Raw genomic sequence first — 72,089 nt, forward strand, 5'->3', positions numbered from 1 at the left:
CATAAAAACAACAAGAATACCGATATTTATCGGTACAATAACGATATTTTTTACAATATTCCAATTTTTTTTTTTAAATGCCAAATTTTAGTTCATGTATATTATAAATCTTTAAGTCAAGTAAAGATGTCGTTTTGCCTATCTTTACCGGTTTTACAAGTTAATCCTTCCCAATTGTATATATTATCTAGATGTCTAACTACACAAAAATTCTGTAAAGAAAAAGTGAAGCAACACTGTTCTCCAAATTGGCCCCCAGGTTGAAACTCTCTCCACTCCTGATTTTTCTACATTTAATCAATCATTTGCATTAGTAAACACAATATATGTTGTCAGAAAAATCTGAACTAAGTGCTAAATATGTATACTTCCAAAATTAAAACGCATAATTTTTGGCTTTTTTTCTTCTAAAGTTTTAATAAAGTCAGCCATTATGGTAGTCATAATAACCCATTAATATTTATTTATTTCTTTTACAAAAAAACTATAATCTAAATACATTTGTATCAAAAATGATAGTAAAGTTATTGCTTGTTTAAATTAAAATTTACCACAGCAGATTTAAGCTTTTCTCCATAACCTTTTTGTCCTATGTTTCTTTTATAGTTCATCCAAGTTTTTTTAAATTTGTGATGAACTGATTCACCACATTGGTTTGCATAGCTACCTAAGCTAATATTATTGCAATCTACAAAGGTGAGATTGTGACACACTAAAATATGTATTTTCCATGAAACTGTCAAGTCATAGCCAAATACATCTTTTGTATATAGTTAAAGACTAGAAAATGAACTTTTGAAGTTTTCAATTTCAACAGAAATATCTGTACCCATTTCCAAATCAATCACAGCTGATTTCACTGATGAAAACTTACGCAAACAATTAATTATTGGTAAAGTATTGATTGTAGCAGTTAAGGTAACATCCCTCTCCAAATTATCTAACAGGGGCATAAATCAATTATCATTGTTTCCATTTAAACTTACACCATGATACCCCCTCATTAATATGTAATGTGTTTTCAACCAGCTTTGAAAAGCTGGCCAAACATATTAAAGCAAAGTACAAAGTTTATCCACAATTCCCATCATAATGTGAAGCTCAGGTGGAGGAACAAAGAACAATGATTTTTTTTAATCGAAAACATTTACAATAACTTTTAAGAAGTTTTGACCACCATTTAAAGATATTCCGAGTTTCCTGCAATTCAGTCATTTTAACATTAATACTCGATTCTACAGTACTTGTTAGATTCCTGTGTAAAGTATAATAAAATTTTTTTGGTTATAATTTAAGAGAGTTCTAATGCATTTGATAGCTCCATAATATTTTGGAACAAGATATGATTTACTTTCTTTCTTTTTGACTTAATTTCATTTACTCCAACTGTAACAGAGAGAAGATTTCCATCTGTAGACTTCTTGAACTGCTCTACACTTACAATGCTTTCACTCTCCATTTTATGCTTTAACAATCCAGACGCTACTTGTTCTGTATGTTTATCTCCAAGTGATTCACCAATATCTATGATATTGCTTACAGCTTTACTTTTGCAACAATCATGAAAAACTCCTCTAAAATTTATAGTAAGAATTTTATAACAATTTTTGAAATAAGTTAAAACAATAAAAAATCTATTGAATTAAACTACAAAATAATACAAAGAGAAAAAATGTTTTAACTGATCTTTTTTAAACCATATTTTTAAATAATAAATAGAAATATAAATTTTCTTTACTAAGATTTATATAGCAGAATCCACAGATTTTTTCAGCCACATTGAAAGTATTTGACCCTGGCTAATAATTTGTCTGGATACATAGTATTGAAGAGCTTCGCCTAATAGTACTCCTATTTACCTGAAATATATATATATATATATATATATATATATATATATATATATATATATATATATATATATATATATATATGTATATGTATATATGTATATATATATATATATATATGTGTGTCTGTGTGTGTGTGTGTGTGTGTGTGTGTGTGTGTGTGTGTGTGTGTGTGTGTGTGTGTGTGTGTGTGTGTGTGTGTGTGTGTGTGTGTGTGTGTGTGTGTGTGTGTGTGTGTGTGTGTGTGTGTGTGTGTGTGTGTGTGTGTGTGTGTGTGTGTGTGTGTGTGTGTGTGTGTGTGTGTGTGTGTAGAAATGTGACATTAATCATTTCTTGTTTTAATCTTTATTATATTGTTGTTTATATTTACTGTTATTTCATCTTTAGAAACTAACGTTGTTTAAGAATATATATATGATCTGGAACAACAACTTTTGTTCAACAAATATACACTTGCTAGAGAGTATATCAAAGGTACTTTAATGTGAATATATATTAATGGGTTATTTTGATCGTTTCATATCGTTATCGGTTCAAAATATCCGTTCATAACGATATACCGATAACGATACGCAGACCCTTAGTTCAAATAAGGTATATTTTCGCGGTTTTCAAAATAGTAAAAAGTTGTGTAAATTCGAAAATGGCGTGTTTTAAAATTTTTTTAAGTTTCTAACGGTTTCAAATTCACTTCCAATAATGTAACTGTCTTCGAAATCGTTTGAGTAAACAAAACGAGTGCATACAAAAAGTAAACAAACAAACTTCGCGTGACTTTTTTCAGGTTTTAAGCTCAATGACTTCAAGTTCAAGTTTAATGACTTCAACTTCAAGTTCTATAAGCAAAAATTGTAAAGTGAAGTGAAGTGAAAAACCATATTTTAAGCTGTGGCTGTACTAGTACTGTTATGCTCTTCCCTTCTATTCTCCTAGACTCCTACTCTATCCCTTAGATTTAGAAAAAATCATAATCGATGAGAAGTTACCTATGTTCAGGTTTGAAGACATCGATATAAAGTAAAGTGAAGTGATAACTGGTTTGGTATATGCTAGCAATCTCTGCCCTTCTATTTCTTAATAATAAAACATTACAGAAATACAGAATATACAAAAGATATGCTAAAACCCTTTCATTAATTTAATAATCATTCTACATTCCAAAATTCCAATTCTATAAACATGTGAAAAAATTGTTTGCATATTATCGATTATCTAATCTAAAATAATCCTAGCATGCTTCCCTAGGAAAGAATATTTAGTTGTCCGCTTCCAGTCTTTCATTTTCATTTTTTTGTGCTATTTCTTAGCCTTGGGAGCCTAAATGATGTCTGTCTCACCTTTCCAGTTCAACAATACTGGAGATTTCATTTTTAATGTGGCGGTATCATCATGATCATGATCATGATCATGATCATCATGATCATCATCATCATCATCATCATGATCATCACATCATCATGATCATCATGATCATCATGATCATCATCATCATCATGATCATCATGATCATCATCATCATCATAATCATCATCATCATCCTAGTCTGAGTTATCATCATCATCATTTTGATTTCTGTCTGGAGCAGGTCTAGCTGCCATTTGCTCTTCCATGGAGCGGTTTTCTTAAACTGGTACAAAAGAGTTTAAGAGATCAAAGTTCTCGTTAATGAAGACCAATTTCTCAGTGGTTTTTGGAGATAACCTGCATCTCTTTTTGTGGACCACCTGTCCAGCTTTACTAAAGGCCACCTCACAAGAGGCACTTGAGGCTGGCAGGCAATAATACTCCCGTGCAAGTCCTGCCAAAATGAGCATCTCTCTGCGATGTATACTCCACCAGTCAAGAACATCAACCTTTGACTTTATCACATTTGTTTCTCTGAATTTTGCCCACTCAATGTTAATCGCAGAACCCTCAGCTGTAGCATTTATCTACCTGAATCGGCTAGACACATTCTAAAAGCAAGGAAGGAAGTTAAACGTTTAGTAAACTTTGTATTACTTTGCTTACTTTAATCTAAAGTTGTTTAAATTCAAATAATATTTAAAAAGTTCGTTTAACTTTGACCAGCCCCCTCCTCCCCGAATATCATAGGGGTGGTGGGGGGTGGTGGGGGCGTGTCCACAAATTAAATTTTTTTTGACTTTGTTTGCTCGATTGCATTAAGATTAGTAGAAGCAAGTTTCGCTAAAATATTTAATAAATTTATTTATTTATTTGATATTATACTTAACAGCTATTATTTCTGCTGCTGCCTTCCAGAATTCAGTCTCACCATCATCTTCAAGAAGCTCATGGGTGATCTCAGTAGAGACATTGATTGCACCTTGCTGTTTTAACATCCAGTCTACTGTTGTTGGTGACTGTCTTTCAACTTTTCAAAAATCTCATCCCTGAAACCATAGCAGGCAGCCTACAGCATAAGGCATGATGTCACATCCTCCTCTTGGGGATCGTTTCTCGAGTTCTAAAATGAGCTCAACCATGAAAGGACCTACTCCAGTGACTACTCAGAGAAGCACACCTATCCACAAGATGAATAATGGGTGTCAGTGCTCTATCAATTGTATTTTTCATCGGGCCTTTTTTCATAAGGCCTTATTTCCCCTGTTTTCCTTCAGGTAATTACTGCCAAACCAGCGAGCGATGGCTCTTTGGCATATTTGTTTGATATTTTACAATGTTTAAATCGTGTTTTATAACATACACAAAGTTATATGCTTTTCAAATTCGCTAAATATAATGTAAACAAATTTATACAATTTTCATAACCGTAAAAATTTGATTTACAACTTTTTGCGGCTTTCAACATCGTTTTAACTAAGTTTTAACAACTTTTAATGGTTTTCAAAGTCAATTAAAAGTTAAAGCTACAACTTTTTACGGCTTTCGACGTCGTTTAATTAATTTTTTTTCGAAGTTTAACGGATTTTGACTTCGTTTAATTTGAGAAACTTCGCCAAACTGACGGCTTTCAAAGTCGAACAAAAAATATACGACTTTGAAAACCGTAACTCGACTGTTTTATCTCTGAAGACTACAAATGGATTTTTTATTCGCCTTAGAGTTAAAAATCATTATAAAGAATGTAAAAGTCCAGATGTATGTGAGCATAACAAATTTGGATAAGGATAAGTGGCATGCTGAGGAGTTAGTGTATGGGAACAAGGTAAAGATAATATTGTTGTAAATCTAAAGGATGATTGTGTAACTATTTGTATTAAATAATATATCATAGCTATTTTAGACTTCATATATTCTGAAAATCCTATGGATAGATCATTAGAGAATCACTATAATAAAAGAATGTAACAGTCACAGAGTATATGAAAAAGTTTTTGCAAGAAGCATTTGAAATTATTATCATCAAAATATCACCACTTAAATTTACCACTAGATCAGCTTCTTTGACAAATATTTCAAATACATCGCAAATATATTCATTAATTTGTATGCAACCTCTTCATGTTACATAGAAATTTAATGAATATATTTGCAATCTTTATCATGCTTGAATGGGAATAACTTGTTGATCCATCTAGTCTTAATTGTTTTGCAAATATTATTAAACATTTTTTAGTGATCTGAACCGTGATATTGACAGTGCTAAATTATGATAGGATCACAATCCATTAGATATCTAGCACAAAATGCTTTATAATGTGCTTTTATGTCTGATGGAATAACGAGTTCTTGATAAAGTGCAAATAGTTGTATATCCCCATCTGATGAGGCAACTCTTATTGGTTTTAAATTACCAAATGAGAATTGTGTACTTCCCCAATGAATTAGCATGCAGTAAAGCTTACTAATTGTTTTCCATTACACATGCTCAGCTTAACCAACGTTCCACCAGGAATATTTAATTGATAACACATTCTCAGCTCAGCTAACGTTCCACCAAGAATATTTAATTGATTACACATGCTCAGCTCAGCCAACGTTTCAGCAGGAATATTTAATTGATTACACATGCTCAGCTCAGTCAACGTTTCAGCAGGAATATTTAATTGATTACACATGCTCAGCTCAGTCAACGTTGCACCAGGAATATTTTATTTTGGTTTTTAGAGCACAAGCACTTGCTTTAGCTTTAAACCACTACTTCAGGTGGAACACCATTAAATCCAGGACCACTTCAAAATGTTATTAGATCTCCAGTAGTTCCCGAAATTATTTAATCTGCTTGCAGGCTATAGCAAACAAACTTATCCATCCTCCATCATTATGACCGAATAATCCATTTGAAACATAATTATATGGAGTGCTCATTAATTTTAATCTTTAAACTACAAATGTTACAACTACACTATCTACATGCTTGATTTAGATTTGTTGAGGATAAAAATCTTTGAGAACTCGTCCTATTGAATTTTAAGAAATATCTCTTACTATTTTTATCTGTAGTCAAAGTATGTAGAATTAAATTGTGTTACATTCAAACCACTAAGATATTATCAAAAATTGTAGTTTTTTTTCTAGTAGTTTTATTAAAAGTTAAATCTGCACTTAAACCTCTATCCACTTGATATACACATTCAGCATAATTTGTCAAGTATTCATTAAGATAAGTCTCAGTAATTTGTACCATTAATATTTTCATAACAATTTCATCAATATAGTTTTCGGTAGTTGCATCTTGACCATCAAAAGGACATGCTAACTTGTAACTCTTTTAATTCTAATCGATTAGAATTATAGGTCTATAGTTAACTGAAAACTCATTTCCTACCGAGCTAAAATGTTGCATTATTTTAGTCCTGGCTTTAAATTCGTTAGCATCTTGAAGGTTTTGTTTATGACTGCTCTTTAGATAATTTTTAAGATCTCCAAATTTGATAACTGGGATTTTTAATTATGCAATAGTTTTTTAAATCATACAGCGATTTGAAAATACAAATGCTTTCTCATTTATACCTCACACAGGTGAAATCTCATGAATATTTTTTTCCTCGAAAATTTAATTTTTACTTGATTATATCTATTCTGAAAAACGAAAAACAAAAAGTTAATATAGAACAATTTATTGTAAGAATATGTTTCGTTAAATAAAAAAATATTTATATTTGAAATTTATGTAAATTGTAATATTCCGTTATTTTTATCAAAAAAATCTTATGTTAAACAAAAAAAACTATATTTTTATTAGAAACTTACATATTAATCAATATTTGAGCTTAAAAAATAAAACTTGATTACCATCAATTTCTTAATTTTCATATCACCATTTGTTAATTCCGCCGCCATCTTGGGAGGCCAAAACTGGCATCAAAATAAGTGGACAGAAAAAAGTTTCTGACATATTTTATGTCGGCAGAAAATTTGTCTTGGACATATTGGACAGATAACAACACTGGTTTTAAAAAAGCTTGTCAAATGTTGTCCGAGCCGAAAGTGAGGGAGAACACGGGTATGTTTTCCAACAAAGCCTTTTCGTTTCAATAGAATTGATTTAAGTTCGAGTTGTTTGTGAAACTTGGTGCAAGATGCTAGCGAAGGTAGTAAAAAGTTGCTGTCAGCAGTACTGAAATGTAGATACAATCTCATGTAAAACTTCTCGATTTCTAAATCATATTGCCGATGTTTCCTTGTACTATCAGAAAAAAAACCCAGATATGGTTTAAGTGGCTATTAAATCTTTAGTGCGCAGACAAGTTTTTTTTCTTTTCAAAATTTTTGATTGGTAGAAAATTAAACTATAAGTTAAATCCCTTTTGTTAAACGTTATGTTTAGCGTCAACAGTTATTTAGTAAGTTCAAGAATTGCGGTTTTGTTTTTTCGCTGTTAATTCATAACAACGAACAAAGACTATTTCTAATTGTTCAGCAGGAATGTTGGATTTCCTTTCTTAATTAGTAGCTCGCAAGGAGCAGGGGCGCTACTCCCTGAATAATGAGAACATTATTCGCTACTCCAGGGCAGTCATATTACACAACCGATGCAATTATAGATTGTCACTCCGGAAAGAGAGTCGCAGCGGCGTTCCTCATGTTCATGAGGATGGCCCCTTACGCTCCATCCCTGGTAGTGATGTGTCTACAGTTACCTCTTATATGTTCAATATGTCTGCTAGCATTGTACTGCTGTTAGCCCATTACATAATAAATTATCAAGTTAAACTAAGTTCTTTATTACTTGTGGTTTAAAAAATAAATCTTTAAAAATCTATTAAGATTTATCTTCTATACCACAAGTTATAAAGAAATTAGTGGTAAAGAACTTAAACGTGCAGAACAGCTAAAACAAACAAACGTTTTGTAAAAAACGTTAAAAAAACGCTAATTAAATGCATCTCTTGACAGAATGAACAAATGGAACAGGACCATCCGCAACGCGTGTCGACGCTGCGCCGCAAACATCGAAACACCAGAACACTGGTACTACGCATGCGAAGACACGCAGTCACTCTGTCATAAAACGATCGACATTCTACACAAAACATACCCCAACGAAACCTTCCAAAACAATCTCCGATTCTTTTTACTCGGCTTTGAAGACAACAACCACAGAATCGGAGAAACGACTTTAGAAACCTTTTACGAAACCGTACATTACGTGAGAAAGAGACTAACAATTACAAACGAAAAGACAGACTCACTGAAACACTTCACAACCCTCCTCACAAAAAGAATATACACAGAAAAATTACTGACCGCTGACAAAACTGAAACTAAACATTACATAGACGCAATAGCCGCATGCAGAAATAACCTTACATGAAAAAAAAATAATAATAATAATTTTGTTTATATGTATATATTATAATATAAAAAATAAAAAAATAAAAAAAAAAAATTAAAAAATAAACATGTAAACATGTACCTTAGAATATGAATAATAAACTTTGTAAACAAAAAAAAAAAAAAAAAAGAAAAAAAAAAATCATGTAACACACGGATAACCTATTACATTATATATATATATTTTTCCACCTTCTAAAAGGTATTGTAACTTTTAGGAAGTAAAGCCAAAATATATATATATAAAAAAAAGAACGCTAATTAAAAAACGTTAAAAAAAACGGTTTAGAAAAAAAAAATTTTTTAATTTTTTAGAAAAAATCTGTCGGTTAAAGCAACAAGAAAGGTAAAAGGAAACATTTTATTTTCTTAAAAATTAAAGTTTATTAAATCTTAAATACGTTAACATCGTAAAGATAACTTCTGGTTGCTTCAAGGCACATTTACATGAGTAAAAGGTGCCCGCTTTAACGAATTAGCAATTATTGCATCGACACCCGATTCTGTATATGATTCGTGAGCCGTCGATGTACAAACTAAAAGAAATAAACACACTCACACACACACAAACATACATACATACATACATACATACATACATACATACATACATACATACATACATACATACATACATACATACATACATACATACATACATACATACATACATACATACATACATACATACATACATACATACATACATACATACATACATACATACATACATACATACATACATACATACATACATACATACATACATACATACATACATACATACATACATACATACATACATACATACATACATACATACATACATACATACATACATACATACATACATACATACATACATACATACATACATACATACATACATACATACATACATACATACATACGTACATACATACATACATACATACAGTACTGTGAATATGTTTTAGACCACTTACATTTTTTCAAAAAATCCCGGAGAATTTTTCTCTAATATTTAAGTTTGTAGTTCTATATTATAAACTTATTAAAACATATGTATTTCACACAAAAATATGGAACAATAACAAACTATTTAATGTCAAACTTCATAAAAAACTCTTAATATCTACTATGTCCTCCTTTTGCCTTAATCACAGCCGATATTCGCCGGGGAATAGATTCATACAAATTAGTTATAAATTCCTGGGGTATGTTGTGCCATTCTCTTTGAAGTACTTCAAAACATTCTTCAGCATTTCGGGGAGCATGTTCGACCTTCTTTCTGTCCAGGTAATCCCATATATGCTCAATTATATTCAAATCTGGACTCTGGGGAGGCCAGGTCATCAATTGTAGTACTCCTTCCTCTGCCATTTTACTTAAATAATTTTTTGCCACTCGGGAACAATGTTTTGGGACATTGTCCTGCTGCAGAATAAAATCATGACCTATTAGTCTCATTCCGGATGATACAGCATGGTGCCTTAGGATATCCACATAACGTTCCCCGGTGAGTCGCCCCTCTATTTTGATCAAATCACCTACTCCAGATGAAGATAAACAGCCCCAAACTTGTAAAGAGCCTCCTCCGTGTTTAACGGTAGGGTTTAAACACTCGGGCTTATAGGCTTCTCCAATTCTTCTTCGAACATATTGGCGTCTTTTTGTTCCAAAAATTTCGAATTTGGACTAATCGGTGTTCAGAACCCGATTAAACTTTTCTTGGGCCCAATCTTTGTGTTGTTTCGCATATTTAAGTCGTTTTTCTTTATTACCACGCCGTAATAATGGTTTTCGAATTGCAACACACCCTCTTAATCCCGATTTGAGTAGGTGTTGTCGAATACAAGAAGAGCTGACATTTTTCCCAGTTGCTGTGTTAATGTCCTTTGCCAGCTCGGTTGATGTTTTTTTCCTATTTTTTAAAGAAAGTGTTTTTAAATATTTATTGTCATCTTTTGTTAGCTTAGGAGGTCTACCACTTTTCTTTCTATCTTCAAGGGAGCCAGTTTCTCTAAACTTTTTAATGATTTCTGTAACAGCAGTCTTTGAATATCCTGTTTTGGACGAAATTTGGCGCTGCGAATAACCTTCTTCGTGAAGCACAATAACTTTTTGTCTCTCTATTAAAGATACTTTACCCATTTAATTAATCTAAAAATGCAAAACAAAACATTTAAAAATGAAAACTAATATATAATTTATCTAAAAACGCAAATTAATAACTTTGTTTAATTATTTTTAACGATTTGTCTAACTGTGTTCATAAAAAATAACAATTTTTTAAAAATGTACCAAAACCCATAATTAATGTACTAAATTCATTCAATCACTGCACTTTATAATGTCAAAAACAAAAAATGAAGGAGTATGAACCCGAATCACTATAAACCAGTTTATTTTTATTTCTTATTTAGATGAACGCTTGGTCGGTAGTTATTATGACACATCGCTTTAATAAATAAACAAACAAATCCCTCATGTTCTCTCATCAATTTTGTTTATTTATTCAAAATAATATACTCTTTCAAGTTTTCTTGTATATTATTAAACTTAAGTACGCTTTAAAAAAATTATATAGGAAAAAAATTGTAAACACGTCTAATTATGCAAGTGGTCTAAAACATATTCACAGTACTGTACATACATACATACATACATACATACATACATACATACATACATACATACATACATACATACATACATACATACATACATACATACATACATACATACATACATACATACATACATACATACATACATACATACATACATACATACATACATACATACATACATACATACATACATACATACATACATACATACATACATACATACATACATACATACATACATACATACATACATACATACATACATACATACATACATACATACACATATGCTAAGCTTGAGAAAAAGACAAAGTTTTTCTACAAACAATTATAAGACTTTCTAACAGGCATTACAAGAATTAAAAATAAAAGAATATTTTATAACTTAAGATCTTTCTATGGCATGCAGCAGTGGGAGTATTGTATATCATCATTCTTCTGGTAAACATACATACTTTCTGATGAACTTAGATTTGTTCAGTTGTTGCTCTAAATAACTGATCAAATCTAAGTTCATCAGAATTGGTTCTTTAAACGTCCCACCGTAAATTGAACGGAATTAAAACGTATTAAAAACGTCCTGTGCTTACTGGGGAAAGATGTCAAATAAAAAGAAGACGTATTGACAGTTGCAATGTCTATGATAACAATGAAGCTGTCTATAGAAAACGATCAGATGAAGAATTTATAAAATACGTTTATAAGGATATTCATCAGAATAATATTTCGCCCTTAATGGAACTGTCATTCCCCTGCGTGACAGGTTTTATTTTAGACTACATGTATACTGTTTGCCTTGGTGTGCTAAAAAGAATGTCTAAGTTTTGGAAAGAGAGTCCTGCATGCTTTAAAACTTTTAATACTCAGCTGAATCAGATATCTGAACTATTAATCAACATGAGATACCATCAGAAATTGCATGAAAGCCAAGGTAATTAGCAGAAGTTAACAGATGGAAAGCCATCGAACTAAGACATTTCCTTCTATATACTGGTCCAATTATTTTAAAAGATGTAATTAATCCAAATATTTACCAACCATTTCTTGCATTGTCTATTTCAATGACTATATGTTTAACTGATAATATGGAAAAGAGAGTGCCTTTTTTACAGTATGCAGAAGAACTTATGCATAGTTTTGTTAGGAAGTCAGGTCAGTTATATAGACAAAATTTCTTTGTGTATAATTTTTACAACTTGTTACACCTTGGTGATGATGTTAGACACTTTCAATGTAGTTTAAACCAATTGTCTTTTATTCCATTTGAAAATTTCTTATAATCATTAAAACGTCTAGTTCGCAGTGGACCTAACCTGCTAGTACAGGTTGTAAAAAGACTAGAAGAAATAAAGTTAGTAGGAAGAAAAAAAGAAAGTAATGAAAACGAAATAAAAATAAGAATTGCCAAATGTTAATATTAATTCTCAAAGCTGATTTTTACAGAGGAAAATTTTCATTTTTTACTCAATTCGTTTTTTGTTTGTCATAAGTTTCATATTTCTTTACAGTGTAATAAAAGTATGAGCAAACAACTGAAATATAAGATTACTTCGTTTTTACTATTCAACAGTTTGCTTTGATGCATTCATTGGACAGTTCGATGAGTTTCGGTGACTTTTATAGGTTTATAGTTAGTAATTTAAATGTACAGCAATTCAGATTTTTTTTATTTTTATTTTTTGCACCGCAAGTAATGAAGAATTTCTTTTATTGTTTAAGTTACACGCTTCTAGCACAACTAAACTTATTTAGTATTAAAAAAATTTCAATATACTAAGTGAAGTAATTGCTTTAAAACAAAGCAACTATAGAGCTGTAATTGCTTCAAAACTGTAATTGCTATAAATTGTGATAAAATTGCTTAAAATTGTAAAAAAGCTGTAATTGCTTAAAACTCACTGTTGTAAAAAAAAGAAATATTGCTTGATGTCATGACCCAGAAAAATCCTTTGGGGGTATGATTGTACTATCATTGTTGGTTACTAGGTTATAAGTCCCAAAATCTGGTAACACCGTCCGTGGAAGAAAATCCATTTTCAAATTTGCATAAAATCGCATTAAAAATACTACAAAATATTTAACTCTAGAGCAATAAAACTTAATTTTTTATAACTTTTACTTTCATCCACTTTATAAATTTTGACAGATTGTGTTAACTAAGTTGTTTTGGGAAGAAAAAAAAATTGGAGCTTTTTTCCCAAAACAACTTAGTTAACACAATCTAAAAAGGTTATTTGTACCAAAAAAAATTAAGAAAAAAATCGTACTTGCTTTTTTATAAACTATTATTATAAATTTCTCAGAAAAAGCTTGAGCATTAGTTATTCAATCCATTTTTTTTTATAGATTTAGTATCTGAATTAACAAAAAATGCCAAATCGAGCAAAAAGAGAACAAAAAGACTGTTTGCTTCTTGTGTCTTGGCAAGGCCAGTCGCTTTTTAACCAGCTTCATGACAGAAAAAATCCAACAAATTCTGAAGCAGCCAATTTACTTTAATGATCCAAAAGTCCCAACTGGCATTTGTGAGCGTTGCCGTTCCAACCTTAGGAGGCTTGAGGAAGGGAAGCTTCAAACCCAACTACAGTTGTTTGACTTCTCCAATATTAAAGTCCGTCGAGTTACAAGAGATTCAGTTTGTGATTATTTAATTTTCTCAGTTGGCAAAGCAAAGCACAATTCCCCACATCCAGTTATAGCAACCCAAAAACCTAAAGCAAACCAGAACTTAGTTGAAAGAAGATGTTCTAAATGCTTTTCAATAGTTGGCAAGGGTCTTCCACACAGTTGCTCAAAGTCCACTTTGCGAAAGAACTTAGCAGAAGTTGTGTCAAAGGACTCAGTTGCAGCTGAAAGAGTTGCAGCATCAGTCGTTGCCAACAAGGAAGCTTCACCCCATGAAACAGTTCTTCTTAGCAGACCAGAGGGAATAGGAGGCCACTCTATTCCAGTTCTTCCAGGTAAAATTGTATTAGATATTTAAAGTTTTAGCTTCATTTTTTAAATCTATGCAATGCATAATAATGTAAAATCTTTCTTAACTATTTCAAATGTTCATCTTTAAGAGCAAGAAGACTTTTCAATAAAGAACCAAAACTGACAGCAAAAGATCTTGTTTATATGAAACACAACACAGGGCTGTCCAATTCTGGTGTGAAAAAGCTGGTGTCAACACTAAATCAAGTTGTTTCAAGTCGGATTGTAGAAAAGAACTTCCTCTCTAAGTTTGACCAGTTGAACAAAAAACTTGAAAGTCATTTTACCAAAACTTGGATCAAAGCTGCAACTGACAAGGGCACAAATCAGGTGAATAAACTTGTCATTCACTGCAAAGACTTAAAAGCTCTTTTTCAGCAAGTTCTTGAAACTAGAAACCTCTCTGATGGCTAGATTATGAAGCTGGGAGTGGATGGTGGTGGTGGTTTTCTAAAAGTAAGCTTTGGAATCATGGAAATAGTTTCAGTTTTAAAATCTCCGCCACCAAAACGACTTTTCACCAATTATCTGGCAAAAGATTCTGGTGTTAAGCGTTAGTTACTGATTACTATTTCTGAAGATCTCCAGGAAAACTATAGCAATGTCAAGCAAGTTTTTGATCTGCTGAACATTGAAAAACTTCCCTTTATTTTGTCCTGTGATATGAAGCTGGCAAACACCATTTGTGGTCTACAAGCACATTCCAGTGCACACCCATGCTCTTGGTGTGACATTTCATCAAAAGATCTTGCTAAGTGTGGATCTCTGAGAACTTTTGGATCAATCAGAAGAGATTATCAAGCATTCATTGCGACTGATGCTAACATCAAGAAAGCAAATTTATTCAGAAACTCCGTTCATGAATCCATCATCAATGCCTCAGATGCATCTTTTGTTCTTGATGTTTTTCCACCCATGGAGCTTCATCTGTTGCTTGGTGTCGTAAATCATCTTCTACAGTCTCTCTCAAAAATTTGGACACATGCTCCTGAATGGCTGGCGTTACTTCATAGTTAACAGCAGCCATTTCATGGTGGACAACAGGCTGGAAATGTGTGCAGGAAGCTTTTGAAGAATGTGGTGTTTTGGAGAGAATAGGCCAGCAGCACTCTTTCTTTCCAGCTGTTCCCTTTATTGACACACTAAGAAAATTCAATGGTGTTGTCCATGTTTGTTTTGGCAATACTCTTGATTACAGCTATGCTGAAAAAATTGAGCAGTTCAGAGTCTCCTATTTACAACTTCAGGGCACCACCATCACTCCAAAGGTTCATGCTGTCATTCACCATGTTCCACAATTCAACCAACGCCACAATAGCTCTTCGGGAATTTATTCAGAGCAAGCAACTGAAGCACTCCATCATCTTTTTAGAAACAATTGGCAAAGGTACAAGAGACCAAGCAACCACTCAGAATATGAAGACAGACTGCAAAGATGCATCACAGACTTCAACAGCAAAAAAATGGATTAGGAATATTACATGTTTTGACGTTTTTCTCAAAAAGAAATAACTAGAATTGAAACTTTGCTGAGTAAGAATTGAAGAATTGTTATTTACCAGTGAATTTACTGCATAAATATTTTTGTTATGTTTTTGGGATGAATAAAAATTCTTAAAACCAACTTTGTTGTTACTTACCAGCTATGTATTTAATGGGATTTTATGCAAAATTTGAAAATGAATTTTCTTCCACGGACGGTGTAACCAGATTTAGGGACTTATAACCTAATAACCACCAATGATAGTAAAATCATACCCCCAAAGGATTTTTCTGGGTCATGACATCAAACAATACTTCATTTTTTTACAACAGTGAACTAAGGGACCTTAAAGCTGTAATTTGCGAAATTAGATTTGAAAAAACTAATGGAAGAGGTTCAGGATATTGGCACTTAAATACTGATATCCTTAAAGATAAAACCTTTTCACTCTCAATAAATGCTGAATTTGAACGTTTTAAAAAAAATAGAACGTCTTACCAAAATAACAACCAATGGTGGGATCTATTTAAATATCAAATTAAAGAAACAGCGACAGAATGAGCTAAAGAATTAAGTAGGCAAAATAAAGCTAAAAGCGAAATTATATTGTAAGAAATTGCCAAAGAAAAAGCGAACAAAAACAAAAATAAAGAAAAAATAAAAAATCTTGAAAAGTCAAAAGCAGCGATTGTATTTACACAGACACCAAAAATATACAAAAAACTATTAGAAAGTTCTACAAAGAACAAAAAAAAAAAAAACAAAACATAGATATCGCGGAAGCAAATTATTTTCTAGAAAAAATAAAAGCGCCACTCACAAACGAAGAAAATGGCTTTTTAAACATAAAATTTAGTTGGGAGGAACTGCAAAAAGCGGCAAGCTCACTCGCAGCAGGCAAATCGCCGGGAATAGATGGCATTCCAGTAGAATTCTACCAGCAATAGTGGAACCTAATCGGAGAGGATTTCACTAAGCTCGCAAACAAAAACCTGCTGCAGAACTGGCGCCCGATTCCCCTGCTGTGTGCAGATTACAAAATAATAACAAAAGCGCCAGCCCTCCGGCTTGCGAAACTATTACACAAAATACTCGAACCGTAACAGACATGCTCTGTGCCGGAGAGAAACATATACTCGAATCTGTTTTTGACGAGAGTTAAGAAGTGGTTATACAAACGAGAAAAACATAGAAGGATATCTAATTGCGATAGATCAAGAGAAAGCCTTTGACAAAATTGGGGTTTTCTTTTCATGATCCTGAAGAAACTAAACAAAAACAAATTATGAAAAACGCTTCGTCTCTGATTATCAACAACGGATACTTAAGCGCACCCTTTAAAATCGAGAGGGGAGTAAGACAGGGTGACTTGATATCTCTCATGCTTCACTGTATCACGGTCGTTGCAAACATGTTTCCGATTCACAAAGAAACAGAAAAACTCATAAAAAAAATAAATCTCAATATACGTGTGGCAATATACTTATCAACACAGATGATGTTAATCTAAGGCCCACCTTAGATTAATATCATCTGTGTTAATAAGTCTAACAAGTTTTTCACCCATTTGATGCTAAGAGAAAGTCTTTAGCGTTTAAGACGACCACTTCACGAGATTTTACGCTTTTCCAAACAAATCGCTTTAATGACCCTCCTACTCCATCAACTGCTCCTTTACCGTGAGAGGTAGCAAAGAAGTTCCATTCTATACTTTAAAAACGATTGTTCACAGATCAATGTTGTATGAATTTCGCGATGTATCTATTTTTGAATTGAGTGCATGGAACATCACTCCATAATATAACTTTTTTTATACAATCAATGCAATAGAGGTCAAATACTTCACTTAAATATGTAGTAGTGAAGCGTTTTGATTTATCATTAATGTCGGATATTATTCCTACTGATTTTGGCTCTAATTGCTAACGATAGATAACAACTGTAACCAAGGTAATAGTTAACTGCGACGAATAAGCAGCTTGAACAGCATCTTGATAACCACATGCATTGTTTTGTGAATAATCAAAGTGTATCAAAATTTGGTCTGGTTCGAGATTTTCTTTTTGACTGCGGTATTGCTCAGACTGGTGCTTTTTAGTGAGATGATGCTCAGTAAACTCTAGTAAATAGTCGCGGAAATGTTTAAAAATGTTAAAGGTATTTTACTTGCCAAAGCAGCACACAAAGAAGTAAAATTACTGTTATAAACACAACCACATGTTTCACGTGGTGTATTTTTGCACGTAAGAATGTATGGAGGCCACCCGGTGGGAAATCGGCTAGCGAATGACTAGCGATATTCGTAACGATTAAAACAGCGATTTGGCCTCGAGGATTGCTAGCTTTTTATGCTAACGGATCGCTAGCGACAAGTCGTTACGATAAAGACAGCGATTTGGCCACGAGGATCGCTAGCTTGATAAGCTAGCGATTCGCTAGCTAATTAAGGTAGAGAATAGCTAGTGAAAACTCGTAACAATAACTACACTTTTACGCTAGAAATTATCGGCTAGGCTAGAAGATATTCTTGAAAAAATCATATATTCAAAATTCATATATTATTTTTCCTTTATTGTTGATTAAACGTGGAATCTTTTCTAATTAAAAACAATGCACCATGATAAAAAGTCTTTGCATATATTTTACATACACATTCCTGACAACTTTAAATTTCAATTTTAACTAACAACAGTTATTTTTCTCCGAAGATAAAAAAAAAAGGATTTTGAATCAAGATGTTTTGCTTACTGTCTGCTTTTACACTGGAAAATATTTTTCCTTTTTTTTTTTTGCTTTTCTCTAATAAGGTGATATGATTTGATTTTATTTTAGCATGTTTTCCTTGTGTTTTTGAACGATTTTATGACTTTCTTTGATCAATTTGTCAATAGATCATGTTCAAATAATTAAAATTTGCATATTTCACAAGTTTTAATGGGAAATAGTTTACTGCTTTTGGGATAGTTTTTACCAAATAAAGTTCATTTTATTAAACAATGTTAAAGAAAAAAGCTTAATTTGTAAAATCTTATAACAAAATTAGGTGCAGAGGTCAGAATATTAATTTCTAATTTTCAATTTATCACAACTAAAATACAATAGAACAAATTTTTCATAAATAAACTTGAAATGCAGTTGCAATGCAGAAAAATCATACTGGTAAACTATGGTCTGTTAATATTATGCAATGTTAAAACTGTTGGGTCAGAAATGTAAGAATATCTTAGAAACTAGCTGATAGAAATAAACAGATGGTATCATTGGAATTTGCGTGAAAAATATAGCTAGAATCAGTAATGAAAATTTAGGCACCGGAGAAATTTTTTTATTGTTCCCAAATGTAATGTGACTTTAATGTCAAACGGTAAAAGAACTGTTCTTTAAACAATTTACGTTTAACAAAATGATATAAAAAATAAATCAATAAAATAAATTCTCCTAAAGGTTAAACTGCTCATCAACTTCCCGTGGATAGATTTATTAACACTAAACGAATGTGCAATCGAAAAAGTAGCAAAAAAGAGTTCCCTATCGCAGCAAATTACAAAGTATTTTAAGTACCACGTTCAATTGGCGTTTGATTGACTTGTTTGTCATCATTTTATGCAATAAACTTGCTTATTTTATAAATGGTGGTAGCATCAATGCTAAAAATGTAATTAAAGTTTGTGTTGACGGAAAGCAAATTGAATGTTCTTAAAAATAACGCCTCCCCCTGGCCTTCCCTTCTCCCTACAGGCAAACAACCGTTTGATTAAAGCTTGTTGTATAAGAGAAAATTGAGGCTTCTGTATAAACCCATATAACCAACCTTTAACGACAGTTGGTTGATTTTATAGCTCCTTGAAATTGAAATATGATTTCCCCCTGCTAATTAAAGTACTAAGACATGTACCAGAAAAAATCTGCGCGTGTTCTGATGTGGTGTTTACGGAAACCGTGCATCATTTTAAATAGCTATTTGTTTTAAAATGTCATTGTATTAATGTTATTCAAAATTTAAACAACTCTGTTAAATCAACAATTAGTTTTAATTGAAATATCATCATATCAAGAAGCGAGAAAACGTTTTGCATTTTCTCGTTGAAAATCCTGGTGTATCAAACAAAACGATATCTAAAGAGCTGCAGATTGCTTTGAGAACAGTGCAGAGCGTTGTGAAACGATTTAAAGACACTGGTAAAATCAAAAGAAAATCAGGGAGTGGAAGAAAAAAATGTTTTGTTAGACGAGATCTTGGTAAAAAAGTGAAAGATGCCTTAGACAGAAAACCGGAGAATTTTGGTTGAACTTTACCCGGTGGGAAATCGGCTAGCAAATAGCTAGCGATATTCGTAACGAATAAGACAGTGATTTGGCCACGAGGATCGCTAGCTTTTTAAGCTAGCGATATTCTAGCTTAATAGCTAGCGACAAGTTATTACGATAAAGACAGCGATTTGGCCACGAGGATCGCTAGCTTGATAAGCTTGGGACTCGCTAGCTTATCAAGCAAGCTAAACAAGGTAGAGAATTGCTAGTGAAAACTCGTAACAATAACTACAATTTTAGGCTCGAAAATATCGGCTAGGCTAGAAGATATTCCTGAAAAAATTGCATGCTATATTTTTCAGGGGAATGAATTATAACCATTGAAATAAGATTGCATTTATAACAAATTAAATACAAAAAGTTAAAACTGGTTTCAATAAAAAATTATAAATGTTAAAGTCATTATAAAATGTTAAAAGAAAATGTATGAATTATTTTCAAAAAATAAAGTCATTAACAACTAAATGATTTTGCTTAAATAAAATTAATGATATCAAAAGTTATTTAAAAACATATTAGAAAAATAAAATAACTAAAAAAAAAAGGTGAATAAATAATAATAAAACAAATTTAAAAAATAATATAACTGGAATCACAACAAGAGTCAGTGTTTAATTTTCGAATTTTTCTAACAGGACTGTTTAAATCATTTGTTAAAGAAGAATTTCTCTTTCTCGTTGCAAAATATCGATCTTTAAATTTTTTCAAGTGTTTAGCAATTAAGGTGGTCATACTGGATTCAGTGGCAGTTGGAAATAAACATTAAGCTGCATCGAAAATCAAACTTTCGACTGGTCCTATAAATTTACGCTTTTTATCTGCACCAGTTCGATTGATGCTGCAACATAGCTTGTCTGTTATGCAAGTTTTTAAAGCATTTTTTAAAAAGTCACTTACATTTTTCCCACAAATTTGCTTCATCTTTCTGCAAATGATATCTTTATCATTAGAGTAAATTTTTTTTTCTTTCTAGTGAGTCAAACACTTCAACTGAATTTGCTGGTAAATAATCTATATTTATATTTTTGTTATTACCATGGTTAGTGTCTAAAAGTGAACGTATGGTACGCATTTCTGTTTCCAACCCACAAACTTTTCTGTACATGGCATTCACTATAAATTGAATCCCTTCAACAGTATTGGGTTCAACATTTTCTTTTAGAATAAAGGTATTTATTTGGTCTATCCCATTTTTTTGAGATAGTAAAGAAAAGGGAGAAGATGAATGCAATAGTGGTTGAATTTGTGAAACAGACTGGAACTCTGATGGAAACACTGTCTGTGTAACTGGCGAGTCATCTACTTGATCCATTGAGGCAGAGACAGACAGAAAGTTCTAAAACAAGATTAACAATGATTGTAAATACTCTTAAATGATGTAAAAACTCTATCACAATATTCTAATTATTTTATACTGATTCTTTCATTTAAAAATGGTAACTAAAAAAACAACAAACAAACCATTCAAATGAAACCAAATAAAAATTCTTATTTTCACAAATGGGATAAAAAATTGTTAATTGAGAATATGCTACAAAACAAATAACTTTTTTAGTATACGTACAATCATAGTTTTATATGTACAATAAACGTATACAAAAATCTATATTAAAAAGAAAGCACACCAGAAATCAAAATAAATTTAGATCATAAAAATCTAAATTTATTTTGATTTTTATGTAAAATGCTTTACATATATGTAAAATGCTTTACATATATGTAAAGCATTATCAAAAGATGTAAAGCATTATCAAAAGAACAGACTAAATTTTTATAATAAATTTTACATATATATGTAATATATATTAGAGATGTGCCGGATAATTTAAACATAAGATAAATTTTCTTCTTTCAAATGCTGATAGCGCTTTTCATTTGTAGCGCATTTCGAGCGTATTATTAAAAAAATTATCGTTTTATATAAAATAATCGAAAACGTATGATATCAAACGTACTTTAATTATCTTTATATAAAATTTCTTTATTTGAAAGAAAAATTATGAATAAAAATAGTATAGCGTGGAAGTTTTTTGATATAAGCACGACTCCTCATGTGAGCAAGTGCAAACTATGTGATAGTTTAGTTACGAGAGGAGGAAAATCTTTAAAGTCTTATGGAACTACAGCAATGGTAAAACATTTGCGTTTAAAGCACTCCAAAGAGTTTGAACTTGTGGGAAAAAAAAAGATTCAATCATTTCCGTCTTTTTCTGAAACCTCAGTTGCTTCTACCACCAATACAGTACAAAGTAACATTATTCATGCTTTAAACAAAAAAAAAACTATGGAATATTGATGAACACAGATCTATTCGAATCCATAAAATAATAGGCAAACTTATCACATTGGATAATCAGCCATTTTCTATTGTTGAAGATACGGGATTTAATGAACTGATTAAAGATGTTTACCCCAATTACAAATTACCATATAGAACATATTTCATCCAAAACGTAATCCCTAGCATGTATGATGAACTGTTTGAAGATATAAAAATAAAAATCTCCGCGACAAACTATTTGTCTCTGACAACAGATATTTGGACAGCGGATACTGCGAAAATCTCATTCTTAAGCATTACTGGACATTGGATAGATTTAATTAAATTTTCCCAAGAAACTGCTGTTCTTCGAGTAATTCATTTTTCGAAAAATCACACAGGTGTTCATATAAAAGAGTATTTACAAAAAGGTTTAGAATCTTTAGAAATCCCGTTAAGCGAAATTCATCTTATTGTTACCGATAATGCAAACAATATGAAGGCTGCAGTAAAAAACAGTGGAATGACATCAAATCCATGCTATGTATTCATGACTCTGTATTTAGCCAAAAAACCATCAAGGAAATTTTAACTTTATGCAGAGGAATAACGACCCATTTTAATCATTCACCAATATCATGTGCAAAATTAAAATTAATTCAGCAGCAGTTAAGTACCTTACAAAATGAAACAAGGTGTTCCAACTCGCTGGAACAGTTCATTTGAAATGCTACAAAGAACGTTTAAACAAAAAGCTCCTTTGGCCACTTATGCAGCAGAGTTTGATGAAATTAAACTTCCAACTAAAAAATCGAAGGGGAATAGTCGAAAAACTTGTTTACATTCTTGCTCCATTTGAAAACTTAACAATAAAATGTGTTAGGAGGGACGAAACTTACGCAATAATTATACCATCTGTTCTTGCATCAAAAGTTTTATTACAAAAAGCTTCATCAAGTGATAAATACGTTGGGATTATGACGATAATTGATGAACTAATAAAACCTGTTACTAAAAGACTTGATAAATTTTTGCTTAATAAAATGTTATGAGTATCAACATTTTTGGATCCACGATATAAATTACTTTATCAACATACAGATGAAAAAGTTATTATAGAGTGGGTTGAAGAAGCATGGAAAGAAATGCAAGGAGCGCAAGATGCTGTTGACTCCGACAATGTTCCAATAGTAAAAGCTCCAGCCTCTACTGGATTCATTAGCATTGATGATTGTTTTAAAGATTTAGCTTTTATGAGAACTGGAAGAAAGCAGAGTGAAAAACGTTCCGAGGCAGAAAGAGAACTAATAGATATTGAAGTTGCTGACAATTAAGAAGCAAACAATATTAAGGTCTGCAATTACTCAAGAAATAGACAACTATTTATCTCTGCCTCTTTTAGAAAATACAGGTTGTCCGTTTTTGTGGTGGAGTAAATGTGGAATGCAATTTGAAAAACCAAAAAAGATGGCATTAAAATATCTTACAGCACCTCCGTCATCAATAGAAAGTGAAAGGTTATTTAGTGCTGGTGGGGACATATACGAAGCAACAAGGAGCAGACTAAAAGCAGATAACGGAGAATACCTTATGTTTGTTCATTAGAATCTAAAGTTAATAAAACAATTAAAATAAGATACAAATAGTTGTTAAAATAAGATACAAATAAGTGTTGTTAAAATAAGATACAAATAGTTGTTAAAATAAGACACAAATATGTGTTGTTAAAATAAGATACAAATAAGTGTTGTTAAAATAAGATACAAATAAGTGTACAGCAAATAAGTGTTGTTTAAGTTCTTTTTATTTGTTTAAATTTGTTTTATTTTAATCACACTGCAGTCGAGAAAGTCTACCCTTTTTTTGCCATTCTTTGTCTCTCTTAATCTTTTACTTTCCCTAATAAAACTTTCAGTGGCGGAACATCAAACTTTGCCCCTTCCACACAAAATATTATTTAGGCCCGAACCACCAGGAGAGAAAAATAATTTTAAACTAAGTACAGTTATAAAAAAACTGTTGCACAAGTTTTAAAAAAATTTAGGCCCCTACAACTCAGGCCCCTTACCCTGCATTGTGAAGTTTTGCTAAATGGTAGTTCCGCCACATAACTTTTGGTTAGTTAGCGTAAAAAGCGTATTTTGTGTGAATAGTTCATCGCTAGAGATTTCACAAGTTTGTATTCCAACTTTTAAAAAAATGGACTCGGTGCCGGGTACCCAAAATCGGACCCAGTTTTTCAGCCGGGTACCCGGAATCGGAGACTCGGCATAATTTGGTTCCGGCACAACTACTATAAAAAGCCTATTCTGGCTTATCAGCATTCTACAGATGGTTGCAAAATGTAATAAAATAGTTGTTTTTTGTGAATAGTTGTTTTTTTTTAATATTTCTTGAAGTTATAATTATAGCGGAATGTTGATATTTGTTGACTTACCTTTTTTTATATATATCATGTAGTTGAGTTATAATAATTTAAATGATGAAATTTTGTAGTGTCCAATGGCTAAGGTGTGAATACCGTCTTGTAAGATGAATCTTTTGTCATCGTTAGGACTGAGTGCGACTTTGTTGAGTATGATTTATAAAACTGAATTTGAGTTAAATAAATTTTCTTATGGAAAAAAAATGGAAGAAATAGATGAATTTAGTCTTATTGATATTCTTAGTGGTGAAGAGGTGAGATATTGTAATGAGAAATCAAGAAAATATCTTAAATTTGAAAAAAACGTTAGAAAGTTGCCAAAGTCGGTTAAAAATGCATTTATAGAAATGATTCAAATGTTGCCATTCGAAGAAGTTTTAATTAAATTAAAAACTGTTATTATTTCACATCATTGTTTTGAAAACCAAAGATTAATTAATAGTGGATTAAGATGGTGTAGATCAGTAAAAAGGTTTTTTCATGATTATAATGAAGACATTATTAAGAATGTGAAAGTAAATTTCAATATGAGTAAAATTAGCAAGTCATAAATTTTATATATTAGTGAAAATATATAAAATAGGTTAATTTTTAAGTAAGTATTTTTGAAATTTAGCATCTCTTTGTTTTTCATGTTCATCAGATTTTTCTATTTCTTCTAGTAATTTTTTACATTGCCAATCTAGTTCAGGTCGAGCACTAAATTCTTTGTAATCTTTATCTAAGCGCCTACGTGTTCTGAGATAATGCTCATAATTTTTGAATATGTATGTATCGTATTTGTTTGATTCTTTGTTAAAAATTTTAAAGGAGTATGACATTTTTTTATAGCAAGAAAAAAAATTTGTATAATTTTACAAAATTAAATTTAAAAAAGGAATGCTTGAGAAGGGTGAGTTTGGACCGAGTAATAATCCAGATCCAACAGCTTGATAACCATTTCGATTTTTAACAAAGAGTCCTTCACCAATAGTAGGTTTTACCCAAGGTCTTAAAAAGATTCCTGATCCTGCAGCAGTCATTTTCATTCCATTTCCATTCTTTTTCAAGTAAACGATTCCTCTTCCAGCAATTTTATCAACCATAGCAGAGCCGGCAGAAGAACCTACACCTGCTAACAATCCGGTGGCTAGAGCAGGAACTACTTTTGTTGCAAGTGTACTTCCTATCATTCCTAATAACGGTAAAAGAGCTCCGATAAATCCACCTTCAATGGTTGAGTTGTATGATAATTGTTTTTTGCTCAGCTTGAGTGTGACTCCGGTTCCATTCGTGTATGCTTTTGTGATTTTATTGAGTTGAGATTTTGTTACTGCTAGAATATGTTCACTTTCTAGATCTGAATGTGATAGTCTTATATTGACATCAGTCTTTTCTTGAATCGCTTTTTTAATTTTGTCAGATTGACTTTGTGAAATGTTTAATTTTACTTTTTGGTAGCTCATTTTTTAAATAAAAGAAAAAAATTATCGTTGAACAGCGCTACTCGTAAAAAGGTCTTGAAGAACAGAGGTTATTCTTTCTCTAACGTGAAATCTGAGGATAATGTCTTCACCTCTAAAGTCGATTAAATTACCGTTTTGATCTACAATTCTTGTTTCCATTCTTGAAATTCTACCTACTATGACAGGCAAGTATATCAAGTGGAAAGGTTTTTCACTAATTTTGTAGCCTGGAGGAGTGTCAGGATGAAAAGAGTAAATGTCAGATGTTCTTTTTCCGTTATCATAAGAGGCTCCGATAACATCGTTTGTGATTCTGATGATGGATATATCATCTATTCTTGAAAGTGATTCATACTTGTAATAGTCGATATAACTTGTAACTTTATCTGGATTTGTTGGATCTTCTTTTTTCTCTACATAGGTATATTCTTCTTTATTAAATCCAAGAACAGAGGCTAAACTGTTATTCACGTTGAAATCCACCCAATATTTTGTTGTAGATCCTGGTTTTCCAAATTTCAGAGTAGCTCTTAAAGTGGTTAGGTTTGCGCCGATAACAACACCATCCTCTCTATACAAGTTTCCAGTTTGTTTTTTCATTTCTTTCTGAAGATAATCATTAATCTCACTAATTTCATACGCTCCTTCTTCAATGAAAATGGTGTAGCTGTTTGAACCGGCGTTGGGGCTGTATCTGAAAACATTATTTGTAGAATTGATGTTGGTGTAACTGTAAACAGTGTCAAAGCCAACAAGAGCCATTTCATACTTTTTATTAGGTTCAAATTCAATGGGGTTACCAAACTCAGTTTGGATGACACTATTTTTTACGGTTGGAGTTTCTTTTTTTGCTTTTGCAAGGAGATAAAATCCGCTCATCTTTTTATATAGAGTTGGGAAAATAAAAATTGTCAAATCCGCTTCGATATTTTCCACTATCCTTTTTTGAGGATAAATCAATGACTGCAAATCCGTGAGGTTGAGACCAACAATATTTACAAAACTTTTTAAACTCTTCTATTTTCATATCGCTTGAGACGTGATCTTGGTAAATGTGGTTAATGTTTTTTGAGTCTTGAGGAAACAAGCAAATGAAATTAGCGTTTTCTCGTATGGTTTGTCTAGGTAACATAAAATAGTTTTGAGCGAGGTAAAAGCAGTCGACGTTAGAATGTCTTCCTCGGATGCAATATTTTTCACACTTGTTTTGTTTAGTCAATTGCAAATCATCAAAGATCATTAAATTGTTTTTGGATGAATTAAGATCTTCTGGTTCTGGTACATCGTCTGCTGTTTCGAAAAATTGACATTCCATATCCTCTGTGTTATTCCATTTTTTTGAAATTTCATCAATAACACATTCAGGACTCACGTTTAATTGTTCAATTTTGCTTTGAATGTTAAACAAATCAAGAATGACCTCTTTTGGTAATTTCTTCTCGAACGAGTTTTTTAATATTTTATATTCTGGTTGAAAAAGAGATTTTCCAAACACTTGTAAATGGTTATAGTCTAACCAGCCAGGCCTTAAAAGTAAATTGAGTAGTAGTGTTGTTTTACCACAGCCTGATTTTCCGATAATGATTCCACGTATACTTTTAGGCAAAAGTTTGTTGTTTTTCCTTTTGCTTTTATTTACATTCCATGACAAATCAATCACTTCCATTTTTTTATTATGTTGAATATAAAAAATGTAGTGTGTCAAATGCAAAAGAATAACAGAGACAAACAACTTGCACCATGCTATAAGTAAAAACAATAGAAATATGCTCAAAGGAACTTGCGTCATCTGTGGAACCACTAAGAATAAATTTGTTTCTTCGCATGCGCTCGATAGATCATCTTCAGCTGCAAAAGGAGGAGACTTGGTGGAATCAATTAACAATTTTTCAAAAAAAATAAAGCTTCCATGGGCAAAGTTTCCAGGGGAAATGCACATTCCAGGGATGAATTTTGCAGGACCTGGTACTAATTTAGACAAAAGACTCACATCCACAGACATGTATCAAGAGTGGAGCAAACCGGTGGATAGAGTGGATAATGCAGCATATCACCACGATTTAGCTTATAAATATTTAAACGATAAGCAAAATAGAAATTTAGCAGATCGAATGATGCTTGAAGAAATGAACTCCATTGCAAACCCAACTCAGAGAGAAGTAAACGAACGAAAAATTATCGAACCCATCATTAAAGCCAAAGCCAAATTCGGACTGGGTGTTAAAAAATCAAAGATTTTCCATGGATCCGAAAGCGAATCTAAAAAAAACTACCGGAGAACCTGAAATGGACGGATCAACTTGCAAACGAGCTTCATAAACCAGTAATACATCATTTTAGAAGAAGAAAAGTGTTTGTGAATGACATTGATGAAATATGGGCTGTAGATTTGGTTGACATGCAATCGTTTTCAAAATTCAACAACGGAATTAAATATTTGCTCATGGTTATTGATGTTTTTTCAAAGTATGGATGGATTGTTCCGTTAAAAAGCAAAACTGGAGTTGATGTAGCTAGCGCTCTAAGTAAAATATTTGAGGAGAGAAGGTGTACAAAGATGTGGGTGGATAAAGGTAAAGAGTTTTATAACAAGCATGTACAAGCTCTAGGTGTGCAATTATACTCTACTGAAAATGAAGAAAAAAGTTCTGTTGTTGAACGATGGAATAGAACGATGAAAGAGAGAATGTTTAAATATTTTTCAGCTAACAACACCAATAAATAAATCGACGTTTTGAACAAAATGGTTGATAACTACAACCACACCAAACACTCTTCCATTAAAATGACTCCAGTTGAAGCTAGCGATGAAAAGAATAAAAGCAGGGTATGGATGAATCTAAATGGAAAGGTGGGAACAGAAAGACAAGAACCTAAATTTTCCATGGGAGATAAAGTGAGGATTACTAAAAAGAAATCGCATTTTGAAAAGGGGTATACGCCGAGATGGACAGAGGAGGTTTTTACTGTATCAAAAGTTCAGTATACAGACCCACCTACATACAAAATCGTTGACGCTAACAATGAAGAAATACAAGGTACATTTTATGAACAAGAAATGCAAAAGACCAATCAAGACATATTTAGAATTGAAAAAGTCATTCGCAAGCAAAAGAACAGATCCTTAGTCAAATGGAAAGGATATCCTGATACGTTCAACTCTTGGGTAGACAATAGAGAAGTGATTTCTATGAAAAAATAATATAAATAATTTTCTTTTCTATATAAAAGAGATGAGTTTTATTACAATTGAAAATTTTGATGAAAGTAAATTATCAGTTGGGGAAATTTACACAGCAACCAAACCAGTAGCCTATCAAAAAATACCAGTAAAATATTCTTATCCAAATGGAGATGGTCCTCTTTTATTACGAACACCCACACTATTTTCGTATGGTGTGTGTGAAAATAAAGATCCGGTGACACAAAAACTGACTGGATATTCCATGTCCTTTGTTTGCTTTGATGCTAAAAAGGGAAAGACAGAACAAGAAGAAAAGTTTATTAACACAATGGAAAAGATTACTTTGTTCATTAGAGGTGAAGTAGATAAATTGTTAGCCAAACTTAAAAAGGGAGGAAGAAAAAAGCAAATTAATTCAGACGAATTGAGTATTTTAAAATATAAGCCTGATTATCCTGAAGCAGCTCCTGTGTTTTATGCAAAAATGTTTGTAAATAAAAATGAGAAAGACGAAATACTCATTACTTCTGTATTTTATAGAAAGAAAACAGATCTTGATATACAAAATGGTATCAAAGGAGTACGTAATAATAAAAATTTGGTCAGCTCTTCTGGACATGATTTTTTAAGACAGAGATGCTATGCTATTGGAGGACTTAGAATTGAGGGGGTGTATATTGGTCCTTCTATTGTATCTATTCAAGTCAAACTGGTAGAAGTCGTCATTGTAAAAAATGCACCTTTACCTCATAACATTATGATGTGTGAAGACTTGGATTTAGAGGTGAAAGAATCGGATGATGAAATGTGAAATTTTTAAAATTTTTCGGAATTTTAAAAAATGATCAACGTTGAAGGAATTGTATTACCGAACAAACCTCTCACCAACTTTCAATTAGTAGATGCTGCAAAAAAGCTCAAACTTAAAGACTTTAGAGGGGTTTTTGTGAGGGATGATTTGCCTAAAAATCCAAGAAAAAAAGAATGTGGAATTGTCAATACAGGAGATTCTAGCACAGATGGATTTCATTGGGTCTGTTGGTATAAAGACGGAGACAAAAAGTATAGCTTTGACTCTTATGCTCAGCCTGTACTTGCAGAGCTTGCAGACTATTTGAAAAGCCCTATCTTTTACAACAGCGAAAGAGTTCAGTTTGGTGATACTTCTTATTGTGGTCACTTGTGCCTTTACGTTTTAAAAAAATTACAAGAAGGAGCTGACCTTCAAAGCGTTGTTAACACACTTTGGTGAAAAAAAAGTTGTGACTATATAAAATGATTGACAAATTTGGTAGAACTGAATTGGGAAAGTATTTCTATGATCCTTCTTCATCAATAGCTATAACAGGTGATCTCTATGTCAGAACAGATGGAAACAGCACCATCACTGCAGATTTGGATTACAACTCTTATAAAATCATCAATTTAGGTGAGCCGACTAACGCACACGATGCTGCTACTAAAAACTATGTAGACACGCATTCAACAGGTGGAACTGGTACTGTGATTGGAGTTGCAGATTTTGATTTAAATTTTCATAAATCAATCAATTTGAACGAACCCACTAACCTTCATGACGCTGCTACAAAAAATTATGTGGATGTCAGTTCGAGTCAGTGTGTTAAAACAGACGGATCAAGCACAATCACTGGAATCATCGATATGAATTCTCACAAGTTGATCAATGTAACTGATCCTACCAATTTAAAAGACGCTGCGACAAAAGGGTATGTAGACACCAAAGTCGCTTACAACAATATTTCATACACAGACATTAACATGATGACTCATAAATTGACTAATTTGTCTGAACCCACTTCAGCTTCAGACTCTGCTACAAAAAATTATGTAGACACACATGCTTCAGGTGGTACGACTGTAGGTACGTCAGACTTGGATTTAAATTCTCATAAAGTGATCAACGTGACTGATCCAACCAGCGCACAAGACGGAGCAACAAAGAGTTATGTAGACGCCTTATCGATAAAACCCAACTTTTTAGGAATGGTTCCTAATTCAAACTTTACATCTTTAGGTTTAAAACAACAAACCATTGCTGCTGGATTAGCAGATGCAGTCACTGTATTCACTTACTCTGACGGACCTGGAGTATTGAGAAGATTGTGGTTGGCTCTTAGTGGAACTGTCACAGGAGGATTAAGCGTTCCTGGAAATGTTTTTCTTCGAATACATACAGACGGAGAGATTAACGTAGGAAATTATGCAGACACTACAGAAGGAATTGGACTTGATCAAGCGGCTCTCGCTTGCGATTTGCTCTTTGCTCCTCTCGGTGGACCAGGTTTTGCTAATTATTTGCAAGGATGCAATGTTGCCAGCAGCTCTTCGTTAGGTGGTTATTTCACCTTAGACATGCCTTTTAAAACAAGCATTGCTATTATGCTACGAAACAAAACAGCTTCAACAGTGACGTATTGGATTCAACCTTTTATCACCACATTCCCATCTATTCCTGCATACTTACCGTTTTACAAACTATACTCAGTCACATTCAGATATATGAATACCACTTACGGAAACGAATATATTTTACTACACACTCCAGGAAAAGGAAATGGTGTGTTTTTGAAATACATCAGGATGCACATCATTGGCGCTTCTGGAAACTGGTGGGAGTCTAGAGTGAGAATATATGATGGAAGTACAGTTCCTCCTGGAGATGGATATGTCATTTCTCCATGGACACCTTACAACACCAACAATTACACCCATTTTCCAGGATATGATGGGAACAGCAAATGCATTTTTTCTTCATCAGGATTAGAAGATTTTTACTTGTCTTTATGGAACGGATCAAGCGTTATTTCTTTCAACAACCCCTCAAGTGCTCTAATGTATCAATCTGCTACCTCTATTGGCTCTACCACCACCATTTCGTTTTACAGAAATTTCGGTGTTGCCGACTCCATGCCTAACGTTGCTGCTGGAAGAAGGCTTGTTGTCACGCTCAACTCTGGTGATGCACAAACGGGTCAATCTGGTAGCTACTACCTTCTTCTTGGACAAGCCTATTATTATGCTTAATGCACAGATGAAAAAAAATTTTTGAAAATGATATAAATAAATTTCTTCCGATATAAAATGAATATGTATCAAGACAGACAGAGTGCGTTAATAGAGCGAATGAATGCAATGGTAAATCCAACGTTTAGAGAAGTGTATGATCTTGAAACTGATCTGTTAGAATTAGACATGGAATATAAATTACCTGATAGTATGTTTGAAATGTTTTATGATTTAAAAGCAAGAGCTGAATATATATATCATGCTAGAAGGAATTATCAGAATGACGAAGATAGTTCAGAATCAGAAGAATCAGAAGAAGAAGAATTTAATAGTTTAGACGAAACTAATATATTTAGTTGGTCTGATAGTTCAGAAGAATCAGAGGAAGAATCAGAATCAGAGGAAGAGGAAGAAGAAGAAGAAGAAGAAGAAGAAGAAGAGCAAGAAGAAGAGCAAGAAGAGCAAGAAGAAGAGGAAGAAGAAGAGGAAGAAGCTAATGTAATTAGTCTACCTAATCCTACTTATTGTCAACCAGAATATGAAATCACAGCAAACAGAATACGCGATGAGAGAGAAAGAAACCAAGAACATGATATCATTGAACGACGTCGAATAATTGAAAGACCTCCGTCAGAAATAATTATAACAGGACCAACTGAACCTGGTGGAAAAATTAAAGTTAAACTTATTATAAGGAGACCATCTGTAGTTGAAATTACATTAGAAGAAAAATTAACTCTTAAAAAATATAAACGATATGAAATACTTGAAAGAGGACCTACAGTAATAATTAATAACCATAGACAATAGTCATTTTATTCTCTACATGTGAGGAATAAAATGATGTATAAAAAAAAATAATTTTATTATAATAAAATGGAAAATAATATATATAAAAAATTATTTCATTATGACCGAAATAGGTGCAATAACTCATATCTTTTTTTTGACAAGTATTTGAAGCACCCTCCTTCAAAAGTAGGAACTAGATATGAAATATTTTCTCAAAAAGACATTACACTATATCGGTTGAGTCATCAGAAATTAACTTTTATGTTTGGAATAAAACTTAAAAGCGGATTAGCTTTAGTGAATTTGAGAGAAAGCATAAAATCAAAATTGGATTATTTCAATCACAGCATCATAGTATCAGAGTCTGTAGATGAAGTGATCATGGAAATTCACAATAACAGCAAGTCAGATGTCATTATTAAAAAAGGGGAAAGTTTAGGCTTTGTCATTTTCATAAATGATTGAAAAAAATTATTTTTTTTGTAATAAAAAATGGAATTACGATGCTAAATCTAAACTTTATCCAGTTCTTCCAACAGCTCCTGCAGATGAAGGACATATTTACCGTCTTCAAAAAATAAGTGAAATCCAAAAAGAAATGGACAACGAGAGGAAAAAGAGAGTACATTTAAGCAAAAAGTACCATCGCGCTTTCAGAATCATTTCTTTTGTAGACTCTATGTTGCAAGCAGGTAGTGTTGCACTTGGAGTTGTTGGAATTGGAACTTTGAGCACCATCGCTGCTGCTGCTATTGCGATTGCGTGTGAAGGTGTGGCTATTGGTATGGGGTTTTTATCCATTGTAGGAGGACAAGTGAACAAAAAACTAGCATTAAAAGCGGAGAAGCATGAAAAGATTAAAGTGTTGGCCGAATCGAAATTGAACACCATCAACAGTCACATTTCAAAAGCATTAGTAGACAACATTGTGAGCGATTCAGAGTATGATTTGATTTTAGAAGAGCTTCAAAAGTTTAAGAGCTTGATGAAAGAAATAAGAACTAAAACAAAAATCAACATTGACGAGGTAACCAAAGAGTCGTTGATACAAAAAGGAAGAGAAGATGCGATAAAAGCGTTCAATAATATGTTTAAGAAATCGTAGATTTCCACAGATTCAAAGAATCTAAAAATTTCACTTGTGAAATTCCACGGATTCGCAAGCGAATCTAAGAAAAATTAATTTAAAAAACACAATTAAGTTTGCGTTTAAGTTTTTTTCTTGTGTTTTAAAAAATGTTCTTTTTTAAAATACTAGATCCAAATAAGAGAGATGAAATTGTGAAAGAAATAGTTGAAAGAAGAAAAAGAATATATCAAGATAGTTTGAATGAAAATATTTATGATACTAATCTTCAGACTGATTTGAGCAAGCTCTACAAGCCTCTGATTGAGAGCAATGAAAAGATGCAAAACGAAATAAAGAGCATCGCATACAGAGAGGTTGAAAACACTCCACTGGCTTTGACTTATCCTGAAAGCGATCTACCGTCAATTAAAAGAATGAATGTTGGAAATATTGCTTTGGAATATTTGTCAAAATACGCCTCTATACGAAATGTTGCAGACAGAGTGTTTGTAATTCACTCAAAAGAACGCGGAAAAATGTATATCGGTAAAAAAGAAATAACCATCGATGAAAACGATGTTGTTATTGATGGAGAAAAGTATGATGGAACAATAGGACTTTGGGAGTTGATCACAAGGTCGCAACCTGATAAATCCAATTACACTGATGATGACCTTAAAAATTATGAAGATATACTTATTAACACTCAAGCAATGGAATCTGATGCAAATCCAAACAGAACAAGAGCTTCGAGAGGCAAAAAATACAATGAAATTATAAAACCCATTTGGGAAAAATTCAGAATGGGTAAAAAAGGTAAAAAAGGTCATGGTGTCATTATTCTTCCAAGCAATCCAAATGCTCTTGTGGAAAAGCTCAACTTGAGCATAGCTGCATGGCATGCTGGGAATAAAGAGTCAAGAAATGTAGCTGCTTCCATTTGCGATGAGCTGTTGAGGCAAAATAGGATTAATAAAGACGAGTACAAGTCTATAACTTCATATATCGATATGAAATAAAAAAAATCTTGGAAATAAAAAAATGATTGTTTATAAAAATAGATATGTTAAGAAGCATATTGTGGGTGGAAGCGGAATAATTGATACGCTTAAGAATTTCTTAAGAAGAGCAGCAGCTTCAAACGCCTCAAGAGCAGCATCTACTTTAGCTAGTAAAATTGCAAAAACTGAACTGGGGAGAGAGGCAATCATGGCTACTAAATCTGCAGGAAAAGAGCTAGCTTCTACAGCCATTTCCACTGCTAAAGATGTGGCTATTGACAAAGGTAAAAAGACCATTGAGAAATTGTATGCCAAGACTGGAACTCCAAAACCTCATGAAGCTGCAAAGAATGATCTTAACCTTAAAAGCAAAGAAATTATTTCAAACATTGTTAATAGAAAACCATCTACAAGCGCACCAGTTATAGATGAATATTCCATGCTTGGAGGAGCGATTAGAATACAAGACCTAGTAAAAAAGGGAAATGGGCTTTTGATTGCATGAGACAAAGAAAATTTTTTTTCTTTGATGTATAAAAATGACAAATTCCGATGTTTTAAATTTTACAGAAGAGATTATTGTTGATGAGGAAATTGAGAGATTTGAATTTCATGAATACGAACCAGTGAATAAGAATCTAAACGTTGATGGAGAAATAAGAATCAATATTGAACAGCAAGATTTGTTCACGCTTCCATCTGAGGGTTACCTTTTGGTTGAAGGAAGACTTTTAAAAACAGATGGAACTTCCTACGCTGATGCAGACCTCGTTGCTCTTGCAAATAACGGTATCATGCACATGTTCAGCCAGATTTCTTATCAGTTGTCGAATCAAGAGGTAGAAACCATTTACGAACCTGGACAAGCTACTACCATGATTGGTTTCCTCAAATATCCTGTAGAGTTCCAAATTTCAGAAGGAATGAACCAGCTGTGGCAAAGAGACATTTCAGCTGTAGCAAATGATGCCAACACTGGATTTATCAGCAGACGAGATTACATCATCAAGCAAAGTGAAGAAAAAGGATCGTTTTTGTTTTGCATCCCTTTAAAGCACATTTTTGGATTTTGCGATGATTACGATAAAGTGCTCTATGGATTTAAGCATACACTTACTCTTGTGAGAAAGAGCGATAGTGATGCTATTTTTAGAGCAGAAGCAGCAGCTGCAGGAAAAATAGATCTTAGCAAATTATCCTTGTTTATACCTCATGTAACACCCTCTATCGCAACTAGTAACAATCTTTACAAAATCATTGAATCAAAGGTAGATGTACCATTTGCTTTCAGATCTAGACAATGTGACACCATCGCTGTTCCTGTATCAAATAACTTTAGTTGGAGGTTAAGCGCGAGATCTGCTAGTGAAAGACCAAGGTATATCATTGTTGGATTTTAAACCAATAAATCTGGAAATCAGCTAGAGAATCCTTCAGTCTTTAATCACTGCGACTTGAAAAACATGTATGTCACTTTAAACAGTGAAAGATATCCTGCTGTTGATTACAATTTAGACTTTAATAACAATAGATTCTCAAGAGCTTATAGAGATGCCTTTAAGTTTGACAATAAAGTTTATGGAACTAACGAAATTATATCTCAGCCTAATTTGACTGCATTAAATTATAAGAGCATTTGTCCTCTTTTTGTTTTTGATGTAAGCAAGCAGGCAGAGAGGTTGAAAACTTCAGTGGTAGATGTACAAATAAAAGCCACATTTAACGCAAACGTTCCTGCAAACACTCAAGCCATTGCTGTCCTCATTTCCGATAAGATGCTTAGACTTAAATCAGATGGAAGCAGAATGAATGTTGTTTATTGAATTCATTCAAAATAATATTTTTTAATTTTAAAATGGGATATACAAAAAAGGATTTGAAAAAATTACTGAAAGAAAACGGAATTTCAAAAACATCAAACAACAAAATATCTTTAATGATGCTTGCAATTGAAAACAACTTGATTGATAAAAACGAATGGATTAAAGACGTGAAAGAAGAACGACCTGTGGGTAGACCGAGAAAGGATTTAAATCATTTGAAGTAAGAATAAAAAATGACAACATTTAAGTTTTTTCCGTTTTTTCTAGAATGCAGTAAGAAAGAGACTGATACGATTAAAAAAAGACATCTTGAGCTTCTTGCTTTTGGAAAAACAGGTGTATTTCAAGGTTCTGTCTTCGTCACTGAAAACGGAAATTTTAATATTCCAAAAGAGTACAGTATTGAAGAAAGAGACAAGCTTTATCAACTAGTGTGGAATGATGATACAGAATTTTCACGAATGGAAAAGAAAATCAAAGATTATCACAGTGTTTGGAAAAATTTGGCTAAAAAAGAAAAGCTAAGAATGATTGACAAGTGTGTGCTTGGTTTGGACTGTGATTTCGAGGAGAAAAAAAAGATTTCTGGAGAATTAAAAAGTGCAATTTTAAATCATTTACTCGGTTCAAAAGACATTGTGTATGAAAACTTTAAGATTCTTCAGATCTCAGAAATGAAAAAAATGAATTTTATTTAAATAAAATCTTTGTATAATAAAAAATGATATACACAAGAAAACTTTTGAAAAATTTACTAAAAGAAAATGGTGTTTCCAAAACGTCTGACAATGTAATTACACTCATGATGATTGCAGTTGAAAACAATCTAATTAGTAAAGATGAAATTTTGGAAAACTCAAAAGATGTGAGACCTGTGGGAAGACCTAGAAAACACGAGAAAAAAGAAAAGAAACCACTTGATCCTAAATATGCGAGACTTGGTTTAATTAGAAATAATCCTTTAGGTTTAAGAATAACTAATATTGATACTGGTGAGGTGGTAGAATACAAGTCTACTTATGAATCTAAAAAAAAGACGGGACATAACTGGCAGTACTTTGAAAGTCGAAATGGAAAAGTAGATAATGGATATAAGTATGAGATTTTTTAAATTCTTTTATCTGTTGAATTTAAAAAATTGAAAATGATATAAATAAAAAAATCTTGCTTTATAAAAAATGGAAAACAAAACGGTGAAAGAATTAAAAGAAATTGCTAAAGAGCAAAAAATAAAAGGGTATTATAAAATGAGAAAAGAGGATCTTTTAACTGGCTTGCAGCCTGCTACTCGTAGACGAACGACTGATGCAAGACCGTTACTTGCTCCAAAACCTGTGATCATTCCACCAAGACCTGCTTTGGTAAAACCTCCTATTGCTCCGAAACCAATTCATTTGCAAAGACAGAATCACATCCTTGATGAGCCTGTTTCAGATTCATCGCCTGTCATGACACCAAAACCAGTCATTCCACAGAGACCTTCATTTTTTTCAAGTCTGACGGCAGTTGCAAAAAGTGTAACGACATATGTTGCAAATAAGTTTAATGATATTAAAGAATGGGTAGAACCCTACGTTCCTGAAATAGTCTAGAAGAACGTAAACGAAACAGCGAACCAAATCGATGAAAAGATAAAGTCTATCAAATCACTTGTATTAAGAACAGTGTATAAACAACCCGTGTCAAAACCTTATAAAATAAAATTCAAGTTGACTGAACATTCTGCAGAACGTACTGTGAGACAATTTTCTTATGAACCTTCTTCTCAATATCAAGACCTTGCGACCTTTTTTAATTTGTTAAGAGAGTCTACCATTCAAACCATGGAAGGAGAAAGAAACACTAGAGTAAATATTATTCTAACGTGTGAAATGAATAGTATAAGTATCATCACTGGTGAAGAAACAACTCATGAAGCAAGCTTCTCATCCAACTCGGAGATTATTCTAGAACTTACAGATGTAAGAACGCTCATGGGTGAAATGGAGGAAAAAGTCTTGGAAAGTAGTGTAAAATACAATGCTTTAGGATCTAATTGCACCATGTCTAATATTTTAAGAATGGATATTAACTTTATCGATTATGTACCTCTCAGCGGTGGATCCTACACTGAGTTGTCTAAAGAGCTGAAAGACAAAAAGGCGATCATCAACATTAAAAACGATGACGATCAATGCTTCAAATGGTCAGTCACCAGAGCTCTTAATCTGAAAAATAAAAACAATGAAAGAATTGATGAAGACTTGATTAAAAAATCTGAAGAGCTCAATTGGAGTAGAGTAACATTTCCTGTGGATTACCATAAAACCGAAGAGTTTGAAAAGGATAATCCAACTATTAGCATCAACGTCTTTGGATATGAATATGAAATACCTTATCCTATGCAAATATCCAAATTTCATGATCGAAAGCATTGCGTTGATTTGCTGTATATTAAAAGCGAATACATTGGTCATTATTGTCTCATTAAAAATTTTAGTCGGTTTGCTGGTTCTTCAGCAACGAAAAAGCAACACAAGAGACATTTTTGCAGAAGATGTTTTCAAGATTATGATCAAGAAGAAAAGCTTCAAAAACATCTAGAAGATTGCTCTAACAACACTCCAATGAGAATCGATCTTCCTAAAAAAGGAACAATCCTTCAGTTTGAAAACTACAACAAGACTATGAGGGTTCCGTTTATCGTATATGCTGATTTTGAAAGTTTTATCAAACCGATAGACTCGTGCAAGCAAGATCCAGACAAGTCTTACACCAAACAATATCAAAAGCATATCCCAAGCTCTTTTTCCTATTTCATCAAATGTTTTGATGAAACCATTTATAACAGAGGACCTAACGTCTGAAAGCGAGAATGACGACATTGGAGAATATTTTGTCGACAGCTTGGAAAAAGCAATAAAAAAAGTCTTTGGGAGAATCGAGAAAAAAAAGATGGTTTTGACGAAAGAGGATAAAATTAATTTCAAATACGCAACAGTTTGCCACATTTGCGAAAAAAAAATTCTCAACGGAAATAAAGTGCGCGATCACTGTCATTTTACTGGAAAATATCGAGGAGCAGCTCACAACGAATGCAATAAAAAATACAAAATTCCAAAATTCGTTCCTATCGTTTTTCACAATTTGTCTGGTTATGACACTCATTTGTTTATCAAGAAATTAGGTGGTAAGATTAATTGCATACCCAACAATGAAGAAAAATACATCAGCTTCTCGAAAAAAATCAAAGTGGGAGAGTACATTGGGAAAGATGGAAAACTAAAAGATAAAAAAATTGAGTTGAGATTCATCGACAGTTTTAAATTCCTCTCCTCTAAATTGGATACTTTGTCTAAAAATTTAAAACCAATACAGTTTAAAAACCTTGCAAAATATTATGAAAAAGAAAAATTTAATTTACTTTGTAAAAAAGGTGTTTACCCTTACGATTGGGTAGACTCATTCGATAAATTTCAAGAAACGCAATTACCACCAAAAGAAGCGTTTTTCTCAAAACTTTTCAATGAGGGTATAAGCGACGAAGAATACGAGCATACTAAAAAAGTTTGGAGTGAATTTAAATGTAAAACGTTCAGAGATTATCATGATTTGTACAACGTTACAGACGTGTTGCTATTGTCTGATGTCTTTGAAACTTTTAGAGATGATTGCATGAAACATTACGGTCTTGACCCTGCTTGGTACTACACCTCACCCGATTTGGCTTGGGACGCTATGTTAAAGAAATCTAATGCTAAAATAGAGCTTCTAAGCGATCCTGATATGCTCAACATGATTCAAAAAGGAGTACGAGGAGGCATCTCCATGATCTCTAATAGATATGGAACTGCAAACAACACATACATGGGTGAAGATTACAATCCTTCAGAACCATCAAAATTCCTTCAATATTTAGATGCAAATAACCTTTATGGTTATGCCATGACTAAACCTCTTCCCATTAGAGGATTTAGATGGATGACTGAAGAGGAACTTTTAAATTGGAAATTAATGCCATGCATTCTCGAAGTCGATTTAGACTATCCTGAACATCTTCACGATTTACACAATGACTACCCTTTAGCTCCTGAAAAATTAACCATTGCAAAAGTAGAAAAGTTAGTTCCTAATTTAAACAACAAAGAAAAATACGTCGTTCATCATGAAAACCTAAAACTTTATGAACGATTGGGTTTGATTACTACTAAAATTCATCGTGGTATCACCTTTATAGAAGAACCTTTTATGAAAGACTACATTGACTTCAACACCACTGAAAAAGCAAAAACTAATAACAAATCTGAACAAGAATTTTTTAAACTCATGAACAACTCTGTCTTTGGAAAAACCATGGAGAATATTTTAAAACGAGTTGATGTTAGACTTGTTACCACCAAAAAAGAAGCTCTAAAATTATCTAAATGTCCTCGATATAAACGAAACACCATTTTTGATGAAAACTTAATCGCGATTCACATGGAAAAAACAAATGTCCTTTACGACAAACCTATTTTCTTGGGAGTGAGCATCCTCGATTTGAGCAAGACTCTCATGTATGAATATCACTACGACTACATGAAACCTAAATACGGCGATAAAGCAAAATTACTCATGACAGACACTGACTCGCTCTTTTACGAAATCGAAACAGAAGATTTTTATCAAGACATTGCTGCAGATGTTGAAAGCAAATTTGACACGAGCACCTTTCTTAATGACCATCCTGCCATTGAAAAATTTGGATTCAAAGTTGAAAAAAACAATAAGGTTTTTGGCATGTTTAAAGACGAGGCTGGAGGAAAAGAAATTAAAGAGTTTGTTGGCTTGAGACCGAAACTCTACTCTTACAAAATACTTGAAGAAGAACGAAAAAAATGCAAAGGAATTCAGAATTGCGTTGTTAAAAATCACATCACTCATCAAAATTACTACGACTGCTTAATGAACAAGAAAGAAAAGCTCGCAACCATGAATGTTATCCGATCCCATCTTCACGATGTTTATACTGAAGAAATTAACAAAGTCGCACTCAGTCCTAACGATGACAAAAGATTCATCTTACAAGACGGTATTCACACCTTAGCCATTGGACACTACAAAATTTCATCATTTAAATTATTATAACTCAACTACATGATATATATAAAAAAAGGTAAGTCAACAAATATCAACATTCCGCTATAATTATAACTTCAAGAAATATTAAAAAAAAACAACTATTCACAAAAAACAAGTATTTTATTACATTTTGCAACCATCTGTAGAATGCTGATGAGCCAGAATCGGCTTTTTATAGTAGTGGCACATCACTAATATATATATATATATATATATATATATATATATATATATATATATATATATATATATATATATATATATATATATATATATATATATATATATATATAAATGTATATATATATATATAAACATATATATATATATATATATAATACATATGTATTTTATATATAAATATATATAATACATATGTATTATATATATATATATATATTATATATTATTATTACATATATTATAATATAAGTAATATAAAAATAATAAAAGATTGTTAAAAGTAATATAATATAGGTAAAACATTATCAAAAAAAGAAACTAAACATATATATATATATATATATATATATATATATATATATATATATATATATATATATATATATATATATATATATATATATATATATATATATATATATATATATATATATGTATATGTATATATATATATAAATATATACATAAATTTAGTATTGATATGATATTTATGATATTAAATATATATAAAAAAGTTCTTATTTATACATATATCGTAAAGTGTATATATAATTCAATCTATTCCACCAACTCGCATCTTTCTTTTTTGTCTTTGGTCAAGCAAAAACTTCTGCTCTTCAAGGCGAACGAAACCTACGAGTTAGTAAAGAATGGACCAAGAGCAAGCTTACCAGAGAGAAATCAGCATGATAAGAATAAACATTAAAAGCATAAAACGCAAGACGATTAATGGCGGCAAATCAAGCATAATCTTGGCGCTGGACAAAATAACAAATTTATTGGGAAGATTTGAAATGAGAAAGGATGAGCTGACCAGAAAAATGCTTGACGACGGCGAAAACATCGATTCGGTAGAAGAATGGCTTTCGAAACCAGTAATGGAAGTAGAGGCAGTAATTGAAATTAAAAACAAAATGGTCGATTAACTGAATTCGATAAACAAAAACGAATGTGTTAGAAAATTCGAGTATAAAAAACATATCATGGAACAGCAGTTAACGATTCAAAAAGAAACAGAACAAGCCTCATTGAGAAAACTTCAAAGAGAAGAAGAATGGTATCTAAAGAAACTAAAAATGAAAGAAAAATTGGGTAAATCTTTTGGAAACGAAAACGAAGCTACTCAACAATCCGTCAAGCTTCAAAAGTATACAGTCACAAAACTTAATGGCGATTATAAAGACTGGTTACGATTTTGGAATCAATTCACGGTAGAAGTTGACAACTCAAACATATCAAACATCAGCAAATTCAACTACTTACTGGAACTCGTCGAAGGATAGCCCAGAGAGGACATACTTGGTTTACCACATTCATTGGAGGGATACGATGAAGGTAAACGCAAACTACATGAAACTCACGGAAAAGATATTTGGGTTCACAAAGCATTGATTAAAGATTTGGAAGATTGACCGCTATACACAGCACGCACAAGATCAAAGAAGATCACGACTTTGACAATAACCTTGCGAGAACTGTACGAACATTAAAAACTATGCACAAACAGCAAACGGCTCAATCATCCGTGTATTCATTAATGGATAAACTTGGATTAGTTCGTGAAATACTCACACAAAACGATGATGGATAGGAAGAATGGGAACATGAGCAACTTGTCGAAAAGTTTCAAAAATATATTGAAAGGAATCCGTTGAGCTTTTAACCCAAGCGACGAACAAACAAAGAGCGATAAAAATAACACAAACGTGCAGTCAAGGTCCTATGAGCATCGAAACACTGCATTCAAACAATATAATGGCGGAATTTATTACAAATAAATCATGGCTAGAAGTGGTAAGCATTTATGTTGGGATGGACTCTTTCTGGGAGACGAGCACAATTAAGTTCTAGAAAACTTTCTAATTGAATATAGGTTGTGATGAGTTCGAGCAAATGTGTAGTTTAGAAGTAGGGGAGAACGGGGTGAGATGGGACATGGGGTGTGATGGGACTTGGCAATATCTCAGTGAAAAATTTAATAAAGCAAAAGTTTTTTATATATGTTATAAGTTTGCAATAGCTTCTTTATATTATTGTGTTTTTTAAGTTTCAGAAGTATTTTTTTTTCGGATTATTTGTGAATATGTAAAAATCTAACAATTTTCCTGGATTTGGAAGACATCATTAATATTAAATATTTATGTGTTGTTTGCATATATTTTTATGTTTATGGTTTTTAATTATTCACTATTGTTTTATTTAGCTACTGAAGAAATATGATCAGCATATGGCTACGAGAACTATATAAAATAAAGGTTTTCTCACACCTACTAGTGATGGGGTGACTTGGGACAGGAGAATTGGGGTGAAATAGGACACTTCAATTTTATCATTTTTTTAATTTACTGTACTTTAACTTTTATAATCAATAATTTTGTAAAAAAGCAAGTCAACAGAAAATTATGTTTATGTTTATGATAAGATTTCAATGTTTACTTTATGCTAAAGTGTTTTTTATCATAGAAAATAATAATTATTATATTGTATTTCTTTGTTACTTTGTCCTGAAGACATCTTTCATAGAATTGTTTTAATGCCAATCATTTTTGTATTTTAAATTCAGTTTAAATAAAGTTCTAAAATACAAGAGTATACAATTTCAAAATCAAGTTTACAGTGGAAAGTAAAGTTTAATAAAGAAACTTCTTACAGTAACTTATACTTTGATGAACAACATAAATATATTTTTAATAAGACACAAGAAGATAAACTTTCAATATATCTTTGTCAAGCATCTAATATGCATTATGGACTTGATGTTAGAGAAACAAAGCAACTTGCATATCAATATGCAATTAAAAATGACACTAAAATACCAGAAAACTGGAAAAAGAGAGAAACAGCTGAAACTGAATGGTTTTATTTATTCTTAAATCGTACAAAATTATCTATTCGTACGCCAGAAGCTACCAGCCTCAGTCGAACAACTAGTTTCAATCGCACAAATGTAGATACTTTCTTTAAAAACCTTGACAGTGTGCAGAAGCGCTATAACTTTTCTGCTGATTGCATTTACAATATTGATGAAACAGGTCTGACAACTGTTCATAAGCCAGTGAAAAAGATTGATGGTAAAGGAGTAAAGCAAGTAGGACAGGTAACTTCTGCTGAAAGGGGAACCCTAGTTACAATGGAGGGTTGCATTAATGCCCTTGGAAGTTTTATTCCACCGTTTTTGATATTTCCTCGTGTCCACTTTCGTAGCCATATGCTTAAAGGTGCACCAACAGGTACAAAAGATGATGCTAATCCTAGTGGATGGATAAATGCAGAAGTTTTTTTTAAATGGTTTGATCATTTTGTGGAGTATGGACATTCTTGCAAGGATCATCCATTACTTTTAATAATGGACAACCGCAAAACTCATAAATTGATTGAACTGATGGATAAAGCTAAGGAAAGCAATGTTGTGCTCTTGACATTGCCACCCCATTGCAGCCACAAACTCCAACCATTTGACTGATCAGTATTTGGGTCATTAAAAAAATTTTATAATTCCGCATGTGATTCATGGTTAAAGGCACATCCAAATACTCATATGACGATATATGACATTTCTGAAAATTTAGAAAAAGCCTATACGAGAGCCTTTACTTCCCAAAACATTCAAAATGGTTTTAAAGCAGCTGGCATTTTCCCGTACTATCCATATGTTTTCAGTGATGTTGACTTTTTATGTTCTTATGTATCTGATTGACCAATTCCAGCAAATGACAATTCCAACAAACAAACAATCCCCACATCACTGTGTATTGTATCTGAAGTTATTAATGAAAAGAAACAGCAAATCAGCACTTCTGCCTACCATTGGACAGCAGAAGATATAAGGCCATTTCCAAAAACTGGTGAAAGGGTGGCAAAGAGAATAAGTGCAAAAAGAAAAATGTTCTAGGTCTCTGGTATTGACTGACACACCAACAAAAAATGTACTGTAATCAGAATGTAAAAGAAAAAAAGAAGATAAAGATAAGGAAAAGAAAAAAAGTTACCCCCTCAGACATCAACGTAATTTTGACTCAATTTAAACATCAAGGAACCTGTTGAACAAAGTTACAAATGCATTTAGAATGGTATTTTATTTTTGTTAAACATAAATAAATTTTGTGTATTGTTATGTTTTATAAGGAGTAGAATAAACAATAAAATAATGCTTAAAACTATTTGTTTCTATTTTTGTCCCATTTTACCCAACCATTGTCCCATTTCACCCTAACATGGGGTGACATGGGACAAACAGTGTCACTTTAAAAAACCAAGCGCTTGAACTTAATTTGATGGTTAAATAATGAGTTTTGCAATAATTTAACATGACAATTCATTGGCCTATAGTTTTAATCCGATTTGTATGGTTTTTGTGGAAAAATTAAAGCGCAGCACGCAAGCAATTTTTTTGTCCCATCTCACCCCGTTCTCCCCTACTTGGATTATCAGACACAAACAGCGAGCCAATGTTCCACCAAGACTTCAGCGAAAAACTGCATCAAACCGACGAAGGTTATTATGAAACCAGAATGCCGTGGGAAAAGGGTGTTGTTAAACTCCCAAACAACAGAAATCTGGCTCTTAAAAGATTGGGAAGTGTTACAACTCGATTGAAAAAACTTAAAAAACTAGAACAATATAATGATATAATGATGGAACAGATCAATGATAGGGTATTGGAAATGGCACCAGAAAAACCTACGGGAGAAATTATTCACTACGTTCCTCAACAAGTGGTAATCAAAGAAAATACCGAGTCAACGAAAATAAGAATTGTTTATGATTGTTCAGCTAGGAAAGACCCTCAATCACCTTCATTAAACGATTATCTAGAAGTGGGACCATCGGATAAATAAACTCTGCGTCTTAGCTGATGTGAAGAAGGCGTTTCTACAAATTCGAATACACAAAATGGATAGAGACGCACAACGCTTAATTTGGTATAAGGACTTAAGGAAAATGAAATTTACGGAGTTACGGTTTACAAGGGTGATTTTTGGTTCAAGTTCAAGCCCTTACATTTTTGGTGCTACCATTAAAAAGCATATATCAAAATACAAGGACATTTATCCAAAAACGGTGCTTGCTCTGGAAGAAGATACTTATGTCGATCATATACAGGCAGGTGGAGAAACGGAAGAAAGAACTTATCAGGTTTAAAAATGTATCAACGCAAATCTTAATGGAAGCTTGTTTCCAGCTGCACAAATGGCATAGCAGCGTAACCAAATTGGACAGCGACGCTGAGTCACTTCTCAACATTGGACGAATTGAAAGCAACATGAAAGGGAAAGATGGAGTTATTCATGGCTTTAAAATACGACTGGGAATGGTTATGTAATTGAACGACCAATACAGTTGGGGTGTGACTTGGAAATGGATTGTGAGGCAGAAAGCGGAATCGAATCGGACGAGAATATGGAAACCAGAGCAGAAGAGAATACTTTGAAAAGAGCAATGAGACTGGCAAAGTTGGATGCTAGACAAAAAATCAATTGCATCATGGAAGACGAGATAATAGATAGTTGATTAAAACCGAAGTCTCAGCTTTAATCGGGGGAGGGTATCGTGAATAACGTCTTCAAGATGCAATTAGCGTGTGTGTAGGTTTTAAAGTATTTAAAGTGCTAAATGTGTGTGGGATTTTATTGTGCGTAGTTGTTAAGCGTGTACGGTCTTAATGTATTCAGTGTGTTAAAATGACCCGTTTTTAAAATTATATAAAAGGGGAGTGTAGTTTGTAAAATGGATTGATTCGCAGTCAGATGTAAAAAATATTACCGAGTTCAAGAAGAAAAAATGACTCTTTAGTGACTCAGGGAAAGTCTGATATTTCCCCGCAAATAGAACTCTGCTATGCTGTATAAAATCTTTTTTTTTTTATCAGCAGATAATCTTTTTAAAGATTTGATGAGGCTCTTGCACTTTAAATGATAAGCCTTTAAAAGCTGATTACTCTTGTGTGTGAAATCGTAGGAAGGGACAATTTTCTTCAACCACCTTCTACTTTTTGAGACACAAGCTCGGCAATATCTAAAAATGATGATTCTTTTTTAGTATTTCTGCTAATTTTAAGTTGTAATCTATTCCATTCATGCTGAGCTGTTTTAAACTATGCGTTATTTCTTTGCCGAGCCATAATGTCTACAATGATTAATTTTTGCCGAGGCTGTTTTGCATGGTTTCATTCTTATTGCCAAGGCTAGATATCAACGTTTCAATAAAAAAAATACTTTTAATTTGAAATAACTCTATAGTATTTTTTATTATGAATATAACTGACAAAAAAAAAAGCAATTCAAGTATACTCGTAGTTTGGCAATGGAGAAGAAATTTTTTTCTGCCGAAGTACGAGTTTACTTGTAAAACTGTAATGAGTATAACTTATTGCGGTGACTACACCTTTTCAAGATGTAATTGAGAATTTGAAAGTTGTAATTAAGTAACGTAAGATATAATTTAAAAGATGAAAGTTGTAATTAAATGCTGCCAATTGTATGTTGTCTTATTTTTGACACCGAAATTTTGCGCCAGAGTCACCCAATTGTCATTTCGCTCAGCACATTCAATAAATCTTCTATCATTTGATGAAAATAAAAAATGTTTTTTTTCAACTTGTTCAGTTGTATGTATTTTGTGTCTAAAAATTGGACAAGGTGGCTCTGGTTGTTCCAGAAGTGAATGTAAATAAATTTGGTGAAATAAATGCTTGCACGGATTCAATTTAATAACAGACTTTCTGTTCATAGTGTATTGACAAATAACACAACGATCTTTCAATTCCATAACTGTATTGCTGGTGCATACAAATGCTAAACTTGGTATTATTAACTTATTAAAATGCATGTACAAGAAGATTTTTTTATAATAACCTTTAAGCTCATATTGTGAATTCGCAATTACCAATAATGCATTCTCATTTACATATTACAATTTCTTAATTACAACTTTTGTTTTTCATATTACATATTGCGATTTCTTATTTACATGTTGGTTTCTCAATTACATTTTAAAATTTCTTAATTACATGTTGTATTTCTCAACTACATCTTACTTTTCTTAATTACAACTTTCAAGTTCTCAATTACATCTTGAAAAGGTGTAGTAAAGTAACTTATTTGATGCATTATTGATATTGATCGTGTTTCAACTTTTTTGCACATGCACATGCACTTTGGCAGTTATCATGAGTAAAAAAGGTAATTTATAATTTGTTTTCTTAATTCTAAATTGTTGTGTTTTTTTTAGACTAGAAGCTAAAATATATTTGATAACTACATTATACTGCATGTAATTAAAAATGTGAAAAAAAATTTGAAGTACACAATAACCCACCAACATAAGACGACTTTAAGACGTATGTTACTTATCTTTAACTCGTCTAGACGTCTACAACTAGTTAAAGACGTGTTTAAGACGGCTTTTCAACACCCCATTAAGACATCTTCCGACAACCAGTTTAAGACATCCTTAAGACAGCTTAACAAGAAGTCTGTCGGAACAACAAGTTTAAGGCGTCCTTAAGACATCTTAATGAGACGTCTTTCGGTATAATCAGTTTAAGACATCCGTAAGACATCTTAACAAGAAGTCTGTCGGCACAACAAGTTTAAGACGTCCTTAAGACATCTTAATAAGACGTCTTTCTGAATAACCAGTTTAAGACGTCTTTCGGAATAACCAGTTTAAGATTTCTTTTAGAATAACTAGTTTAAGACATACGTAAAACATCTTAACAAGACGTCTTTTGGAATAAGCAGCTTAAGATGTCTTTAATCGTGGAAGTATTAGAGATGGATGCGCAACTTTAATGTTTTTTTGAAAACCATGCTAGTTGCACATTCTTAAAAAGTTTTTGTTTTAAACAATAGAAGTTCAATTCTCTTAAAGTCAGTCGGATTCGTCCAAAATTTTTGGGCTTGCATAACCAGTCATATCAACTTCCTTTTACTTGTTAAAGATTTAAAGATAATAGCAATAGAACCAAGTTTTAAGCTTAACTTTATCTAGCAAGGGATTCTTAATATTTTAGGAAATAACGCGGATGGTGAAAAGAATTTGAGATTATTTACTTAAATACTTTAGTACATGTATAACTTGAGAGGTAACAAATAAAACGAAATGTCAAGAAGTTTTGTAGCTACCTAGAGCGCAGTGGTTCTATGTTTAGTGAACTACTCCATATACTATATTGCTGCAGTCTTCCGGTTTATGAATATTAATAAATTTTATATTTGGGCTTGCTCCATCAGACACTATAGCCCTTAGTTTAAAACCAATGGATTCTAATATCGTTATATATATAGGTGCTATTTTACTTTTACACCCCCACCCTACCCACCAACCCCTACCTACCCCTACCCTGGTTTATCTTTCTTAGTTGTAATATCATAATTTCCGCGGCGTCCTATGATTCAACCGAATCCTAAATTTCAATTTAGAACCGAATATGAGAAATTTATTACACAACTGAAAATATTCACGAAAAAAGTTAGAACCGAAATAATTTCAATCGAATTTTCAATCGAAATGTCATAAATGTATTAAGAACCGAAAAAACTTCGATCGAATTTTCGATTAAAATTTAATAGATGTATTTAGAACCGAAAAAACTTCGATCGAATTTTCGATCGAAATTTCATAGATGTATTTAGAACCGAAAAAACTTCGATCGAATTTTCGATCAAAATTTCATAGATGTATTTAGAACCGAAAAAACTTCGATCGAATTTTCGATCGAAATTTCATAGATGTATTTAGAACCGAAAAAACTTCGATCGATTTTTCGATTGAAAGCCATTAATGATTTTAGAACCGAAATTCATTGAAAAGGTTTAGAAGCTACTCGACTTCCGCACCCCCCCCCCTTTTTTTTTTATTATTGATTCTGATAGAGAATTTTATGCTGATTAAGAATCGTATAAAAACATTGGTCTCAAAATCAACGGAAAGTGCTCTAATCTGAAGTTGAAAGTACAAAAATATACGACAAATCCCTAATATTCGCCATCTTGAAAAGTGACTTTTTCTATTTTAAAAGTTATCATTTTAAAGTACCAGCAACCTGGTTTTTATATATAACAAAGAATCCAATTATGGAACGATTTGAGAATTCATTCATATTTCAATTATCACGCAAATTTGCTTTGACTGGGATTATTACTTTGTTGTCTAAAATATCTTTTGAAATTTTTATCAAAGAAGTTGAAAAATTCTGTTATTTGTTATATACTAAAATAAATTTGATAGTATTAAATTGTTTATATTAAAAATATTTATATTTTAAACTGTTGATCATTTTTTCACATACTTTTAGCTAACTCCCTCGTAATAACTTATTTTCATCGTAAAAATTTATTTTCATCGTGCCTGTTGTATACAAAGGAATTTTTCATAAATAGATTTCTCGTAAATTCGTTTACATAAATATGATGGCCCTTCACAGACCAACAATTAACGATTTTGACTCTCTTTCCTTGACAGAATTCAATTTAGATGCTACAATTCGTTGGTGCAGAACTTATGGTTTACTCGCTGAAAGTTTGAATTGTAGTGTATGTAACATGCCCTGCACACAACAAGTACATAATAGATCAATCGATCAAGTCATTTGGAGGTGTCCAGTTAAGCGCTGCAAAAGAACCTTCAGTATAAGAAAAGGCAGCTTCTTTGAGAAATCCCATCTACACTTGTGGCAAGTATTAGGCTTAACATACGTTTGGAGTAGAAGTGCGGGTAAGAGTCGGGGTTTATCAATTAACGTTATAAGGCAAGTAGTAGAAAAATGCGGGTTCTGGCGCACGGGTACCTTTTTCATACTTAAGCCAGCCTTTTTCAGCATACAGATTCTGGCGCATGAGATGAAAAAATTTCGTTTATGTTTTAAAAACTGACATTTTAAAAACATTGCAAAAATAATAATTAAAAAATAGTAATTAAAAAATAATAATAATATAATAATTAAAAAATAATAATTTTAAAATAATAGTTAAAAAAATAATTATTAGAAAAATAATAATTAAAAAGTCCATTTAAGTTTTTTTGACTTAAATAAATTCAATTTAATTATTAAAAAATATTTATAGCAAGAACAAAATATGCAGGTGATTTGAAAGCTGTGTTTGATCTTCTGTTTTACAATATGAAGATGGTGAGTTTAAGTATTGGCAAAGAAGGGATTCGTTTAAAATCAAAAACAAATATTAATTTGATGTTTGAAGTGAATCTTTTAGCAGAGCAGTTTAATGAGTACGTGTTTAATTTTGAGGAACCTTTATTTATCGGGATAGAGAGTTATATTAGTAATGCGTTTAAAACGATGAAGAGTGGTAGTGTAGTGACTTTATCTATTAATGCAGGAAGTTTGCTGATTGATGTAAAGTCTGTAGACAATTTTGAGTATAGCATTAATGTGTTGACTGAGAATGTTCAAAATGTATTATTTCTTGAATGTTTTTCATATGAGGTGGAGTCTAAAAGAAGAATTTCAGTTTCGAGATTTAGCGACATGTGTAGGATGATTAAACCAGCTTCAGAATTTAGCGTGAAAAGGGATAAAGGGTTGTTTATTTTTTCGATGAACACTTTGGATATTTTTTCAGAGAGTTTTAAATTTGGAGTAGAGGATTTGTCAGATGAGATGAAAGTTCATAGAGTATATAAGTTGGAACAATTGTATCGAATATCTAGGATTGCTTTGTTTTCGAACGTGTTAGACGTTTTTGTGGAGAAAGATAATCCGCTGATGTTCATGTCTACTGGAAGAATTGGAGTAATCAAAGTTTATTTTCTTTAAAAACATTTAAAAACGTTTTAAAAGAAGTTTATAAGATGGCACCTAAGAAGGGAATGCTTGAGAAGTGTGAATTCGGTCCAAGCAATAAACCAGAGCCAATGGGTTCATAACCTTTTCCTTTTTTAATGAAGAGTCCATCTCCGTAAATGGGTTTGTTTTTAGTCCATGGTCTTAAGTATAAGTCAGAGCCTGCAGCAGTGAGTTTTAACTTTTCCATTTTTGCTCATGTAAACAATTCCTCGTCCAGCGATTTTATCAACCATGCCTAAATCTGCAGAGGCTCCAACACCTGAAAGCAGACCAGTAGCAAGAGCAGGAACAACTTTAGTAGCAAGAGTGCTTCCAATCATTCCTAATAGAGGTAAAAGAGCTCCGATGAAACCTCCTTCCACTTTAGAGTTGTATGCGATTTGTCTTTTGCTGAGTTTGAGCGTGACTCCTTTCCCAGCTTCATACGATTTTCTAATTTTGTTGAGTTGAGCCCTAGTGACAGCGAGAATATGTTCACCGTTCAAGTCTTGATGAGTGAGTTTAATGCTAGCATTAGTTTTATCATGCATTGTTTTTTAATTTTATCAGCTTGTCCCTGTGAGATGTTCAGTTTGATATTCTGATAATTGCTCATTTTATATAGAAAAAGAAAAAAAATTTTTTTTATCGATCTACAGCACTGTTTGTATGTAAATCTTGCAACACGGAAGAAATTCGTTCTCTGACATGAAATCGAATAACAATGTCTTCTCCTTTAAAGTCGATTAAATCTCCATGTTGATCAATAAGTTGCGTCTCCATTCGTGAAATTTTGTTAACGGCAATGGGTAGATAGATGAGATGAAAAGGTTTTTCGATTATTTTGTATCCGGGAGCGGCATCGGGATAGAAGGAATAAATATCATTGGTTGATTTTCCGTCTAAGTAGGATGAGCCGATAATGTCGTTGGTGATTCTAATGACGGCAAGTTCTTCAATTCGTACAATGCTTTCAGATTCGTAAAAGTCGATAAAGGTGGTGACTTTATTAGGGTCGACAGGATCTTCTTTTTTCTCAACGTAAGTGTATTCTTTCTTATCAAAAACCGAGAAGTGTGGCTAAGCTGTTGTTTACGTTAAAGTCAACCCAATAATGAGTAGTAGAGCCAGGTTTTCCAAAAGTGAGAGTGGACCTTGAAGTAGTATCACTTGTTCCAAGAATGACTCCATCAGCTCTGTATAAAGTTCCGCATTGTTTTTTCATTTCTTTTTGCAAGTAATCGTTGATTTCGTTAATTTCATAGGCTCCTTCTTCACTGAAAATGGTGTAACTGGTTGATCCTAGGTTACGGCTATATCTGAATACGTTATTTTTCGAGGTGATGTTGGGATAGCTGCGATAAGTTTCTAACCCAACTAAAGCCATTTCATACTTTTTTTCAGTTCCAAGTTCGATGGGAACGTCAAAGTAGGTTCTAATAACGCCGCTGTCTACAGTAGAAGCTTCTTTTTTAGATTTAACGATGAAATAAAATCCAGACATGTTTTTAATCGGTTAGGAAAAATAAAAATCTTCAAACCCGCTTCGGTATTTTCCCTGGTTCTTTTGAGAAGATAAATCAACGACGACAAATCCGTGAGGTTGAGCCCAGCATTATTTGCAAAAGGCTTTAAATTCTTTAAAAGGCATGTAAACAGAGGCATGATCTCTGTAGAGTTGTACGACACTATTATCGTCTTGAGGAAAGATACAAATAAAATTCTCGGATGGTGTGTCTTGGAATTTCGAAATAATTTTGAGAGAGGTAAAAGCAGTCGACGTTGGAGTGTCTTCCTCGGATGTAATATTTTTCACATTTGTTTTGATTGGTCAATAGCAAATCGTCAAAGATCATCAAATTGTTTTTGGACGAGTCTTATAATTGGGGTTCAGGAACGTCATCCTCAGTTTCAAAGAATTGGCACTCTGTGTCTGTTTTTCCTTCCCAATTTTTAGAAATTTCTTCAATGACGCATTCAGGACTAGTGCTAGCTCTTCAATTTTATGTTGAATGTTGAAAAGTTCGAGGATGATTTCTTTAGGTAATTTTTTTTCGAACGAGCTTTTGAGTATTTTGTATTCAGGTTGGAAAAGGGACTTTCCAAAGACATGCAAGTGGTTGTAATCGAGCCATCCAGGTCCAAGCAGTAAATTAAGGAGCACCGTTGTTTTACCACAACCAGACTTTCCGACGATGATCCCTCGGATGCTTTTTGGAAAAAGCTTACCGTTGTTTCTTTTGGGTTTATCAATTTTCCATGATATATCAATAATTGCCATTTTATATATAAAAATTTCTTTTAATATATAGAAAATGTATTGTGTCAAGTGTAAAAGAGAAACTAAAACCATTCATATGAGAAATGAGAAAACGAAAAACAATTGAAATATGCTCAAAGGGACTTGCGACTCTTGTGGAACAAGTAAATGCAAGTTTGTTTCTTCTCATACGTTTAAGGGATCATCAACAAAAGGGGGAGACTTGGTGGAATCAATCAACAATTTTTCAAAAAAAGTAAAGCTTCCATGGGCAAAGTTTCCAGGAGAAATGCATGTTCCCGATATGAATTTTGCAGGTCCAGGTACGAATTTGGATAAGAGACTGACTTCAACGGACATGTATCAGGAGTGGAGCAAGCCGGTGGATTGAGTAGACAATGCGGCATACCATCACGATTTGGCTTATAAGTATTTTAGTGACAAGTAAAACAGGAATTTAGCAGACCAGATGATGTTGGAGGAGATGGATTCAATCCCTAACCCTACTCCAAAAGAAATCAGTGAAAGAAAGCTGATTGCTCCTGTGATTAAAGCTAAAGCTAAATTTGGATTAGGTGTTCAACGTCGAAAAAAAAAATCTTCCCTATAAAAAATGAGTAAGATGATGGTTTTGTTTGAACCGTTTATAAACGAGAATCTTAAGACGGAAGATTATGCAGAGGCGTATTCTTGTTCTCCTTATGAGGAGAGATACCACTACAAGGTTTACAGCTTTGAAAACGATTTGGATTTTACCATTATTCGTCGAAGGGATGAATTTGAGTTGCGAGTAACGTGTGGAAGGATTCGTTTTGAGAAAAGCGGTTTACCTAAAGAGGGGATATTTGAGTATGTTCGGAGAAAAAATAAGTAAGGTTTAAGAGCATAATAAAAAATTTGAGGATTTTTCCACGGATAAAAAATTGATTTAAGTAATTTTATTTTCTATATAAAAAAAAGATGAATTTCGTAACGATTGAGAATTTCGATGAGAGTAAATTATGTGTTGGTGAGATTTACATAGCTAACAAACCCATTCAGTATCAAAAGATTCCTTTGTATTATGAGTATGCGACAGGCAAAGGTCCTTTAATGTTGCGAAGCCTTGTTTTGTTTTCTTTGGGTGTGTTTGAGAGCTTAGACCCAAAGACAAAAGAGTTGACGGGGTATAGCATGTCTTTTGTGAGTTATGATGAGAAAAGGGGTCCGAGTAAAGAAGAAGAAAAGTTTATGGAGGTGAGTGAAAAAATATCAAAATTTCTTCGCGAGCAAGTCATCCAAAAGGCATCTTTGTTGAAAAAAGGTGGAAGAACGAAAAAGATTATGGCCGAAGATTTGTCTATTTTCAAGCAAAAGGGATCGAGATCTTCTATTTTTTTCAGAAAGTTGTATGCAAAAGAAAATAAAATTACTTCTTTGTTTTACAAAAAGGAGAATAAAAGTCTTGTAAAAGCCAATCCGTTGGAGTATGTTCGCCAGAGGTGTTTTGCTATTGCGTCATTGAGGATTGAAGGTGTCTATATAGGTCCTCAGAACGAGTCTATTCAAGTGAAGCTTTCAGAAGTGGTCATTACTAAAAACGCGCCTTCAGTTCAAAGCATCATGAGCGATTTGGATTTGGGAGAGGTTGAATCTGATGAAGAGTGATTTTTTAAATTTTTAAACGAATTTAAAAATGATTAGCGTGGAAGGAGTTATTTTACCTAATGAGGGTTTAACCAACTTTCAATTGATGAAGGCAGAAAGTTTTTTAAAAAACACCTCGAAAGTTTTATTTTCAGCAAAAAAGCTGAAAATAAAAAACTTTCGAGGTGTTTTTGTGAGAGACGAGTTGCCAAAAAAGCCGAGAAGAAAAGAATGCGGTATTGTCAATACGGGAGACTCGAGTACAGGTGGATTTCATTGGGCGTGTTGGTATAAAGATGGGGATAAGAAGTACAGTTTTGATTCTTACGCTCAGCCTCCTCTCGTCGAGCTTGTTCATTATTTAAAAAGTCCTGTTTATTATAACAGCGTGAGGGTTCAGTTTGGGGATACGTCTTATTGCGGTCATTTGTGTCTTTACGTCTTGAAGAAGATGGATGAAGGGGTTGACTTTCAATGCATCATGGACAACCTTAGGTAAAATTTTTTTTGTAGTAAGTAAAATGATTGATAAGTTTGGAAGGACAGAATTGGGAAAGTATTTGTACAACCCTTATTTAGTGACAGCAAGTAAGCTGTATGTGAGAACGGATGGCAACAGCACGATCACTGCAGACATTGATTTTAATTCCCAAAAAATCATTAATTTGGCGGAACCTGCTAGTTCTCATGACGCTGCTACAAAAAATTATGTAGATACACATGCGTCAGGCGGGGGTACGTTAATAGGAGCGGCCATTTTCACAAGGCCATTAATTTGAACGAGCCTACCAATTTGCATGACGCCGCCACTAAAAATTATGTGGACGTGAGTTCTAGCCAGTGTGTGAAAACAGACGGGTCGAACACAATCACGGGAATCATCGACATGAACTCTCACAAGTTGATTAACGTGAGCGATCCCACTGCTTTAAAAGACGCTGCGACAAAAGGGTATGTGGACACCAAAGTCGCTTACAACAGCATTTCGTACACCGACATTAACATGGCGTTACACAAATTGACCAATTTGGCTGAACCCACATTATCTTCAGACTCTGCTACAAAAAATTACGTCGATACGCATGCGTCAACAACAGTGGGCACCGCGGACTTGGATTTAAATTCACACAAATTGATCAACGTGACTGATCCCACTAACGCGCAAGATGAAGCGATAAAGAATTATGTAGATGCCTTGTCACTAAAGCCTAATTTTTTAGGAATGGTACCAGGATCAGGATTCACCAGTTTGGGTTTAAAGCAACAAACCATTGCTGCTGGGTTAGCAGATGCGGCTACTGTATTTACTTACTCTGACGGACCTGGAGAATTGAGAAGATTGTGGTTAGCTCTGAACGGAACCGTCACAGGAGGATTAAGCGTTCCTGGAAACGTTTTTCTTCGAATTCATGCAGACGGAGAGATTAACGTGGAGAATTATGCTGATACTACAGAAGGAATTGAGTTAGACCAAGCTGCCCTTGCCTGCGACTTGCTTTTTTCTCCTATAGGCGGACCAGGTTTTGCCAATTCTTTGCAGGGATGCAACGTTTCCAACACCACTTCCTTGGGAGGCTATTTCACGCTCGACATGCCTTTTAAAACAAGCATTGCCATCCTATTGCGAAACAAAACAGCTTCACCAGTAACGTATTGGATTCAGCCTTTCATCACGACATTTCCAACCATTCCTACGTACTTGCCGTTTTACAAGCTTTACTCAGTCACGTTCAGATATATGAATACCACTTACGGAAACGAATATATTTTGTTAGATACCCCAGGAAAAGGAAATGGCGTGTTTTTGAAATACATCAGGATGCACATCATTGGCGCCTCTGAAAACTGGTGGGAATCCAGTGTGAGAATGTATGATGGGAGTACCGTTCCTCCTGGAAATGAATACGTCATTACTCCATGGACGACTTACAGTGCAAACAATTACACTTTATTTCCTGGATATGACGCGAATAGCATATGCATTTTCTCTTCGTCAGGATTAGAAGATTTTTATTGTCTTCATGGAACGGATCAAGCGTCAATTCCTTTAACAACAAAACGACTGCGCTGATGTATCAATCCACTGCATCTATTGGTTCCACCACCATCATTTCTTTCTACAGAAATTTTAGAGAAGCCGATTCCATGCCTAACGTTGCAGCGGGTCGAAGGCTCGTCGTCACGCTCAACTCTGGTGATGCGCAAACAGGTCAATCCGCAAGCTTTTACCTTTTGCTTGGACAAGCGTATTATTATGCCTGAACAAATCGCATGAAAAAAAAATTAATTTTTAAATAATAAAAAAGATGCAATGCACAAAAAGGATTCATTATGATCGAAAGAAAGACTGGAAAAAATGTGTTATTGTTTTTTACCTGCATTTAAAGCACCCTCCGTTAAAAAGAGGTGATCGATATGAGATACTTGCTCAAAAGGATATTAAATTGGAAAAGTCTTCTAAGCAGCAGATTATGTTGTTATTCGGAGTTGAAAAGTAGATAGCGTTGGTAAATTTGAGACGTACTTTGAATACCAAGTTGAATTATTTTAATCACAGCATGATCATCTCCGAGTCAGCGGATCAGATCTCTATGGAAATATACAACAGGAGCGGCAAGGACGTGTTGATTAAAAAAGGCGAAAGCTTGTGTTTAGTAAATTTTCTTTAAAAAAATATTTTTTTTCTACTTACAAAAAATGGATGTTAAAAGTTATAAGGAACTTTACCCGATTCTTCCCACAGCTCCTATGGAAGAAGGGGGCCATGTTTACAGGCTTCAGAAAATAAGCGAGATTCAGAAAGAGATTGACAATGAGCAAAAAAAGAGAGTTCATTTGAGTAAAAAGTACCATCGCATTTTCAGAATCATTTCCAATGTGGACAATTCAATGCAAGTGTTGTGTATAGCTCTTGGAACGGTTGGAATTGGGCTTTTGACTACCATTATAGCCAGTCCAGCGGCGGTTGCGTGTGAGAGTGTAGCTATTGGCATGGGTTTATTATCCATTGTAGGAGGTCAAGTGAATAAAAAGATGGAATTGAAAGCGGAAAAGCATGAAAAGATAAAAGTGTTGGCTGAGTCTAAATTGAACACGATCAGCGAGTACATTTCAAAAGCGTTATTGGATGGGAAACTAAATGTTTCAGAGTTTCAGTTGATTCTTGGCGAGCTTCAAAAGTTTAAAGATTTGGTGGAGGAGATCCGATCTAAATCTAAAAAGGGAATAGATGAGTTGACGAAAGAGTCTTTGATCCAAAAAGGACGTGAAGATGCCATTCAATCGTTTAACAACTTCTTTAAGAAATAAATTTTTTTTCTGCGTATTTTAAAAATGATACTTTATAAAATACAAGACCCGAATAAACGGGATGAAATTGTCAAAGAGGTGTTGGCTAGAAGAAATAAAATTTATCAAGACAGCGTGAGTGAAAAAATGGCGGATTCGCAATTTCAAACAGATGTGGGCAGGTTGTTTAAACCGATCATCGAGAGCAATTAAAAGGTGATTAGTAAAATCAAGGCTGAAAATATCAAGACTGAGCCCAAGTCTGAAATCAAGACGCTAAATCAGTCGATCAAGTCTGAGATCAAGGATCAGTCAATCAAGTCTGAGTATGAATCTTTTTTAAACTCGACAGGAGTAGAAGAGTCTATTCTTCCTAAGAACGATGTGTTTTTGAAGAGCTTGATGGAGTTGGATGAAAGAACTAAATTTAAAACAAGTTTTAAGGACAAGTTTGAATTGAGTAAAAACGATGGCCAACATACGATCGGAAAAATGAATGTTTTATTTGATGGAAATGACATGATTGTAGGTGGAGAAAGGTATGAAGGTACAAAAGGTCTTTGGGAGTTGATGACTAGTCCGAACATTTCAAAGGATTTAGACGTCACGGATGAAGATGTGGCTAATTACTCGAAAATATTGTCAGAGAGTGGAGCCGTAAATCCAGATGCAAGAAAGAACAATCCAAGAGCTGCAGAGGTTGAAAAATACAACCAATTCATCGTTCCTATTGAAAACAATCTTAAATCTCGCGGATCCGATATTGAAAAAATTATGAGATATCGCGAACCTAGAAATAGAGAAGACTCTATTTCAGCTCCATCAAAATATGATATTGAAATGTTTGAACGAGAAGCTAAAGGTGCTAAAAATCGCAATCTAATCATGTCAGATTTTGAAGAAAATAGGAGAAAGTCGCATAAAGGTGCTAGCAAAGGAGATGGACTTGTCGTTCTTCCCAGCGATCCGAATGCGTTGGTGGAAAAGCTTCAATTGAGTATCGCCGCTGGACAGGCTGGGAACACGGCTTCGAGAAACGAGGCTGTAAGCATTTGCGATTAGCTATTAAGGCAAAAGGTGATTAGAAAAAGCCAGTACAAGTCGATTCAGAGAATGATAAAATAATTTTTTCACATATATATAAAAATAATCGTTTACAGAAAGAGATATGTGAGGAAACACGTGATTGGTGGAAGCGGAATATTTGACACGTTTAAAAATTTCATGAGACGAGCGGCTGCATCAAGCGCATCGAGAGCAGCGTCCACTTTAGCTACTAAAATGGCAAAAAGCGAATTGGGGCGAGAAGCAATCATGGCTGCCAAGTCTGCTGGTAAAGAGCTGGCTACTTCAGCGATTACTACTGATAAAGATGTGGCTATTGATAAGGGAAAAAGGCTCTTGAAAAGGTGTACGTGAAAACGGGTACGCCAAAAATAACTCAGAAAAGCAAGGAAATTATTTCAGAGCTGGTTAAATCTGTCTCTAACCCAGGATTTGTGGACGAGTATGCTATGATGGGTGGATCTTTGAGTCGTAAAAACGCCGTGAGAATTCAAGACTTGGTGAAAATGGGGAGGGGCATGAAAATAGCATAAAGATAGCATTCTGTTGTGATGGGGGTCCTGCTGCAAGGGAACACTTAAAGTAGAGTTCGCTCTATTTTAAGTAGGGGGAACACGCCCTTCGGGCGAGTTTAGGGGTGGGGCAGGTCCTTCGAACCCGCGTGTCTCCTTCGCGTGCCTCCTCCGCGTGTGCAGGGCAAGTCCGAAGGGCTCGCGTGTGCGAAAAAAAATTTTTTTTCTTTCGTATAGAAAAATGGCAAACTCCGAGATTTTAAATTTTACAGAAGAAGTCATGATTGATGAAGGAATCGAGAGATTCGAGTTTCACGAGTATGAGCCCGTCAGCACCAATTTAAACAACACTGGAGAGATAAGAATTAATATTGAGCAGCAAGATTTGTTCACGCTTCCCTCAGAGGCTTATCTCTTTGTTGAAGGAAGACTGACTAAAGCAGATGGAACGTCTTATGCCGACACAGATGTGGTTACTTTAGCAAACAACGGCCTCATGCATCTGTTTAGTCAAATTTCTTACTATTTGTCGAATCAAGAGGTTGAATCCATCTATAGCCCGGGTCAATCCACTACCATGTTTGGTTACCTTAAATATCCAGTCGAGTTTGAAATATCTGAAGGCATGAATCAGCTGTGGCAGCGAGACACGACTGTAGATGCTGATCTTGCTAACAACACTGGATTTATCAACAGACATGCTTACATCGTCAAACAACCTGTGGATAAAGGAACCTTTTCATTTTGCGTTCCTTTAAAGCACATTTTTGGCTTTTGCAATGATTACGACAAAGTTCTTTATGGGTTTAAGCCCACCCTTACCTTGGTAAGAAAGAGCGACACAGATGCGATTTTTAAAGCTAATGCCACCGCAGCAGGAAAAGTGATTTAACTAAACTGTCTTTGTTCATGCCTCATGTCACTCCCTCTCTCTTGGAAAGCAACAATTTGTATAAAATCATCGAGTCTAAAGTAGACGTCCCGCTCTATTTCAAGTCAAGATTGTGTGACACCATTTCCGTTCCCGTGGCCAACACATTCAGTTGGAGATTGAGCGCGAGATCTGCTAGCGAGAGGACTAGATATGTTGTCATCGGATTCCAAACCAACAGAGACGGAAGTCAAGATCGAAATCCATCCGTCTTTGGTCATTGCGACATTAAAAACATTTATGTCACCTTAAACAGCGAAAGATATCCTGCTGTGGACTACGACTTGGCCTTTACAAACAACAAATTTTCAAGAGCCTACAGAGACGCATGCAAGTTTGACAACAGGCTTTATGGCATTGACGACATTGTGGCTCAGCCTAACATGACTGGACTTAATTACCGATACATTTGCCCTCTTTTAGTCTTTGATGTGAGCAAGCAGGCTGAACGATTAAAATCAACCGTGTTAGACGTTCAAATCAAGGCCACCTTTAATCAAAACGTTCCTGCTGGCACTCAAGCCTTTGCCGTGGTGATCTCTGACAAAATGCTCAGGATTAAATCCGACGGGAAAATAATGAACGTGGTTTATTGATTTTTTGAAATAATTTTTACGTTTCTTAAAAAATGAGGTATACGAAAAAAGACTTGAAAAAGCTGCTGAGAGAAAACGGCGTTACTCAAACTTCGAAAAGCAAATTGGCTCTATTGATGCTGGCTTTTGAAATTAATTTAATCGACAAGAGCGAATGGATAAAAGACGTGATGGAAGAAAGACCGGTAGGGCGACCTAAAAATAAAAGGGTATTAATAGAAAGAACGACAGCTTAAGAGGAAAGACAAAGGGTGTTAAGAGTAAGAATGATACCATCAAGACTAAACCGGAGAATGGAAGACAAGCTGATGTTGAGAAGAGACATGGTGGAGTTAGAAAGAGACACGCTGACGACGCTGACGACGCTGACGACGCTGATGGTGCAATGTGCGCTCCTGCAGCTTAAACTTTTTTTAATACTTTTTTCGAAGAATTGAAAAATTGATTTTGAGTTAAATAACGCCGATTTTTTTAAAAAAGATGAAGAACACAAATGAACGCATAAGACAGTTGGTGGAAAAGATAAATGAGTTGGAAGAAAGACTATATGGGTTAAGCGATGAAATTGGAAGATTGTGTGAAGAAAGAAATAAAGAGTTGGATAAAGAAAGACTCGAATGATAAGACGACGAAGTTGAAAGATTGTTGAAAGAAAGAAACTGGATGGAATTCGATAGAGACGAGCTGGAAGAGCAAAAACAGAAATTAATAATTGAATCATTGCTTAAAGGCTTGCGTTCTGACAAGTGTACGATGTGTCCTCCTGCAGCTTGAGCATTTTTTTTCAATTTTTCAAAAAAGAATTGAAAAATTGAATTCAAGTTGAGAAAAATACGTCTAGTTTTAAATGGAGAACATAAATGAACAAATAAGTCAGTTGAAAGAAAGGATAGGAGAGTTGTATGAAAAAGAAAATCGGATTACAGACGAACTTGATAGATTTAGGCGTGAAAGAAATAAAGAGCTGAATGAAGAAAGAAAAAGCCAGTTGAAATAAAGAGTAAGAGAGTCGAAAATAGAATATTATAGAAATATATGCATGAGTGATAGGTTGGAACGAGAAGCGAATATATTAATAGAAATGCGGAAATTGAATGAACGATGGATGACATTAAATAACGAGCATTATTACGATGCTATGGATAATTTTTATTTAGAGGATTCAGGTAATGAACCGTCAGACGATGACCAGGTAGACAATGATAAGGTAGACGATTATTCTGATGATCAGATAAAAGATTTACCTGAACAAAATATTGACATGAAACATATGATTGCCCTGAAACGGAAGATTGGTCTGAAAAGAAAGATTAACATGAAACGGAAGATGATACTATCGCGAAAAAGTGGAAAGAACTTTAAAAAATAATTTCAGCTCGTTGGATGTGGAGATTTTGCGCTACTGCAACCTAAGCATTTTTTAATTCTTTTTTCGAAGACTTGAAAAATTGATTTTGAGCTAAATAACACCGATTTTTTTTTAAAAAAAGATGAATGAAAATTTGAGTGAGATTAGAGATACGGCAAGACAGGTAGCTAGAAGATGGATGGGAGAAAATGGAGTAGAGATGGAGGAAAATGATTTTGAAGAAATGATAAAACAGGTTTTAGAAAGCACAATAAGAGAGATAGAAGATGATTTGTCAGATGATTCGTCTGAAGATGAGGAAGAAATGAGAAGCCGGTTGGAAGAAGAAAGAAGGATAGCTAGAGACATGTATGACATTGACGAGGAGGAGTATTTAGAGCAGCAGCAATTAAAGATTAAGGCGCTCATTAAAGGCCTTCGTTCTGACAAGCGTAGAGTGTGTGCTAGTGCAGCTTGAGCATTTTTTTTTTAATTCTTTTTTGAAGAATTGAAAAATTGATTTTGAGTTAAATAACGCCGATTTTTTTTAAAAAAGATGGAAGTGGTAAAAAACAAAACGTTTAAAGAATTAAGCGAAATAGAAATAAATAAAGGAATATGGATTTTAAAAAATGATTTTTAGGCTGCTCTTGATGCTATCCCTGATTCAAATGAAGTAAAATCTAAAAGTTTTATTAAATTTTTAAAAAACGTTAGAAAACTTCCAAAAGAATGGCGAATCTCTTTCAAAGAAATGTTTCAAAAAAGTGTGAAGAATTTTAAAAATTGTTATTAAAATGTATAAAAGTTTTGAAGTTGTAAAACATAAATTAAATACTAGAGGACGTGAAATTTATCGTCAAATCACTGAATTTATTAAAATGGCTGGTAATATGAGTGAAAATTAATTTTTTAATTCTTTTTTCGAAGAATTGAAAAATTTACCCCCTCGTTCAGTCAGGTATTGCTAAAATTATTCTTTTTAAATTATTTTAAAATTTGACTTTGACTTAAGAAAAATTTTAATCTTTAGTAAATAAAAGCAATGGATAAAATGACAGTGAAAGAATTAAAAAGCATGGCTAAAGGCCTTGCTATCAAAGGTAGCTATAAAATGAGAAAACCTCAGCTTATTGAAGCGATTAAAAACCCTCAGCCTGCTCCTCGTAGACGAACGACTGAGGCAAGACCGTTGCCCGTTCCGATGGTGGATGAAAGACCTACAGTGGTTAGGGTTGTTCAACCTCCTGTAAAGGTTTCTGTAAAACCTGCAAAAGTGCGGTTTGTTAAGCCTGCTCCTCATCCCGTTGTTGCTAGGTCAGTGCCTGCTCCAAGAACTTGGTCTAACAACTTAATTTCATTCGGGCCTGCTGCTCTCTTGCAAAATAGGGTGAATAGAGATGAACCCTCGATTATAGATGAGCCTTTTCAAGACTCGACAAACATTATTACACCGGTGCCTGCTCCAAGACCTGGAATATTTTCAAGGATTAATGCGGCTGTTACTCATGGTTTTAACCGAGTGCTTATTGTCATTGATCTATATGTTCCAACACCTGTGAAGAATACAGTGAGCAATGTCAAAAGTGGAGTGGAAAAAACAATAAAGTCTCTCAAAGGACTTGTATTTGATGCTCCTGTGTCTGTACCTGCTCCTGTGCCTGCTCCAAGAATCGAGTTTGTATTAACTGAACATGCGATAAATCACGTCACTGAGCAATTTTCTTACACCCCTTCTGTTCGATATGAAGATCCTGACGCCTTTTTAAACATGGTTAAAGAGGCTGCAATCAAAGTCATAAAAAAAAACACAAAAACGAACCTTGCTTTAATCTGTGAAATGATTCGCGTAAATATTGCTACTGGAGAAGAAAATCTTCGCACTGTGGTCTTCCCGTCTATATATGAAATTATTATCGAATCAACAGACAAAAGAGAAAGCTTTGAAAAATGGAAAGAAAGAATTCTTGAAAACATGTCCAATTACAACAAGGAAGGATCCAATTGGAGAGTTAACAAAATTTTAAAAGTAGAAGTTAACTTTTTCGATTGGATCCCTTTCAGCGGCTCTTCCTACATTGATCTTCCTCCTGAACTGAAAAGTAAAAAGACCATCATCAACATGAAAAACAATGATAATAAATGCTTTATGTGGAGTGTCAACAGAGCGCTGAATCTGAAAAATAAAGATAATGGAAGAATTGACAATGATCTTATTAAAAAATCAGAAGAGTTGAAATGGGATGGAATTGAATTTCCTGTTTCTCTTACTCAAGGTATCAACAAGTTTGAAATAAATAATCCAGACATTAGCATCAATGTTTTTGGGTATGAAGAAAAAATAATTCATCCTTTACGAATATCTAAAATTTTAGATCTAAAGCATAATGTTGATTTGCTGCTCATTTCAAACGATGACACTAACCATTACTGCCTCATTAAAAGCTTTAGTCAATTTGTTTGTTGTTCAGTAACAAAAAGAAAAAGAAAACAACATATTTGCAGAAATTGTATGCAAGCTTATGATCAAGAAGAAAAGCTTCAAAAACATCAACCTGATTGTTATAAACACATCTCGGTCCGAATCGAACTTCCCGAAGAAGGAACAACTGTTCAATTTAAAAACTACAACATGTCCATGAGAGTCCCCTTTGTGGTGTATGCTGACTTTGAAAGTTTCTTCAAACCTGTCAACACTTTTGTTCCCGACTCAAAACAGTCTTACACCAAACAATATCAAAAACATGTTCCAAGCTCCTTCTGCTATTTCATCAAATGCTTCGACGAAAGTCTTTATAAAGAAAAACCTGTCACGTACACAGCAGAAAGCGCTGATGACGACGTTGCTCAAAAGTTCATAACTATGCTTGAAACAGACCTTAAAAAAATTTGGAACAAGATTGATTTAGTTGAGAAGAAAGTGATGACTGATGAGGATGAAAAGGATTTTAAAGAGGCTACACAATGCCACATTTGCAAAAAAGATCTTAACGGTGATAAAGTCTTAGACCACTGTGATTTGACTGGAAAGTATCGAGGAGCTGCTCACGACGAATGTAATAAAAAATATCAAATTCCAAAATTCATACCCATCCTTTTACACAATTTGTCCGGCTACGATAGTCATTTATTCATCAAAAAATTAGACGGGAAATTAAAATGCATCCCCAACAACGATGAAAAATACATCAGCTTCTCAAAAAGCATCAAAGTGAGAGAATTTATTAATAAGAAAGGTAAACTTCAAGAAGTGTGGAAAGAATTGAGGTTTATTGACAGCTTCAGATTCTTACCATTCAAATTAGACAAACTGTCTAAAAATCTAAACGATGACCAATGCAAAAACGTGGTCGAATATTACAAAGAAAAAAAACAGTTTGATTTGATAAGGAAAAAAGGCGTTTACCCTTACGAATGGGTGGACTCCATTGAAAAGTTTTCCGAAACAGCATTGCCACCTAAAAAAGCATTCTACTCCAAACTGGATGACACTGAAATAGAAGATAAAGACTATGCGCATGCTCAAAACGTTTGGAATGAATTTGAATGCATCACGTTTAAAGACTATCACGAGCTGTACAACGTTTCACAAGTGCTGATACTTGCTGATGTTATTGAAAGTTTCAGAGACGTATGCATGAAATATTAGGGTCAAGACCCCGCTTGGTATTACACCTGTCCTGGACTTGGTATGGACGCTTGCTATAAAATGACTAAAGCTAAAATAGAACTTCTGAGCGATCCTGATATGCTTCGCATGGTTCAAAAAGGAATTCGAGGAAGGATCAGCATGATCTCCAACCGGCTTGGAACTGCTAATAGCAAATACATGGGTGATTCCTATGATCCATCAAAGCCATCAAAAATCATCCAGTACTTAGACGCTAACAACTTGTACGGATGGGCAATGAGCAAACCTCTTCCCGTTGGAGGATTCAAATGGATAACTGAAGACGAACTCACCCATTGGAAATCCATGCCATGCATTCTTGAAGTCGATTTAGACTATCCTGATCACCTTCACGACAAACACATCGATTACCCTTTAGCCCCTGAAAGAATGCCCATTGGGAAAGTGGAAAAGCTGGTTCCAAGTTTAAACCCTAAAAAGTAATACGTCGTCTATCACGATAACCTAAAATGAACGAATGGGATTGATCATTACCAAAATTCATCGAGGTTTCACCTTTAGAGAAAAACCTTGGATGAAAAAATACATCGACTTCAACACTGATAAGAGAGCAGAAGCTACCTGCGAATCTGATAAGGAATTTTTCAAACTCATGAACAACTCCGTGTTTGGAAAACCTTGGAAAACATCGAAAATCATGTTGACGTTAAACTTGTCACTGCAGAAAAAGAAGCCTTAAAATTATCCAAAAAAACTCAATTCGAAAGCTTTACCATTTTTGATGAAAACTTAATTGCGGTTCACATGAAGAGAAAAAAGTTGGTTTACAACAAACCCATTTACTTAGGAATGTGCATTCTCTACATCAGCAAGATTTTGATGTTTGAACACCACTATGACTACATGAAGCCTAAATACGGTGATCGAGCAAAATTATTAATGACCGACACAGGCTCGCTCTTTTACGAAATTGAAACGGAAGATTTTTATCAAGACATTGCTTGCGACGTTGAAAGCAAATTTGACACAAGCGACTTTCCTGAAAACCATCCTGCTCTTGAAAATGTTGGGTTCAAAGTAGGTTTAAATAAAAAGGTTATTGATATGTTCAAAGACGAGACTGCTGGCAAGCAAATTAATGAGTTTGTTGGGTTGAGACCAAAACTCTACTCTTACAAGATCCTTGAAAAAGAAGAAAAAAGATGCAAAGGAGTCAAAAATAGCGTCGTTAAAAATCACATCAAACATCAAGATTATTTTAACTGCTTAATGGATAAGAAAAGAAAGTTTGCAACCATGAACGTCTTCCGATCCCATTTTCACGATGTTTACACAGAAGAAATCAACAAAGTCACACTCAGCGCTAACGATGATAAAAGGATCATTTTTGAAGATAAAATCAGCACCTTAGCTATTGGACACTACAAAGATAGGATTGATTATGACCAATTTTTCAATGAAGACATTGAAATTTTAGGAAGTACTAATAATAAACCTAACAAAACATTTATATTTGGAGTTCCTATATGACTTATGATTTAATTAAGATATTCAAAGCATGAATATCACTTTACTCAACAATAAAATATTAAAGCAGTTTGATATTGAAGCTGCTAAAAGCATAGAAAACTTTAAAAAGATTAAAACTGAAAAAGCTTTCTTTTTTCCAAAAACCATTCATCTCATTCAAAGTTATGAAGACATTCTACAGACAAAATTACCCTTTGAGGAAATGGATAAATTTAAATATGAGAAAGAAAACATTCGTTGGCAATACACTCAAATAGCTGCAAAGCTTGTTCACTCTAAAAAGTGGGGTCATATTAAAATAGTGTTAAAGCCTATAACCTTTTTTAAATGCAAATACTGCTCCAATGACGATCCTAAACAGTTTGATATGAATGATACTCGTCAAAAGTTTTGCTTAATATGCTCATGCCTGCAAGATACTCTCAACATTAACACAGAGTACTATCAATCAAGCATAAATAGGTTAAGCTCGTCAAGATTTGCACATTTTCGAGAATACATCAAACAGTACAATGGAAAACAAAAATTCTCTGTTCCAAAAGAAGTCTTTGATAAACTTAAAAGAAAATTTCAAGCCTTAAACCTTCTAGTAGACTCTGATAAAAAAAGCAAGGAATATTACAAAATTAACAGAGAGCATATACTCATCTTCTTAAAGCAACTTGGCTTCTCTAATCACTATGAAAATGTAAACTATATTTATTTTGTGTTGACTGGTAAAAAAATTAATGACATTGATCACTTAGAAGAACAAATCATTAAAGACTATATAAAATTCTCTTCTCTCTATGATCATTACTACAGAAAAGACATGCCAAAAGAAATCAATAGAAAAAATTTCATCAGCGCTCAATATATGCTCTTTCAACTATTAAGAAACAGAAATCATACTTGCAAAATTGAAAACTTTTCTTTCCCTAAAGCAAGAGATAATAAAAAGATGCATGATAAAAATTGCTATCATCTAATCCGAGAACTAGGATGGACTTTTACTCCCACTTTTTAATTATTACGAAAATTTTTCATCTCATGCGCCAGAATCTGTATGCTGAAAATCTGTAGGCTGGCTTAAGTATGAAAATCTGTAGGCTGGCTTAAGTATGAAAAAGTACCCGTGCGCCAGAGCCCGCATTTTTCTACTACAAAGGCAAGAACTAAATATTGGAAGCGATGACACGATTGTTGATTGGAATCAATTACAAAAAAGGGTGTATTGTTAAAGTAGATGAATCTATTTTCTGTCGAAGAAAATATCAAGTTATTAGAATAATCCCGCAGCAGTGGATATTTGGTGGGTATAAACCTGCAACAAAGAAAGGCTTTTTAGTTCCTGTCCAAAATCGCGATGCTGCAACATTGATTCCAATTATACATCAATGGATACTTCCTGGTTCTATTGTTTGGAGTGACATGTGGAGAGCATATAATGATATGCAAGCTCCTGCATATTTACATGGGACCGTTAACCATACCCTCAATTTTGTAGATCCGCAGACAGGCGTGACAACAAACCACGTGGAAGCTATGTGGTGTCGAGCCAAATCTAAGTTTAAATCAATGATGGGGCCAACTAACTGCGAAATGGTATTGATTATTTATCCGAATTTATGTGAATGCAGAGATTTCCCGAACATCGGTTTTTTCACTTTGGGATCAGGTTGTTACAGCATATCCTGTTTGACTGCTACCATTTATAGCTTTTTGTGTGCATCGAACGTAACATACACTTACAGTTCATGCCGAGGATTTCAAAAACGGCTATTTTCATATTTACACAAATTAATTAAAAACAATTTTGCAAAGAATATTTAGGAATCCCATTTTTACTACTTGATGAAAGTTCTTTTCAATTGCCTTTTTAAACAATAACTAGCTGGTTAGTTTCCGGCGCTCCCCGAGATAAAAAAGAAAATCTCCAAAATATACTTAAAAAGATTTCATAGAAAAGTCACAATTACAACTTTTGCTACAGATACTTTGTGAGATTTTGCCTTCTAGGGGTATCCAGTGTAGTAAATTAGGGGAATCCTAGTAAATAAAGTACCTCCATTAGGGTCAAAATTCTGGGACGAAAAGCAGCCGATGATCTTTTCTTGGTAAAATGAGGGATTTGTGCAAAACTTGCTGTGATTCGGATCAAAACTAGATTTGTTTAAAGTACACGCAAACTTTAGGCTTTATATGTTAGGTAACAATTTTTACTGAAAAAATAGTTTAAAATTCTGTTATAAAAT

General features: G+C 33.4%; 4 protein-coding genes and 2 pseudogenes across 5 annotated transcripts; 4 read left to right on the top strand and 2 right to left on the bottom strand.

The window, feature by feature from the left end:
- Window positions 1–12,772: 12,772 nt before the first annotated feature.
- Window positions 12,773–15,688, top strand: LOC149885323 (uncharacterized). The gene is made up of 3 exons (XM_090096206.1): window positions 12,773–12,813; window positions 13,550–14,163; window positions 14,269–15,688. Exons 2-3 carry the CDS (start codon window positions 13,656–13,658, stop codon window positions 14,301–14,303), a joined length of 543 nt encoding a protein of 180 aa, XP_089952332.1. The 5' UTR covers window positions 12,773–12,813; window positions 13,550–13,655; the 3' UTR covers window positions 14,304–15,688.
- A 4,663-nt stretch (window positions 15,689–20,351) lies between these two features.
- Window positions 20,352–21,493, bottom strand: LOC149885324 (uncharacterized; annotated as a pseudogene). Its single transcript, XR_016455051.1, has 2 exons — window positions 21,435–21,493; window positions 20,352–21,309 (listed from the first exon to the last, which is right to left on the bottom strand). The product of XR_016455051.1 is annotated as an uncharacterized LOC149885324 (transcript).
- A 479-nt stretch (window positions 21,494–21,972) lies between these two features.
- On the top strand, window positions 21,973–22,825 carry LOC149885325 (zinc finger BED domain-containing protein 4-like). Its single transcript, XM_090094665.1, has 2 exons — window positions 21,973–22,222; window positions 22,305–22,825. Exons 1-2 carry the CDS (start codon window positions 21,973–21,975, stop codon window positions 22,823–22,825), a joined length of 771 nt encoding a protein of 256 aa, XP_089950791.1.
- A 4,161-nt stretch (window positions 22,826–26,986) lies between these two features.
- Window positions 26,987–27,769, bottom strand: LOC149885326 (uncharacterized). Its single transcript, XM_090095040.1, has one exon. It carries the CDS (start codon window positions 27,767–27,769, stop codon window positions 26,987–26,989), a length of 783 nt encoding a protein of 260 aa, XP_089951166.1.
- Window positions 27,770–38,246: 10,477 nt separating this feature from the next.
- Window positions 38,247–42,105, top strand: LOC149885327 (uncharacterized). Its single transcript, XM_090094666.1, has 5 exons — window positions 38,247–38,462; window positions 38,709–39,096; window positions 39,241–39,745; window positions 40,578–41,099; window positions 41,364–42,105. Exons 1-5 carry the CDS (start codon window positions 38,247–38,249, stop codon window positions 42,103–42,105), a joined length of 2,373 nt encoding a protein of 790 aa, XP_089950792.1.
- A 2,917-nt stretch (window positions 42,106–45,022) lies between these two features.
- LOC149885328 (uncharacterized) lies at window positions 45,023–46,307 on the top strand (annotated as a pseudogene).
- Window positions 46,308–72,089: the final 25,782 nt, after the last annotated feature.

This window comes from Hydra viridissima, unplaced genomic scaffold (genome assembly GCF_058129835.1).
Source record: "Hydra viridissima isolate aposymbiotic clone 2 unplaced genomic scaffold, HvirCarnegie_v1 scaffold_8, whole genome shotgun sequence".
Classification (NCBI taxonomy): Eukaryota; Metazoa; Cnidaria; class Hydrozoa; order Anthoathecata; family Hydridae; genus Hydra; species Hydra viridissima.

What these genes read in the sequence shown, in the direction of transcription:
- LOC149885323 (XM_090096206.1), top strand. Translation starts at nt 13,656, where the DNA reads ATGACAGAAAAAATCCAACAAATTCTGAAGCAGCCAATTTACTTTAAT. An exon ending in CTCTATTCCAGTTCTTCCAG is followed by an intron (nt 14,164 to 14,268) that starts GTAAAATTGTAT and finishes TTCATCTTTAAG; the next exon opens with AGCAAGAAGACTTTTCAATA.
- LOC149885325 (XM_090094665.1), top strand. Translation starts at nt 21,973, where the DNA reads ATGAATAAAAATAGTATAGCGTGGAAGTTTTTTGATATAAGCACGACT. An exon ending in TACCACCAATACAGTACAAA is followed by an intron (nt 22,223 to 22,304) that starts GTAACATTATTC and finishes ATAAAATAATAG; the next exon opens with GCAAACTTATCACATTGGAT.
- LOC149885327 (XM_090094666.1), top strand. Translation starts at nt 38,247, where the DNA reads ATGAGAAAAGAGGATCTTTTAACTGGCTTGCAGCCTGCTACTCGTAGA. An exon ending in CTGTCATGACACCAAAACCA is followed by an intron (nt 38,463 to 38,708) that starts GTCATTCCACAG and finishes ATAAAATTCAAG; the next exon opens with TTGACTGAACATTCTGCAGA. An exon ending in TGCAAGCAAGATCCAGACAA is followed by an intron (nt 39,746 to 40,577) that starts GTCTTACACCAA and finishes TAAAACGTTCAG; the next exon opens with AGATTATCATGATTTGTACA.
- LOC149885326 (XM_090095040.1), bottom strand. Translation starts at nt 27,769, where the DNA reads ATGGAAGTGATTGATTTGTCATGGAATGTAAATAAAAGCAAAAGGAAA.